At 50.6% G+C, this 72,089-nt stretch overlaps 2 protein-coding genes across 3 annotated transcripts; both read left to right on the top strand.

Annotated features, from left to right (window-relative positions):
• Positions 1 to 2,449: 2,449 nt before the first annotated feature.
• Positions 2,450 to 27,553, top strand: LOC129600075 (uncharacterized). Of its 2 annotated transcripts, XM_055498466.1 has the most exons (8): positions 2,450 to 2,656; positions 23,578 to 23,728; positions 24,184 to 24,396; positions 24,472 to 24,544; positions 24,649 to 24,712; positions 25,888 to 26,099; positions 26,731 to 26,787; positions 26,882 to 27,553. In XM_055498466.1, exons 3-8 carry the CDS (start codon positions 24,299 to 24,301, stop codon positions 27,314 to 27,316), a joined length of 939 nt encoding a protein of 312 aa, XP_055354441.1. In that variant the 5' UTR covers positions 2,450 to 2,656; positions 23,578 to 23,728; positions 24,184 to 24,298; the 3' UTR covers positions 27,317 to 27,553. The 2 variants fall into 2 exon arrangements, with proteins under 2 accessions (XP_055354441.1, XP_055354442.1); XM_055498467.1 differs by lacking the exon at positions 2,450 to 2,656 and having other exon boundaries at positions 23,030 to 23,728.
• A 23,460-nt stretch (positions 27,554 to 51,013) lies between these two features.
• On the top strand, positions 51,014 to 54,708 carry LOC129600081 (uncharacterized). Its single transcript, XM_055498474.1, has 5 exons — positions 51,014 to 51,134; positions 51,219 to 51,332; positions 53,123 to 53,336; positions 53,823 to 53,868; positions 53,962 to 54,708. The coding sequence occupies exons 3-5, from the start codon at positions 53,127 to 53,129 to the stop codon at positions 54,177 to 54,179; spliced, it is 474 nt and encodes a 157-aa protein (XP_055354449.1). The 5' UTR covers positions 51,014 to 51,134; positions 51,219 to 51,332; positions 53,123 to 53,126; the 3' UTR covers positions 54,180 to 54,708.
• Positions 54,709 to 72,089: the final 17,381 nt, after the last annotated feature.

Below are 72,089 nucleotides of genomic sequence, written 5' to 3' on the forward strand. Positions count from 1 at the left end.
CTCGCCATCTTCGGCCGTTTTGTCAACGTTACTTTTCCATTACTGTATTTCCTAACAACCACAAGAGTCAACAGCCAACAAGTAACCGACAACCACCTGCCTACCAAATTTGGGGAGGCTGCGCCGTGACCTTGACCCTCCTGTCTGCACAAACGCCACTCAAAGTGCAGTGAGGCTGAGCGTATAGCAGCGGAATTCATGCCATTTTATCGTGGCCCGGAAGCGTGAACGACCTATCCGCTCCCAGATGCACGTGCCGGAAAGAGATCTACACTACAGAATGGCAAGTAAGACAGGTTGATTCACCACATACTATTCCGTATACGGTATGTTCATGTATATACAGTATGTATCTTTTCGCTGTTCGAAAATGGTTTGTGTCGCTGTGCGCAGTTATCGTCACATCATTCGTTTGCTGTTGCCATTGAAATATTCACAAAGAACCAGCAATCTGGAATAAGGCGTTGTCATCGGCGGAATTGCGTGAGTTGCTTACGTACAGGATCTCGACTGAGCGCATGATCGAGATGTAGGTTAATGCATACTTCAAGGCCAACGAGTTTCCGGCGAAAGCCTTTTGCCTTCACACTTTGAAGTAACCTTGCATCAGCGGCAAGGCCCTCAGTATTAAACTGACAACGATTTAATATAGTAATTGCAAGATGTACGTATTACGTAGGTGATTCTTCGTTTTCGCGTAGAAACTGTACAAATCGGCGAGCAGCAAAAGTGCAGTCACGTTAATGCATCGTTCTTCATAAATGCACAGCGGGAAACTTTACCGCGCACTGCAACCGCTGAGAAACGTCTGAGCCGTTTTATTTTCAGTAACATCTGTTCAACATTCGCTTTCCAATGGGCACCGTCCGGCATCCCGCAGTCCCCGGCACCGTCGCCCGCCCCGTACTGTCTCGATCTCCTCCACCATACGGCGCCGCTTATACTCGCGAAACTCCTCGATCAACGCCTAGCTGACACCCGTTCTCCACCGGCGCCCCCACCCTTGCGGGCGGCGGCTCCAGGTGCCTTAGCGGAACCGCCGCCACGCGGGCGTTTTATCACCAAGGGATGGCGGCGGTGGCTGAACCCCGACCCCGACGGCGACTTGTCGGTGGATTTCTGCGAGGTCATGATCAGTGCCACAACCTAGTCCGCGCAAATATCCCCGTCCAAGTGCTCCTGGGAGCGCGAGCGCAGGCGCTGGATGGTTTCTTGCAGCTGGTCGCGGTCGTAGTCCCCAACGGGAGGATTCTCCAAGAAGCACTGCCGGTGGAGGTCTTCCAGCGGGGAATAGGGCTCGGGATGCCGGAGTCGACGGCGACCAGGCGCTGCTTTTCCCGGAGGAAGAGACAGCGGCGAGACGCAGGGCGCGGATGCAGGACGCTACTGGGTTTCGTGGAGTGTCCTGGGTCGGTGTACTGAATCTGCACGGAGTAGCTGTGTTTGTGCGGGGGTTTCCACGGCGGCTGGGCGCTTTCGGGGCTAGCGAAGATGTCGCTGTAGTCGTCCCGCGTAGGTGGATTGGATTATTTATTTGTAGGAAGGTAACGATGTTCTGTTGCGAGAGGTAACTGAGTGCTGCTGCATTATTTTGTATACTTCTGCGTATTCTCGCTTGCTTATATTATGACAATATGGTATGCAGCTCATTGTTTTTGATTTTCAGTTGTAGATACAGTTAAGAACGGGCTGCCCGCTGCAGCGTTATCTTCCCGGATGTATCTGCGTATGTTGTGTATATATATGTACATTGTCTGGCTGGATGGAACGGATGAATCGTGTTGGCCAGTTCACTTTCAAGGTCAGCGAGTTTCCGGTGGAAACTTTCTGGTCTTAAACGGTGAAGTAGCCTCGCATCAGAGCCAGCCAGTGGTGGGATGGTGGTGACTTTCCATGAAGTTACTACAGGGCAGGCCAAGGTACGTCGTATGTGCAATCAGGTTATGATATTATGGTATTTATATAACTTACAAATGTTTTCTAGCAACGTGGGAATCTGATTATCCTGTAAGTTTTTGGCCGTTTTGCAAAGATTTATTCTTCAGTTTCGTTTTGAGAACACGGCCATCCGGATAGCGATATCAACCGGCACGTGTCTCACTTCCGGCGAACAGGCACGGCCGAGATTGCAGCGGACAGGACGACCATGACCTTGACCCCACAGTCCCACTCACTGCATAATATGATACTGCGTAAAAAAAAGTGTAATTTTGGAAGTGAGTGCATTATGCATACACGGCATACCATGGTCCGTTAAACGCTAACGATGATACCGCTCCCATGTACACGTGCCGGAAAAACACCAACACTGGAGAATGGCCAGATAAGACTGGCTGATTCACCACTCACCAGACGGAAATGTTGCTCTGCTTAATATTTGCCAGTGCGGAAGTGCCACAGCATTCCTTCTTTATCTGCAAAGTTTAATTGCAGTGCCGTTTTCGTTCCAGTCTAGCGGCTGGCACACAAACACAGCCAGTGCAGCGTGTTAATTTGATTTTTTGTTTAGCTCAAGCTTGTATCTTGTAGCGGCATTTACGCAGTACGGAATTCTGTCGCTTTACTGGCGTTTAATTTTTATGGAACGATTATCACATTATCTTGCAACATTGATGGTGTTGGTGGATACAATTACTATAATTTTTTATGGATTTTGGTTTGTTAGAGGCACGACAGCCTGCGTGATAGATACGCCACTTTGCGTATGCGTATCACTGCACACATGCTGATTCGCCCTCTCTTGTACGTACGTGAGTGGCTGCACTGCACTCTCCGCCTATGCGGATACACCGCGGGCGCACTCACTGAGCATACTTGCTCTCTCGCTCCTCTCTCTCGCTGTATGACTCAGCGTATATTCGCTCGCGTTGGATACGAGTCCAGTCTGCGCACTCACATTCCATGTGTCTGGACAGCGTGACGCCGTTGCCGCCAGCACATTTCTTTCTCTACATTTCTTTCTCTAGAACTAGCTCGCAGCAACTTGACTTGCTGATTTCTGCCAGACACTGGCCTTTGTTGTGCTTTTCCCCGCATTCACGCGGCATTTGCTCCACTTTATTTGTACAATAAAGTCACCTGTGAGCTCTCTGTGCTTGCCTGTCACATGGTAAGCAGATCGTCTGGTTTTTCGTTCTACCGGATCCTTTGAGGAGACGGTAAAGGCATAATTTCGCGGAGAACTTCGGAGAACCCGTGGTTGAAATCAGATTGACTGCGAACGCAGCCTCTGTTTCGACCTGGTCTTTGCTGTCTAGCGACTGTGGTAGCAACAGGTTGATCGCAAAAGCGATCCCTGCCACCTTCGCTTGCCCTATCTTTTGGCTCTTCCACACAAGGAGAGCACTTCGGCTGACTGCCCCAGACGGACGAACGGGAACTTCCCCAACCCCAACTGACGGATCAGGCTCAGAAGAGAGCCTGCAGCGCCCAGAAGGAGCCTCTCAACAATCGGGGACCTTCGCCTTGAACGGCGACCCGCAACTCTAACGGATTTCGACCTCCCAACGGCGGATCACCGACCTCCACGGACTCTACAGTAACATACGGTAAAGTCCCGGTTACAGGTCGACACAGGTCGATCCTAGCTATAACTTTTAATTTCTAACGGCTGAAATTTATTTCTAAGAACTAGAAATAATTTTTCTACGGTAAAAACTTAATTTTTGTCGGAGAAACCGACCTAAAAAGTTACTTTACCGACCTAACTGACCACCCTGTGTAACGGAGCAGAGGTCGGTCATCTCCTTACTTTCCTGATTTGACGGACTTTCCACCGTCAGAAAAATTTCTAAAGAACCTAGAAATTATTTCTAACGGTTAAAAATTAAAATTTCGACCAGAAAACATCTCTGATCGACCTAAAAATATTCTTGTTTTTCCGCGAAAATAAGCGCGAAAATTCTTGAATTTCCTTGTGACGTCAGAACGCCCGATTTTCAGTACTTTGAGGCTAGCCAATCAGCGTGCAGGGGAAACTTCCCATACGCTTAACATAGGCATGAATCATCATTTTTTTAAATTTTGCACGCGGCTCGCATTCTGTGACGTAGGCAGTGAAGTGCAAGACCACTTAGCCCTGTGACGTCATACTGGTCAGCACAGTAGTATAGGACGTACTCTACTGTAGTACCTTATCGTACTGTACTGTACCATAGTACTGTATTGTAACGTTGTGTACTGAGTCATACACAGACACATCAACACAACAACAACAACAACAAGTTGGACCATCCTGACCCACGGAAGTTCCTGAACCCAAAGACGTTCCTGATTTCACTGAACATCCCCACATAAGGGATTGTTCAATTTACTGTACAACAGTACAAGTCTCTCGTTGGTTCCACTTGAACCGACCTGACCCGACAACAATGTCGAACCCGAAGGAAAACGAATACGCCCGAAAGTTCAACACGGACTATTCGCGGCGCCTGACCTCCAACGCGCCGTATGCACTACGGCACTCCGGCCAGGATAGAAGTCAGCCATCGTCAACAGACTCGACGAAGTCGGCGGAGGCAAGGGAGAAGCGCAACGAGCGGATCCTCCTCGCCGATTCCAACCCAACGTCGGACGACAGCTTCGAGGACGCTCACGACAAGACGTTCCTTGAGCCCAGAGCTGGCTTAGCAGCCCCGTCCCACCCGACCGGGGGGGAATCGGAGAAGCTGCAGGCTGAGACCACATTGTCTCATGCCGAGGCGGAACACCCACATGGTGTACCGTCCTCTACGGACTCAACAGAAGGACTTCAACTGAGCTCACAGAAAGCTCAGGAGTCGGTAACGACTACGAAAGTCACCGACGCTGGACGCAAATCACCCAACCAGACGGATGAAGCGAAGAGGTCGACCTCGCCCAACTCGGGTAGAGCGACTTCACCGACCTTGAAGGTCGGAGAGAAGCAACCGATAACGGAAAGCGGTCAAGTCCAACCGACCACAGAAGTCGGTAGGGCTTCACCAACCTCTAAGGACGGTCAACGGAAACCAACCTCGGAGGTCGGTTATTCTCAACCGGAGGTCGGACCTCTCTGACAACACAAGTCGGAACTGAGGTCGGACGACCCCAGCAATCACCAACCAAGGAAGTTGGCCAAATCCAACCGACGACAGAAGTCGGAAGGATTTCACCGACCAAGGAGGTTGGTCAACAGAAGCCGCCTACTGAGGTCGGACTCCACCCGACAACACAAGTCGGAACTGAGGTCGGACAACTTCCACCGACCTCAAGGGTCGGACAACAGCAAGTCGGTAAAGTCCAACCGACCTCCCTGGAACGGAACCCAGTGGATAACAGGTCGGATATGGATATCCAGTGGCCTAAACTACCAGCCACAATAGGAGAAACTGAGGCGCCGCCACGAAGCGGACCTTACCCAGCTGGATCACCGACCAACATACCGATGCCTAACGAAAAGGCTATCTCACCGCTAAGTCGACCTTCGCCAACAGAAGGCAGGTCGACCCGAGCAACAGAAACTCAACCGAAGGTGAAGTCGCCAACAAGTCGACCTGTCGACCTAAAGAAGAGGTCGCCACTCATGTTCGAACTTGGCGACTCGGGTAGTGGAACCCCACCACCCACGGACGACGTATTTGACACAACACAAGTGTCACGTCCCAGCAGCCGGGATGGATTCTTCCGAACGCCAGTGGCACCCCACTTGGGTAACCACAGGTACCAAGCAAGCACGCTTGAGTACACGGCACGGAAGTGGATCGCATCCACACCTCCAGAAAAGATCGAAGACGTCGATCGACTCCGGAAACGATGCCAGGATTTGATAACACAAATCGTCCTGGCCGACCAAATCGTTAACTCCACGGAGAATCAGATGTCGCGATCGGAGGACACCCATAAGCTCGAACGGAAGCGATGGGAGAAGGAACTAGCTGAGGCCAACAATGGCATAGCTGCGCAACAGCGCCGCATTGAACACTTGGAGAGTCATCTCAAGAGGTCCGACAACCCATGTCGGTACGACTTCGAAGAGATCGAACGACTCCGGAGTACACTTGCGACGTCAGTGGAATCGGTCTTCGAACTGAAGAGACGCCTTGCCACCGTGGAAAAAGACCTGGCTGACACACAAACAGCCTTGGTCGAATCGGAACTGGCAGCAGGGACGTTCCACCAACAGTTGAAGCAGGCCAATGAAGAGGCCGAAGTGTACCGGAACGAGGTCGACAGATACATTGTCGAACTCAAGCAGGCCGACGACGAGGTCGACCGGCAGAAATATCGAATCGAACAACTCGAAAGGGAGATGGAAACTCTCCTGGTCAGGGCAGGACGACAGCTAATGGCTCACTACGGCCAGCAACCTGCCTCACCTGACCGAAGTAGAGCCATCACCGACCTGGAACAAGCGAACGCCCAATTGGCCGACCAGGTCCACGGACTAAATGATGTGCTGAAGGAAGAACAAAGACTCCGAGCACAGCTGGAACACAGCCTGGCAGAAGCCCAGAAAGTGTACGAAGCGCAACAGAACCGCATCGCACACTTGGAAGTCCGCGAAAACGACCTGTACAACTACGGTCTGGACGCGGATAAATATATCGCTGACTTAAATCGATATATCGACGAGATGACCACGTATACCGACGACTTGGATACGGAGGTACGCTGTCTCCAGGAGGAAACGAAACACTTGGAACAATCCAGGACGGAGCCTCCATCCTACAGGACTTCGATGGCAACGGATTTCCACTTTGAACCGTCGCAAACAGTCCGAGATATCCTGTGGGACATTAAACCCAAAGAGGAGAAGAAGGAACAGAACTTCTTCGTGGGCGTGGTGACAACTAACCCGCTCATCGGAACTCCTCCGCAGCAACAGCCTCTGCCCCACCGTCCAGAACCGGAACGGAATACGTCGACTGCGGCACCACATGTGCCAACGTCAAACGTGCCGACAACGACGACGGCCACGTCAGGTACCTACACTAGTACCACGTATGCAACACACATCGATGCATGCGCCAGCGCCCACCACGTCCCACCCGAATGGACTAGCGCCTAATCAATGGGGCGCAGGACGGCGACTGGGAGAGCGAACAAGCTCACATCCCAACATGGATGACTTCGGTCGCTTGACGATAAGCGACTCCGACTATCGGCGTGAACGAGCTAGGTCATACAATAACGACCTACCTCCAGGAGGACGAAGCGGACAACCGAATCCGGAACGCCCTAACGCCGATTACCCACAAGACTCGCAGAACGTGCCTCGGTTCCGACCAACAGAAGGTCGGGCACCACCGAGAAGGCCGTTCAGAAGTCAGCACGGAAGGGTGAACGACCTTCCACCGGGATTCTACCAACAGCCACAACGGCCTCCACGAGCACCAGCTCCTCAGCCGGAACCGTACCCGGCTGGATACCCAGACCAACAAGGTCGGGCATACCCAGACCAACAAGGTCGAGGATATCCACAACAACAGAATTATGGATATCCGGAGCAACAGAACCAGTATTACCCAGACCAACAAGGTCGGGGATACCATGCGGAACAAGGTTGGGAAGCAAACCCTCCCCCACCACCCTATGCCGCGGACGCCCAACAAGCGGCTACCCGGGCATTCCAGGAAACAATGATACGCGTATGTGCCCGCGGACGCACACAGAAGCTACCGGAATTCGATGGGGACCATAACAAACTTGAAGGATGGTTAAAACAAATCCGTCGATTCTACGCGGAAGCACAGGAATGGCATGAATCGGACCACACGTTCATGACCGACCTCATCTCACGACTTGAAGGCCAAGCCGCCCAATGGCACCGGGACACAGCCGGGCGAACCTGACGGAGGATGGCCAGTCAACGTGTGGTTGACTAAATTCGAAGAGCGGTTCGGAGATAAGAACAAGGAAATTAACGCCGTAACCGCCATGGCCAAACGAAAGTACCGTTTCGGACAAGAGACGCCGGAACAGTACTATGACGCCATGATGAACATCAAGTCCCGATGTGACACCATCACGGACCAGATGGCACTTTTCCATCTGAAAGACAACATTCACGAACCCAAGCTACGAGAAGCCTTGGAGATCCGTATGCCGGCGACTCCGGTAGAACTGCGTGACTACATACGCCAGTTCGTGAACGGAAAGGAGATGTACGATGTGGTGAAGGGATCACGGGATACAGACTATGCCCGGGTCCGAGCAACAACGCCGACACCAGCTCCTTTACCGCAGGCACCAGTACAAACAGTGTACCAGCCGTACATGATGCCGGGATACCAAAGCCCATCGGCAACATACGTGCAACCGACCACACCGATGACGCCACCAGCGCAAATGATGCCGGTCCAGCAACCGACCTGGGCAGGAGTGGCGGCTGTCAACTTGGCAGCACCTCAACCAGCAGCCGGAGCCCCAGTAAACAACTACGGAGGCCCAAGTTCTGGCTCTGGAGGTAACCAGAATAACCAAATTCTGGCTATAACCAAAACCCAAACCAGGGATACTCCGCATACGGGCAGAATCCGACACAAGGATTCGGCGGCGGAGGCTATGGTCGCGGGAAGGGACGTGGCGGCGGAAATCGCGGTCGCGGTAACTTCCCCAACCGCGGAGGCGGGAATCAACAGAATAATCGACCTCCCCAAGCACAACAGAGTGCTCGGCAATTTACGACTTACGCGGATAAGATGGAACAACTATTCCTCCAATGGACGCTGGCGGACAGCTTTTCTTGCAACTTCTGCAAGTTCAACAACCATGCTCAGGCACGCTGCGCGTTCATCGGCACTCGGGTGCAGGACAACCCGAATCGCCGCTGGTACGGCGGCTCAGGAAGTGGGTCGGGCGGAAATCGCAGATACGTGGAGGTCAACAGGATCTCCGGAACAGCGGCAACAGTTACCGCCACACCAGCCTTTGGCGCACCGTCACCCAACAATGGGCCGGCTCGGGAAACCTCGAAACGCCTAGGTCGATGAGCCCCGGTGACTCATTCGACCTGCGACATCACAACCACCGGACAAGGATAACCCTACTAACCAACTGCACTTTAACGGGGAGAATCGCCCATACCCACAACAGAAGGGGAAGTCATCCAACGGATGGATGCCTTGGTCAGACAACTAGGTCTGGACCATAACAGCACGGAAGAACAGTTTGTGAACGCATTGTCGGCTCTAACAGAAGAAGCCGCAATAGCCAGGACAATGGCAGAACGACTTGGGATTTCTGTCAACAATGGCAAAATCGAGATCCGGACCGGAACGCAACGAATGCCCGACACAGCATCAACTTGGCGTTGGAACGTCGGAGGCCGGAACGCAGGATTCGAACGGCCGACCCAATACCTCAACTTGGCATTGGTACGTCGGAGGTCGGAACGCAAGAAATGCCCGACCTACGCAGCACAAACAATGTGACTGCGCCGCCCGCCACAGAAAGTGACGCAGGACGGACCGGCCACGGAAGTTGGACCGGATTGCCGGTGAGAAGAAACTCAACCGAGCAGCCCAGACAAGGGCCAAGACGCGGAGGACCGGGACGCCGATTCACGCAAAGGGGCAACAGAAACTTCCCCAATGTATCATCCGGACGCGCAACGGATAGATACGCTGCAACAATGGCAGCTATCGACCTCACCGAAGAATCGGAAGGAGAAGTCGAAATATGGGAAACATTCCTCTGGAAGCACAGGCACCCGCTCACTGGCTGCAGCAGGAGACGGACCTCTCAGCAACAACCTCAACCGGCTAGAACAGTAGCCGGATCTCGGACGTTCGTCAACCTCGACTACATGTGGTCGCAAGTGAGGCCAGCGGAAACCTCGATGGAAGAACGGATACGAGAACAAACACGACGGTTCGAAATTCCCACCGACGTGCTGGAGGACGGAGTAGCTAACCGACCTCAAGTACATGAAGTGGCCGTAACCGAAGTGCAACCGATTCAAGGCACGCTGACGCCAACAGAAGACGGATCAGCTTCCTTAATTCCCGTCACACCGACAGTACGGGAAGTGACCTTCAAAAAAGGGACTCACAAAAAACCGAAGACGGTCAGAGCCTGGACACACGCAATCCAGATCGGACTGACGCCCACAATGGCGATGCTCGACACTGGAGCTGAGACTTCGCTGATCGAATAACGATTTTGCGAACAAAACGACCTGCCAATGCAACCTCTTGGCCATTACACTCGGATACTTGGCGTAGGCGGACAAGTTGCCTTCACCGTAACCCACTGTTGCACCGTACCGGTAACGCTACAGGGATTTACGAGCCATCATACATTCCACGTTCAACCGAACAACGCGGATATCCCAGTGTTACTTGGATGTGATTACCTTCATTCCAAGTTCACCTTCGTGTTAACGCCCATTCCTAATCCGGAACGACCTGGAGGAATGACGGTAGTGCAGTCTATCCCGATACCAGAGGCATCGGGCACGGTAACAACTGAAGCAAGGATAAGTCGGCTTGGCCAGCCGACGGAATCTCCGCCCAGCATCTGTCGTGACTGCCGGGATACTAACCGGACTCTGATCGAGGAAATGCAGCTGCACAACGCCATCGAAGCGTACGAAGAAAGGATACGAACTGGAAAACTACGTCCGAAGAAACGTATACTGAAGACGGTAGTAAAGTCTATCCCGATACCAGAGGCATCCGCAACGGAAGCGGATGCCATCTTAGAAGTCCAACAAAAGTACCGGACTTGGTTTACGGGAATACAACACTTTCTCGACCGACGGACGTTGGAGATGTTGGCCACTCTGCAACAGAACGGAGCGGTGACTACGGACCAGATACAGGAAGCACAACGGACATGCGAACCTGTATTAGCTCTCGCCGAAGACATCGACGATGAAGCTTGGGAATGGGAAGACGAACGAGTCCCAATTCACCGGCAGTACATGGAATACGGACTTCCAGTACCACGCCCTCTGGAGATACCCTGCCAAGAACTAGGCGGAGCACTCTTCAGTTACATGCGACAAGTACAGTTGTACGGAGAATCGACCACAACTGCGTTTTGGAAACGGTACGGCGAGGACACCTCAATAACAAGGAAGATCCCCGACCCGTTACCGCCAATCACGGAACACTTTCCGAAGGAAGTCAAATTCGTCAACGACCTGAAGAAGCCAACTGAGCACACGCAAATTGGCGAAACTGACCGACCTGATCGCTGCATAATTTGCAACGATAATATTGATGGAGTCGTCCGGACGCTGAAGACTCACCATGACTTGACTTGGATTGACGGCAGACCGTCGTCACCAGCCCCTCCGCAACCAGAACGGAAGGTAAACTCAAGCCGGAAGACCAAGTCGGTAGTTAACCAATGGCTGAGCAACATAAGCTCACAGCCATCCGACCTGGAGAAACAGGACGAAGAGAGTCGACCGACCCAACCGAAGGAAACGGCCGACCAGGGTGCACCGACCACGGAAGTCGGAGAAGGTGGTGCGCCACCGACCACAGAAGTCGGACATGGCAACACACCTGACGCTAACCCTGAAGACGAGCAAGAATCCGAGGAATATAACTCGGACGTCTCGGACGTACAAAGTTCGAGCGATTCACCGGACACAGACTCCGATAACCAACCTTCGGAAGAATCCGAGGAAGAGGATGATGATGAGGAATTCGACCCGTCAGTACGAAACTGCAGGTCAGATAAACCGCGGAATGACGACTCGGACGACTCATCCGAGGAGGACGAAGAACCGACCTACGACGTCCGGCTGACAAAAGCCTTGCGGTCCGTCATCCATACTGAATTCATAGTCGACCTTCCCCCGGAACAAACCGGACAGGAAAAGCCAGTCGATGTCGAACAACAAGCGGAACTTGAACAACTTCAAATTTTACGGGAATTTGGAGGAGGCCAACCGGAGGAACACGACCTCCGACCTCCAACCATAGTAGTCCAGCAGCTGTCAACCGAACAACCGACCTCGGTTAACTTAACTGACCAACAGAAGTCGGAGCAGCCGCGCCCACAGAAGGTCCGGATTGCAAAAGTTAACTCGATTACGGAGTTGAACTTGGGCAACAAGCACCCACAAGTTCATCATCTAGCACTGGACCCGTTCATCGACTCGAAGCCGCTAGACCGACAGGTGGTCTTTAACAGCGAGCGAGTCTCTCTCCCACCTTACTCAACGTGTTCTATCAAGGTACGGACGGCCAAACCAATGGACCCGATGAGACCCATCTACTTCTACACTTTACGGCGGAAGCACCGACCTATCCGACCGATAGAAGCAAAAATTGAGATCCGACCTCAGATAGACACGGCCTGGATAAACATCCAGAACATGACTCACCTACCGCGAATATTGAAGAAAGGCATAAAACTCGGCCATATGCAATACAGCGACATGTTCGAACCGGACATCGACAACCAATACGTCGAATAGGAACTTCCACTTGGGATTGCCAAAACCTGGCCACCCAAGCCGGAACCAAAGCCATCGCCGAAATTTGAAATCTTCGAGGCGACAGGAGTCAGAGCTCAACGGAAAGTGAAACTCCTACCTCGGGCGATAACCCAAGTGCACGTCGTAATGGATGTTGCAGTAGCCACCGGACAGAAACTCATGTACCTTGGTGGATCCGACCCCCAACGAGACGGAGTCGAAATGATGGATGGCGTAACTAAACATGATGGGAGACGATTTACCATCATGGTAGCCAACCACACTCACCGTGAGGTCACCTTACGAAAAGGTGCCCCCATGGGTCGAGTCGAACCGTTCCAAATGATGACGGACGACCAGAGAGTTGAAGAAGCGAGAATACGCTCAGCTCAGGTAGAGGAAGAAGACGCGGAATCCCAGGAAGAGCGACGAAGAATCATCGACTCCATGAACTTCGGTAAGAACTTAACCGATGAGCAACTTGCCCAACTCAAGGCAGTTGCCTGGGAGTACCGAACCGTCTTCCCGACCTCGAAGAAACCATACGGAGATGTCAAAGGTGTAACACACACCATCGACGTCCAAGGTGCACAGCCGATTAAGATGAACCCCACCAGAACAAGCTGGAAAGGAAGGGAGTTCATCCAAAAACACGTGCAGGAAATGCTCGACCAAGGAGTCATCGAACCTTCATCGGCTGCATGGAGCTTCCCCGTCGTCTTAGCCGCGAAACGGAACGGAGACGGCACGGTTGGAACTCGTTTCTGCATCAACTACATAAAGTTGAATGCAGTAACAAAGAAGAATAATTACCCGTTACCGAACCCGGACGAGCTACTGGACCAGTGCGCCGGAATGGAGTACTACGGTAAAGTAGATTGTCAGTCCGGATTTTGGCAAATTCCCATGGATGAAAATTCCAAAGACTATACCACCTTCGTAACACCGGAGGGGATGTGGAGATTTAACCGTATGCCATTTGGAGTCTGCAACGGACCAGCGACCTTCCAGATGCATATGGATAAGATCACGGCATCAGCCCGGAAGAAAGGCGTGTTCGCATACATTGACGACATCATCTTCTTCGGTAAAACTTTCGAAGATTTCGTCGAGGCTTTCCGAGCGACCCTCGAATGCCTCAGAGATGCCGGATTTACCATTAAGCCCTCCAAATGCGAGGTCGGAACGGATAAAATGCTGTTCCTCGGACACGTCCTTAGCAAAGACGGAGTCCAAACCGACGATGAAAAAGTCGCAGCCATAGCTCAACATGACTACCCGAAGACGGAACGCCAACTGAGGTCGTTCCTGGGATTGGCTAACTACTACCGTAAGTTCATCCGAGGATACGCCCAGAAGACATCGAAGATGTACGAGCTCCTACGGAAGGACCAAAACATCAAAAAGGATTGGACGGAGGCCCACACGGCCGAGTTCAACGAAATTAAGAAGGCGTTAACAGAAGCGCCGGTACTGGCAAAGTTCGACCCGACGAAAGAAACCGTCATTGAATGTGACGCAAGCGGAGCCGGACTTGGCGCGGTGTTATCCCAGGACGGACATCCGATCGCCTACGCCAGCAGAGTCTTACACGGACCTGAACTCAACTATGGAGTCACAGAATGGGAATGTTTGGCCGTGGTATGGGCAGTGCAAAAATTTAAGCACTACATCGACCATGGACCTTTCACCGTACAAACGGATCATCGAGCATTGCAGAATCTGCTCAGATGCGAGTCAAACCGACCTGGCATCAACCCTCGACTAACACGATGGGCACTGGCTCTACAAGGACGGGACATAACCATCAAGTATAAGCCAGGAGTTTTCTGCGACAATGCGGACGCCTTGTCGAGGTGGCCACTCGAACGGAGTGATGACAAAGATCCACACGAAGAGTTGGATCAGGTGCCTAACTTCGAGGACTTTAAGGACGAAATTAAAGTCTGCACCATACGGACCTTACGACGTCTAAAGGATAATGCATACAAGAAAAAGAAGAGGGATGAGAAGGAACCACCGGAAATTCCACTTCCACCACCTCTTCCCGGATGTAAAGTCATTTCGGACTGGGATGACCTAAGTACCACAGAAGTACGGGTCGTCAACGTACCAGCTCCGAAGACGTCGGACCTCAACATATTGGAACCGACCATCCGGACCGCAAACACAGCGGAAGAGTCGGACGAGTTGAGCCCACATGGCGAGACACTCGTACCGCCCGTGTCAACAAACGCGGAATTGCGCAAAGCACAGCTGCGAGACCCGCACTTACGGAAAATCATCGATGAACTGGAGAACCTGGATAAACTCGACTACAAGTCGAAGTACACCGAGCACTACCAGATGGCTCAAGGACTCCTGTATCGATTGAAGGTAATAAACGACAAGCTGGAACGATGCTTCGTCGTACCTCTCATCATGCGAACCAACATCATACGTTCGCTACATGATGGGAAAACCGGAAACCACTTCGGACGCGATAAAACCGTAGAAGCATTGAAGTTGCGCTACTACTGGGAACGGATGTCAACCGACGTGTTCGAATACATTCGGAAATGCCGACAGTGCATTTTGGCCAACAAGGTCCGACGTCCCCCACCGGGTAAACTCCAGAAGATGGAGGTTGGTGAAGCTTGGTATCGCATCTACGCGGACTTCAAGGGACCTTTACCTCGAACGCAGACGAAAGGATACCAATACATCGCAGTGGTAACCGACCAGCTGACGAAGTTCACCATCGCCCGGGCAACCAAAACGAACACCGCGAAGGAATTTGAAAAGTTCTTTGTGGAAGATGTCCTGCTGAGGTACGGAATGCCAACCTTTATCCACTCGGACCGAGGGACGCACTTTACGGCGAAAACATTCGCTAAAGTTGCGAGGATTTTCGGCATCCAACATACGCTTGGAACAGCCTATCATCCGGAAGGTCAAGGACAAGTCAAACGGCAAATGCAGACGATATGGGACGGAATACGAAAGTTCTGCAATATAAAGGACGGACACCGTTGGCACAGAGCCGTACCATATGTCGTCTGCGGGATGAACAGAGCAGTCCATGCCTCGACCAAATTTTCACCTTACCATATGCTGTATGGTCGGGAAATGACCATGCCACAGGACTTAGTGGCCGGAACAAACGCACCGGAACAGTATACGGACAAGGAACATTACATCAGGCGGATAAAAGAACGACTTCAGATGGCCCACGAAATTGCGCGCATCAACATCGATGAAGCCTTTGAACGGAGCGCCGAAGTTTATAATAAGAAGAAGTCATCACCGACCTTCAAACCACGGGACAAGGTAACGGTGGAATTTCCAACTAAGGACCCCGCCAGGATGGAACGATACGACGGAGAGTGGACGGTCATCAGTTACGTTGGCCCGAACAACCTGCTACTCCGAAGTGAGGACGGACGTGAAGACACCGTAGCCGTCGACCGAGTGAAACACTTCCCAGCCGACGCACGTCGACCAGTAACTCGGTCATCTGGTCAAAAGAAGCCGGATAATGACCTGGGAACCGACCCCACAGAAGGGAAGGTGACCAGTAAGTCGACCAAAAAGCCTGAAGTAACCATCGAGCAACCGGAGAAATCGAACTTAACTGACCAACCCGAAGTAACGGTTAAGAAAAGAGGTCGAGGTCGACCTCGGAAGAAACCGCCGATGGACTTCGAGACACCAGCCCTGCAGGAATTGCAGAAGCAAAATGTGATACCGGATGAACCAGCTGAACCGACCTCGGAGAAGCCTAAGGAGTCGGACAACAAGTCCGTAGAACCGGTTCAGCCATCCAACCAACCCACGGAAGAATCCAAGAGGTCGGTGACTAAACCGGCAAGAAAGAAGAAGTCGGATAAGACGACCGACCAGGCGGCACCGACCACAGAAGTCGAAGTGGCCGACCCGGCAGTCGCACCGACGAAGCCAAAACGGACTTACAAGAAAAGGACGGTTAAATCAACCGACCCGGCGGCACCGACCACGGAAGTCGAAGTGACCGACCAGGAGGTCGGACCGCCCAAGCCGAAACGGAAGATCGGAACGGTTAAGAAACCGAAGCTGACAGCACAACAGGTGCTGGAGGAAACTGAAGTCGCTGAAGACGAAGCTCACAAGGAGATCCTCGATAGAATTTCGGAAGGACGAGCGGACTCGGAGAAACCAGCCAAAACAGCAAAATCAAAGACACCTAAACAAGCAGTCACAACAGAACAGACTCAGTCATAGGGCCATAGGCGTAACTTAGAATAAGTTATAGTCATAGGTAGCTTAACAGTAGCTAGGTATAGGCCGACCTTTGGTGTCGAAATGGAACCTCTTCAGTTGACCGGAACATCTTCAGTTGAATTTACGGGAGTTGGTAGAATTCTAACGCGCCGTATTCCTCTCCTTAACAGCAGACAACAATGTCGGGCCGACAACGCAACGACCCACCTTCTAGCGGATCCAACAGCGGACGCAGTGGTAGCGGCTCGAACCGGTCGCACCCTTATTCGCAACCATACTCGTCTCACCATCGCTCGACCTCGCGATCGGATAATTCGCGGTCGGCAACGAACACACCGCTGCCGCAGCCGCAAACGGAGGCATACACGGCGGACTGCCGACATTGCATAGAGAATTCCACTCCACAGGGCAACAGACTCCCATGCGCGGACTGCATCATTTCCTTCTCGGATGAACATACCCCACAAACCGGACGTCGTGACGCGATGCAAGCAGCGGCGTTGTACATAAACGTCGTCGCTGGGAACATCAGCGCATACCGACGTTTAGCCCGCAGCGAACGCCTGATTAACCAGCTACGAGCCTACGAACAGGATCATTTGTCGGAAATCCAACGCAACCGCGCTTCCGACCCCGGATGGACTAACACAGTACCACCGACCTTGACGCATCGACTGCTGGAATATCGTCAACAACAGGACCTGCGACGCCAGGAGGAGGACCGTGCAAAACTAAAGGCAGTCAACGAAAGAATTGCCACAATGAAGGTCCATCCACCACCAACGAGGCATGAACCAGAAATCACTGTTCGGTTACAGCAGCCCACAGAAGGCCGCACCGACTCGGAACAGGTGATTCACGACGTTCGAGAAGTGATAGTCGGAGACATTCACCGACCTCTTCAGTCCGCATCAATCCAAATGATGATGCAACAGGACGACGGAACTATGAAAATGGTCACTCTTTACCCTGCAACGGCGGAGCAGATGGCAACGATCCCACAGAAGGTCGTTCCAGTGGTCACACAAACTTAGCCATCTGTTCCCCAGCAGATTCCTCAACCTGGATCTTCGGCACAACCAGTTGCCGCGTCGTCGACTCAACAGCAGCGCCGACATGCCAAACCATTGGCCGGACATGACCTTCGACATAGGCTCGGACATGACGCACGACACAGAATCGAGGAACGACGAGCCTCTGCCGGACACGGCAATAGTGAAGCAACCCGACCTTCACCTGGTAAGCGGTCAAGTCCGGAGAAGACGAGCATGGGACTGGTCGTCGACTCAACCAGTAAGTCGAAACGGAACTTCGTCCCACCTGAACACCAACCAGAACCGGAAGCCCACATGGCGGAACCGGCAGACAAACCCGAAGAAATGGAGGTGGATGTGGCAAATCAGATGGCCTCGATGCCAACAGTGCAAGTTCCGAGCCAAGACGACCCTCGTTACGACAACGCCCGACGACAGGGAGTTGAGGTCGTTATGCCACATCCGACCGAACGGACGAACTACATCATGAATACCTTGGGATATGAGGAACGACACCGACCACACATTTGGCGGATGGTAGAAAACCTACGTCAGTTCCTCATTCGATCCGGATTTCAAACCAGATTCCAACTGAACAACTGGATGGGCGAGTTCAACATGAACGACCACCCTAACGTCGATCACCCGATCAATCGAGCAAACGCTTTGCCTTTGGTGCATGACCCGGCACTGTTGGACGTACCCCTGTCCACACCGGAGAGGACGAGCTTAAGCCAACTCGGACCTCAGGAGTATTCCCGCGATCAACTGGAGAGCGTGGCTCAGTTTGTCATCACCGATGCCCACCCGGCCTTCATTATCGCAGCGGCTCGAGCGGCCCTGGACTTACTGCAGTACTTGCCGGAAGAAGAACCAGGACCAGAAGATCGAAACGCAACCATCTTGCGGTACGTCTTCGCAGCAAGGCTAGGCAATTGCTTTTGCCACTACACGCTGTGGGGAGCACGTCGCACGGCACATATCCCACCAGAACTGGATACGATCGTCGCACAACTTGGTTCACCCATGCGAAGTATCATCTTGGCAGTTTGGTTACGCGACCTCCTCTACATACAGGAACGGCACGCGGCCAGATACGCCTTCCGCAAGGACTTCAAAGATCCAGACGACGATGCGGCCGAATTCGTGAAGTGGTACCGCGAAGAAAAAGCGTTACCTAGCGGATTCACCTCTAGACCATACGGAGAAGGGATGTCGGACGACTTGGCACCCGGCGCAGTACCTAACGCGCATAAGCTCCGTAGGAAGGTCCAGAAAGCCAAGAAGGCGCGGGCGGAACAACCCGGCCAGGAAGACACCCCACAACAAGATGGGCAACCACCAGCGACATGTAAACCTGACGTCTTCCGGCGCCTCGGTCGACCACCACCTAAATCTGACGATGACGAGGAAGATTACTTCGGCGGAGACCCGCCGATCTCAGTCCCTCTGGGATAACAGGTCCCCGCATAAGGAACCTGCGGCCCCACTTCAACAGTAAGGAAGGGACATCGAGCTGAGAAACAGCGAAGTCGAGAACCGACCTGGCGGAGAACCTGCCCAGCTGAGAAACAGCAGCGTCGAGAAACGACATGGAAAACATGGAACGGATACTTTTCTTTTTACGGATCCTAAAGCAGACGTGAACCACGAATAAGCCAGAAGCGCCAACCACATAAGTTGGCCGGATTCTTTGGTCGGACCCGGAAACGTGTGGTCAGACCTGGGTAGTTCGGTTCTTTCACCGTACCGTTACGTCCTCCAAGGAATCCCCTGGAAAGAACTGGGCAACCGACCTCAGTTCCCCAGCATGGCATTAGCAGATCGCGAACGAGATCAGAACCACATCTGCTACACCGGAGCCAACAGACGCCCCGGCTTGCTAACATAGCATATCGTGAACCACGTGCTGCTACCGAAGAAGATTACTCCGGCTAACCGACTCTGGAAAACAGACCGAGAGGATTACGCTAACATGGTGTCGAAAACGTTGTCACGTTCTCGACACCATGTTCGCCTGGCACCCGTGGCCGACTTTGGGACCGGGTAACCGACCAGTAACTTTCATCACCGCAGACAGTGGTATCCTCATCGGCCCGCAACGTCACATGGTTCGGAATTGACCACAGAAGTCAAAACCGACCTGTTATGACATGACGCATTGGATTAACCGAAGGCAGGAACGAAGAACCGGACTCCCGCCCAGAGACCTAACTTCGCAAACCGCGACTTCAACTGTGCTCCGTTACCTCAGTCAACCACAGAAGTTGACCGTTCCCGAGGTAATTAAAGGAAGTGACGCAGACCGTGTCACAAAACCACGATCCACTACCTTCGTTGACCACGGAAGTCAGCCAATTTTAAGGTAGAACTTGGACTTTCCCTAATCACGATTCGGATAACTTAGCCGACCACAGAAGTCGGTGAAGTTTCAACTTTACATCCGAAGGATAAGCCATACAGAAGGATATATCCAATACAGACCGTGTTGGTTAACCACGATCTACTACCTCAGTTGACCACGGAAGTCAACCATCCCGGAGGTAGATGATCGGAATCAAGACACTCCGGCAACCGGACTCCGGAGTAGAAACCAGCGAGGATTCCGCTAGCATGGCCCGGAACACAGCACTGCGGTGTGTTCAGGACCATGCTTGCCAAGGCACCCACGGTTAACTCCGAGAAACGGACGGCCGATAGGATAACAAGTCCCTAAATAACATGGAATCAATCGGACCGCAACGGAACGGACAGTGTCAACTATGACCCGCTACCTAGAATCGACCACAGAAGTCGATTTGCCAACGGTAGCCGACCTTCGAAACATTGACCAACCGACGTCGACCCGACGGAAGCACACGGAAATTATAAACGGGATGGCTTTATCGCAGTCTTCACTGACCACAGAAGTCGGTAAAGGTGACCGCAAACCGCGACACCTGACTACGATTTTAGTCTGGACGGATTCTCCGTTTGAACCCGGATCTACAGGCTCTCAACCAGGAACCTATACCTGGAGTCCAACCGCAGTCTCCCCGGCGGATATCGGATAAACCAACCGATTCACCGGTGACCACGACTACGCGCGGCTTGACCGTGCTGCCATTACCTGAAGAGGAACAGCGACGGTGATTTGGCTACTGACGTACCAACGACTCCGCCGCGACCTGCTTCCCCATGTCTTAATGGAACATCCTAGGCAAACCGTGTTAGAACACACGGCTTGCACCCCCATACAGATCCCTACGGACGTGTGATGTCTTTCCCCAACAGAAGTGGCAAGGCGTCACAGGTTCGCGGAACCGAACGAAGAAACTCCAAACCAAGGAAGTGAAGTGATCTGATTTTACCTCAGAAGTGCATGCTGCATGGGGATGGGAACGGGCAGTCTGACATAAGTCGGGGCCCGAGGCACAACGCTGCCAAGGCGCGAGAATTGTACGCCAGTTTGAAACCAAAGAGTCTGTCTTGTGGAGTGGGACCACAGAAGTCCCTTGATGCCACAAGCGACCTGGATTGCATGCCGAATGGCCAACAGACGCCATGGGACTGCCGAACTTGACGGAATTCGGACCCGTCCAGAGGCAAAACCATCGACCCGAACCAGGGCATGTTAGAGGCATGAAAGAGAATCGCTTCAAACAAACTTCGCAGAGATCGGATGAGTGCCCAGACGACCTCTTGACGGACGCAACCGACCTGGAAGAAGAATCACCGACCTTGGGTTGGATAACATTATGTCCGACCTCTGGTCGGATAAAATGGAAACCGACAACAGGTCGGTTATGAGGATGATTCCACCGAAATAGACTTGTACGGCTCCACTTTTGAGCCTGTATACCGTAACTCACCTCGGTTGAACACGGAATTACGGAATCACCGACCTCAGGTTGGATAACGTTGTAACCGACCTCGGGTCGGACATGAGAAGTAACCGACAACAGGTCGGCGGATGGAGACGCCATCCAAGATCTTCACGGAAAACGACTTCCGGACAAAGGAATCGATCTTAATCGACCTGGGACTTGGAGTAACCGACCTCCAGTCGGATAACATTATCACCGACCTCAGTTCGGAGAACCGGTCCAACCGACCACAGAAGTCGGTTAGGAACGCCGGATCGCTCGGTTCCGCTCGGAACACCAGCGGATTAGCCGGGATACGACCTTTGAACGGACCAGTCACGTGGTAACCGACCTCAGGTCGTATAACATTACCACCGACCACGGGTTGGATAACATCATACCCGACCTCAGGTCGGACATCAGGAGTCACCGATAACAGGTCGGTGAAGGTCGACTAAACTGAAGATTGGAACTGGAAACGACCTCGGAATGGACGAATTCGACCTAACAGGACTTGTTTGGCCCCACATGGGCCTAAATAACACGAGTTACCGCGGTCGACCATGGAGGTGCGTTATCACCGACCTCAGGTCGGATAACATTACAACCGACCTCAGGTCGGAAACCCATCCTCGGCCGACAGAAGGTCGGATGAACTACTATTGGATGGAGGAGCAACAAATCCCGACCGGACCTTCGAGCCAGTTCGCCTCGGAAAAGTCTTAACCAGGCTCGTGGTAGCAGATTTAACGGTTTTAAACCGACCACATTCCATCGGCATTACCACTTGGCGACCACGGAAGTTGCACGACACAAGTACGGTTTTGTCCGACTTGACTTTTGGAATTCGGGACTTAGCCGAATTCCCTTGCCGCCGGTTAACTCGCCGGTAGGCCGACCTTGGTCCGATGACCTTGGTCTATTCCCCCTAATTAGAGAGGATGCTTCGGCATTCGCAACAGCGACAGTGCCTCTCCCTCCGGAACGGATGAATACGAGTCGGACGTAAGTGTCAGCCGTGCTTACCCGACCTCGGAAGAACTTACCGGTTACGTTGGGTAACCCGGGAACCGACACCCCGGACCTGATACACCGAACTGCATTTAGACAGGAGACCCCGTGGAAACCCAAGACCCGTGGACGTCATCCTAGTCGGAATAAGCCCCCCGGACAGATCTCTTTTTAGTATTTTTTGTACATTTTCTAACAAATGGAATTGTATTTTACTTAGAATCTCTAACCAGATCTGTTTTGTATTTACTTTTTGCTCACTGGAATTGTGATTAAACTTTATTACTTTTTACTTCGCGCTGTTTAACCGTCATTACTTTTCTTCTACTTTCTCCGCAAGCCAACAGAAGCAAGATGCCTGCCAACAGAAGCGAAACCGGTCCAACAACGAACCCCGAGCGGCTTCCAGATTTTCGGCCGTGAGTTGCTTGCCTCTCATGGATCTGGAGGTGAAGGATGGGACGGTCAACAGACACTGGACTCCCATTGGAAGAGGACGCGTACCGGCGACCCCACATGGGTCGACCGGAGAGGTGCGACGCTGGTGCGGTACTGAGTCTGAGCATCCTCGCAGGAGCTCGGATTCCCGCCCAGAGGCATGTTAGAGGCACGACAGCCTGCGTGATAGATACGCCACTTTGCGTATGCGTATCACTGCACACATGCTGATTCGCCCTCTCTTGTACGTACGTGAGTGGCTGCACTGCACTCTCCGCCTATGCGGATACACCGCGGGCGCACTCACTGAGCATACTTGCTCTCTCGCTCCTCTCTCTCGCTGTATGACTCAGCGTATATTCGCTCGCGTTGGATACGAGTCCAGTCTGCGCACTCACATTCCATGTGTCTGGACAGCGTGACGCCGTTGCCGCCAGCACATTTCTTTCTCTACATTTCATTACGCTCTAGAACTAGCTCGCAGCAACTTGACTTGCTGATTTCTGCCAGACACTGGCCTTTGTTGTGCTTTTCCCCGCATTCACGCGGCATTTGCTCCACTTTATTTGTACAATAAAGTCACCTGTGAGCTCTCTGTGCTTGCCTGTCACAGGTTATATTTTTATTTTGTGGATTACTAAGCTAATCTCTAATAAGGTGTGGGAGCATGTTGCGGTGATTTGGTCTCGCATAGAATTAAAGGAAACCTCGTGGATTATAATTTTGTCAGGCGCCTGGCACTGGCTCATATTGCAAAATTGCCTGTACGTATCTACGATTACAAATTTAATTAAGTTCATGTTTTAATGTATGTCAATATTTACATTATTGAATTTAACTTAAGTTTTTCAATTAATTTAAATCTGCATGCGCGAATTTGCATGTAAGTTTGACTGTACTGCGAACCTCGTACAGAATAGAAAAGGCAGCTGCGGATAATTAAACTTTTATTATTAATTCTGCAGCAAATTGCTAGAAAAGTCTGACATGTATTAAAAAATTTAGTTGTACAATTGGAGTTGGAATTAAATCGATAACTTTAATCAATTGTGCTTAAAGAATTACCAACAAATGTTTTGCCTTGTTAATCACAAGGGCACGCAGCATTTTGAACCTGTCATCTCTCGCAAAATATATTTATTGGAAATAATTTATTCTTATAAAATCAATATTATTTTACGCAATAATCAGTAAGTACAAGCAGTCAGTGCGCACACAGAAATTTCGCGAAGGGAAGAAAACGCTAAGTCATGGAAAGGCCGTAACGTTTAAGTGCGGGCTGCCAGACGCTGCCGCATTCTGGATATCTGCAACCTGGCATTGGCTGCTGATTTATGAGCGGCGAGTGGTTATTTACATTGATTACTTATTTACTGCACGATTGGTCGGGACAGTCGGGAGTGGGCGTGACTGGTGTATCCAACTGCAACAGGTAGCAGCTTCGCCTGACTCAACGCTGAAACTGCCAGACAGTCATTCTCGATCCAAAATTTTTCGTGACAGACAGACATTTTAACGTCTTCCCGATTATCGTCTTCTCCGAGTTTTCCTCCTCGAACTATCTCGTCAGACCTATTCATGTAAGTAGGAAAACTGGAAAGGACGTTCTAATACTATTCCCGAAATTATCTTTTCTCTGTGGTAAACCCTTGCACGATTGTAATCAGACATTGTGTTTTCCCAGAACCGTTGGAACGTGAGAAACTATTCTTCGGTATTTCTTCCACACCGTATAACGCCGTCGTTTGGTAAGTTCTTCCTTTTCCTTAACGTTTTCATTAATTTCTTTGCATAGCTGTTAGAAATTCTCTATAATTTCTTTGAAATTATCGAGGAAACGTAACGACGGCTCCTGCTTTCGCTGATTTACGGTTTTTCGCTGTTTCTCATTTAGTTTTCCCATATTGCTTTTTTTCAGATTTACGATAGGCTTTACTAAAGTTTTTACTGCTGTTAAAATTACAATCTTCGTTTTACTGACATCGTTTAGTAGTTAGTACGTCTGGTTTAAATGAGTGCTTCTTGCTTCTGTTAAGTGCTGATTGAAAATCTGAGTGCTGATTTCGTAGGGAGCAGCGCAGTAAGCTGTAAGAAATTAAAAATTTCCATTGTCCAGTAATTTCGATTCTACCAGGTAATACAGTAATTATTTCTAGCGTTTTTATCTTTCAGAAACTTCGGGTTTCGTTTTAATCAGGGCTGTTTAACGTGAAATCAGGCGAGAAATCTGCGTTAGCGTCTTTTGTGTGTGCCAGCAGCTCAGCGAGTTGATTTCATTACAGAAGCTAGGAAGCGTAATCAGTAATAAATTCTCAGCCAGAACCTCGTATCGCTCAGGAATATCGGGTTTTCAATCGAAAATTTTCGCTTATTCTGGCCGGGAAACCGAAGAACTTCGGCGGCCTTAAGATGATGCAAGGTGCCGTGCAATTTCATAAGTGGCGCACCTAATCGTGGCAGTTGGAAATAATTTGGGAAAATTAGCGGGATTACTTTGCGTAGCGTGCGTGCGCCAGATTCCGTGTAAGCTATGACTTCAATTAACCTGTACGTAACTTTAAAAAAAGGAAGAAAAATTAACTTGTAGGAAGCAAAATTAATAAGCAACTACAAAGTTTTAATACGACGTAAAATCTGGATTCTAGCGCAGTACATAAGCACCATGTTTAACCACAACGTATTCTGACGTTCAGCAATCAGGGAAACTGTTCAGCCGGGATTTCTGAGTTACTCCTCAGAAGAAGCCATGTACAGATACAGTGATTTTTGCTACATACGACTACAGATGCGTGGCAAAAAAGAAAATCAGCATACAGTGTTGCCGCCGCTGTGAAAAATATGTTCCTATTGTTAGCAGCGCATCGACTACATCTACTGCTTTCTAGCGCCACATTTACCTGCGGAACTGATTTTGTATTTTCAGAAAACATGACGTGGAGTAAGACCTTCGTGTATGCTTTGGCCTTTCTCGGTGCGGTTGGCGTCGCCGCGTGTTATTCGGCCGACATCCTGGATGATGTGGCGGAGCGGCTCGCCACCGCCCAGGGCTTGGCGAAAGAGTCGGCTATCGCCAATACACTGGTCACGCTGGTGGTGGTGATGTTTTGCTTGGGAGGCGTCGCGAATGTGGTTGAAGTAAGTTTAATTGAAGCGTCAATAATTTGGCAGTACATGACCGTAGTTGGAATGATTATCGAGCACACTTATCATTCTGTGTTACTGCCCGCTTAATAGCAACTATTGATCACTATTGGGTTATACAGCAATTGTTGTTACTCAAGTACTTGAAAAAACGACAATAATTTTCTGTGTTTTTTGCAAATAGAACACGTAGGAGTACCATAGCTGATGATACTACTAATTATTGTTGCAAACCGAATCGTTTTGACATTTGTCGGAGCAGTGTTCGCTAATGCAGCCAGTGTGTTAAGTGCGGTGTTCATTCGGTAATGTACTTATATTCTTTCAGAGCGTTGTTCATTTTAATTACGTAATCGCAGAATTAATAGGAAATTGGTACATAATTATTGGAAAATAATTACAGTGTTATCTTTATTAACCTTGAGTACAGAGGACAGCTCCATAAAACCAATAATAAAATAATTAGTTCAACCTGTAACGTAATTATGAGCAAGTGTATCTGTGACTGTAACGTATCTCATGTTCCCTAAGAAGTACACTAGGTTGTTTTAATGGCTTTCGGTTTCGGTTTGCCATGGCAACTAAGAAGTACTCGTAGCACAACTGATCTAGCGTTTCGTTTTAGTGCCGGAAACGCGGAATGATGCTCACGATGGGCCGTAGCGCTGGTCGGAACGACAGGGTACAGTATTATAGCACAACATTTACCGTGGAAAGTTAGCAACGTGTTTCGTGTTCGCCCTGTAAATTGGTAGGCATTCGGTGTACTTTTTCAGGTGTCTTGGCTTGAAGCCAGTGTCCTGCCCGTTTCTGATCCCGATCGCGGGGCCCGTTACGTCGCCGCCAGAGACGCCATGTTTGAGTTTGCCAAGACCTGGACGCTTCCCAAGCCAAACCCGAACCACCAGTACCAGTTTCTGTTGGCGACGGTGGAGGTCATGGAACGACAGGTTGAAATCGCGTATCACTGGATCCAGCTAAAGATTACCGATGTGGAGGATCGCCTGACGGCCAGGATCGATGCCTTGGAGACCCAGATGGGGGCCAGATTCGATGCCCTGGAGACCAGAGTCGACGCCTTGGAGACCAACGTGGCTGCGAGATTTGAAGCCTTGGAGACCAACGTGGCGGCGAGATTCGAGCACCAGAACATGATGATGGTTGTCCTGTTCCAGCACCTCGACATCCCGGTGCCCGCGGCCCAGCCATAAATGGCTTTGTGTGCTGCCTTAATGCCCGCGTATTTGCTTATTTAACTTTTTTTTGCGGGCTTTTTGAATTTGGGCGCTCAAAGCGCCGGTTTGTTGTTGTTTGGGCTATGCCCTTTTTGTTGTGACTTTCGAACTTCTTAGTTCGCACTTCCCGTGCAGTTTCGCTACTGATTCCCTCCGATGCTTTTAAGCGACCACTTTCAATAAGTGCAAGTTGAATACGCGAAGAAACAAACTGCTGCTAACTACGTTATTTACTATTCTTACTTCGGAATCGTAAACACATGAGATATAAGTTTGAGCAGTTCCCCTTACTAACGACGCAGATAAATTTACAAATTATGAAGAAAAATACAACTACCGCGTTTAGAAATACGAGAGGAGAAAGATAAGAAGGGCAGTAAACAATCCAAACGGCGAAATTCCAAAACCATCCGTTCGAATGACACCGGAACACTAGTGGAAGTAGAAATTTTGGTTTGCATACTGCAGCTAGATAGAAGTGAATGCCGTGATAAGAAATCTGATCATTTTCCGTTGACGTGGTTAATACAAATTTGCAAGGAACCGTACAGTAAATTTACGCATCGCTTATTGCTATGCTACACAATTAAGACGCTCGCGGTTCTTATACCTTCTAGTTTCAATAAAACGTCCAATCTCGCGCCGGTACGTAATTTCATGGCGCTGTACTTTTAAGCAGAATACACGGTGCAGCAATCAAAACAGAAAACCTGTCATTATTTATCATCGCCTAACAGCTACAGCTAAACAGAAAGCCAAATCAACAGGCTGCGCTGGATGTTTTTCGGTCTCCGTGAGCCAGGCTGGAACGAAAACGGCACTGCAGTCAGCAGATAAAGAAGGAAGGCTGTGGCACATATTAAGCAGAGCAACATCTGCGCGTGGTGAGTGGTGAATCAGCCAGTCATATCTGGCCATTATCCAGTGTTGATGCTTCTCCGACACGTGCGTTTGGGATCGGCATGGTAGTTATTTATTAGCCGTGCACGTATGCACTAACTTTTAAAAATTACGCTTTTTACGCTGCATTTCTCATATCTTGCAGTGAGCGCGGTCAAGGTCATGGTCGTCCTGTCTGTTGCCATCTCGACCGTGCCCGTTTGCCGGAAGTGCGACACGTGCCGGTTAGTATGCTGTTCGGATTTGCCCTCTTCTTGAAACGGAATGAAAAAGCAATGATCGCAAACGGAGAAATATATACAGGATAATGAAATTCCCACGATTATTATGAATACCATAATTATGAAAACCTTTATACGACGCACCTCGGTAGTGGAGTCACTTCATTTATCACTCACTACTGGCGCGCGGTGAAGCGAGGCTACTTCACCGTTAAAGACCAGAGAATTTCCGCCGGAAACTCGCTGATCTTGAACCGTGAACAGGCCAACACGATCACCCGTTCCATCCAGCTAAAAGAGGTGTACAACATCCGCTGATACCGTGGTACGTCCCAGAAGATAACATGGTAGTTCACGTTGACGATTCTTAATTGTGTCTTCAACTGAAATACAAAAACAATGAGCCGCATGCGTAATTGCCATAATACCTACAAGAAAGCGAAAATATACAAAATAATGCAGCAGCGCGCATCGTATTTAATCGGCTAGAATATTACATAAATCTGCAATAAAGCTCAGCTGGGCTGGGAATCCTGTGATCATAAATCCTCATGCGTAATGATTTCAGACTAAATTCAGCATGTTGTTTAGCAGTATGTACTATATAAGCACACGTGTACAGCATTAGTTAAGAGAACTGAATTAAATCTCGCAATAGTGCGCAGTAACCTACAAACAAATAATCTACCTTCGCCAGATTGACCCCGGCGGAGGCTACGACCGCGACCAACTGCACGAGACCATCCAACGCCTTCGCTTGCGGTCCCAGGAGTACCAGGACGGGGATATCTGAGCGGACTCGCGCGTGGCGCTGATAATTTCTTCTCAGAACGCCACCGACCAGTGGTTGTGCGGGTCGGCGTCAGGGTTAACCCGCTGCCGCCACCCCTTGTTGATAAAGCGACCGTGTGGCATCGGTCCCGCTAAAGCAGCGCCCGCGGTGTTGGCGGTGCCGGTGGAGACGCGGTGTCAGGCGTTGATGGAGGAGTTTCGGAAGTATAAGCGGCGCAGCATGCTGGAGGATATCGAGGCGGTGCGGGACACCTGTTGGAAAGCGAATGTTGGATAGATTTCTTGAAAAATAAAGCGGCTCAGACCTTTCTCAGCAGTTGCGGTGCGTGGGAAAATATGCCGCTGAGATAAACGAAGATCGATGCATTTTCGTCAGGGCGCCTTAGCTGCTCGTCGATTTGCGCACTTTCTACGTGCAGACGAAAAATAACCTATACCTATTGCAATTAGTACATTGAAAAATTGTCAGTTTATTACGGAGGAGCTTGTCGCTGGTGTGAGATTAAAGGTTTCCTTCGGAGACTCACTGACGACTCACTGACTAGTGAACTGTGCATTAACCAATCTCGGGATTTTGCGCTCGATCGAGATACTGTACATGATCAAGCACACAATTCCGCCGAGGACAACGCCGTATTCCAGACTGCTGGTTCTTTGGGAACATCTCAACGGCAACAGCAAATGAAAGATCTGACGGTGAATGCGCACAAGTCATACTGGAAAGCGAAAACATGCACACTACCTGCGTACATGAATATACCGTTTAGTGAGTGGTTTATCTACCTGCCTTACGTACGGAGCACTTTACCTTTCTCCAGTGCAGATTTTTTCCGGCACGTGCATCTGGGAGCGGCATCGTCGTCCACGCTTTCTGAACTTCAGTAAGATGGTACGTACGAACTTCGCTGCTTCGTATGCGCTTTGTTGCACTGTACTTGATTGGTGTTTGTGGTGCTTGCCACTGGTTGCACTTTGATTGGCATTTGTGCAGACCGTAGGGTCAAGGTCATGGTGGTGTCTTCCCAACTTCGGTAGCAGGATGGTTGTGGACTACTTGTTGGTGATAGGCACCGACTTATGGTTTTGAGGAACAAATGAGAAAGTAACGTTGGCAAAACGGTCGAAGATGGTGGCCATTTACGATTCCGGCCCTCTTTTACATTCGCTAAGCACTTTATGCTGCGCATCTTAGGAAGGAACGTTTGGGTAATTCGTGCTGTAGACATGGTATCAGCCGCGTGCTATCGTAGTATTTCACAGAAAAGTATTAGATAAATACATTATGCATGATTCAATTGACTGATTATTATGGTACTTAGGGAGTAATATTATTACGAATCCACACAAAAACACATCTTACGAGATACCTGGTAGCCACTGCCATCCCTCTAATGTGCTGGCGTTGACGCTAAGCTACTTTACAGTCGGAAGTCGCAATGTTTCCGTCGAAGACTCGTTGACCTGGAACCGTGAACTGTCTGATCGTTCAACAGGTCCATCCAGCCTTCCGTGTGGATACATCCAGGAAGACAACGCCGTAGTCCATAAGGCTTTATAAGCATTTTATAAGCCTTTTCCCTTGGAAAACAAGTACACGCATACCTGTAAGTAAGAATAGAAAGGGATTTTGCGGTAGGACACATTTCACTCCGCTAATTCACCTGCAGAAAACTAATTGTAAAGCAGAGTTCTGATTATAGGTGCAATTATTCAGAATAAATATTCGTGCGCGCTACCAACTATGCGCGAAAAATGCGTTGGTCTTTGTAAGCATTTACAGCGCATGGTCATTCGTAATCCTCCGTAATATTTCTAATTTGACCAGGCCGCAACACATTTAAAGTATTTGTAATCTGAATGTGCGGAATACGCAAGTATCACTGTAAAGCGTAAATCAAATAACACCGATCAATTACTCTGTAAGTTAATTTGGAGGAAAGCACACCGTAACGTGGGGACAGTGGGACGGTGGGGTACTGCAAAGTGTGAACCGAAACGTAATACAGAAAAGAGAAAAAAGGAATAAATTTACAAGAAAGCCAATTTATCTAATGAAAGCACAACCATTTGGTGATCGCGAAAGATCATAATGCGAAGCAGAAAGGGGTATAGTAAGGTACTGACGCTGTGGTGGTAGGAAGCGTCGTACATGTAGACTTTTTTACGAGATTGGTGTTGCTTATGTTGCCGCTAATTGGTTGATAATTGCTAGCTTCTATGACTCACTAGCGCCAGATTGATCCCATGTTAATTGCGGCGTTATCTCTCTCGAATTTCGATGTGCAATTTAGTCTTGACTGGAACATCTTTGAAATTGCAATTTAACAACAACATCCTGAATCTAAGATCTCTCGTGTCTTCTAGTAGCGAAAGCATTAGTGTGTACCTACCGGAAGTCACATCCTTTTACCTAAAATCGGGATAATAACATCTTCCAGATAACACTCGAGCTCGTAGGAATAGGTAACTGCTTGGTAAGTAGAACTTCGACATAAGAAAACGTTTATCTTTCTTATTTTCCCACTTTGTCGATTGAGTAAGGTTTGGTCATCTAGTGCGGTAGTCGTAGTGCGACTTCCGCATAGCATGTCAGTACCTTTCGCTGTCAGCGCAGTCAAACTACGACCACTAGTCCGAACGGATCGCTTCCCACTTCCCGTTTATAAAGGGCTTTTGCGGTGAAAGGCTTCACGTAATAAACGACATACGCCAAAAAAGCACGCCTTGACATACCACCAGACAAACACCAAAAGATCATCACCAACCACGATAGCAAGGCTCGGAAACCTTGGATACACAAGTAACATACACAAGTAACACAACTCAGGACTGGGAATAACGCACCGATTCTTCGCGAGGAATGCTGGAACTGCTGCGCAAGGTAACAGATCAAACTACGGATCTCATAGCGCAGAGATAAGGTAACTTGTCCGCGTATGGAGTTGCAACAAAAATTTAAGCTGCGCTTGTTGAAAGACATGGAGAAGGCTCTAAAGGGGATCTCTGCATTTAGCACGCAAAGTGCGCAGTTGCACGGACAAAACATACACTGGACACGATAAACTGGTAAAAGAGATTGCATATTCAGAATGCAGGTCTCGATAGACTGGATAAGCAGCTTCCATGTGATTAGATTCCAATAAAATTAACTATAAATTATAAAATGAATATTATGAATACACGGAACCTCTTTTACGGGTTACCAAAGCGCGTCCACTTTCCACCATCCTACTACTGCGTGGGCGCTGATGCGAGGCTACTTCACCGTTAAAGACCAGAGAATTTCCACCGGAAACCCGCTGATCTTGAACCGTGAACTGACCAAACGCTCACCCGATCCAAGTTCCAACCAGCCAGACGATGTATACAACACACGCAGATACATCCAAAAAGATAACGCCGCGGTCCACACTATCGGACCCTAATTGCATCTTCAACTGAAAAGCAAAAACAACGAGGTGCTTGCGCAAATTGCCATAATATGTACGAGAAAGCAAAAATACATAATAATATAATGCAGCAGCACGCACCGTATTACACATACGAGGCGTGTGTCCCTTGCTTAGATAGAGCGCATTTGCCTTACCATAATTAGATAACTGTGCCCGTGTGAGATGTGAGCATCTGAAGTTGTCAACGACAGATTCTACAGATTTTCAAGTTCGCCCTAACGTTGCCATCTCTGGGTGGTTGACAGCGCTGCACAACACGGGCACAGAACAGTTATCTAAGTATGGTAAGGCAAATGCGCTCTATCTAAGTAAGGGGCACACGCCTCGTACCTGCAATGAAATTCAGCTGAATTGCGATCATAAATCATCATGCGTAGTATTTTCAGACCAAATTCAACAGGTTGCTCAGCAGTATGCATGAACTACTGTATGTATGCACATGTATACAGCACTAGTCAAGAGTAATGAATTACATATCTCTCGCAAACCGCAATAGAAAAAAGGGAACCTCCAAAAATAACCCACCTACGCCGGACAACTACGGCGCCATCTACGCCAGCCCCGACACCGTCCTCCTAGCGGCGCCGCATGCTGGAGGAGATCGAGGCGGTGCGGAAACGGCCGACGGTGCCGGCGCTGCGGGATGCCGGACCACGCCCGCTGAAAACCGAATGCTGAACAGATTTCCTGAAAAATAAAATACGGCTCAGACTTTTCTCAGTGGTGGTGGTGCGTGAGAAAATGCCGCTGAGCTAAACGAAGATTCATGCATATTTGTCCCTGCGTCCCAGCTGCTCGCCGAGTTGTACAGTTTCCACGCGAAAACGAAGAATAAATATTGCAATTAATACTTTAAATCATTGTCAACTTATCACTGAGGAGCTTGTCGCTGATCCAAGGTTACAGGATAATTTACAATTTGAAGGCAAAACGTTTCGCCGGGAACCCGCTGACCTTGAATTATGTATTAATCGACCTCTCGGTGGTGCGCTCAATTGAGATGCTGAACGTAGACAACTGACGCGAATCCGCTGAGGACAACGCCCTAATCCGAACTGCTGGTTCTATGTGAGGATCTCAACTGCAACAAGAAATAAAAAATCTGACGCAAATGCGTACAAGCCATATCAGAAAGCGAAAACATGCACACCGCCTGCTTACATGAATACATCTTCTGCGTAGTGAGCGAGGAATCTTACCATCTCCGAATCTCCGTGTAGATACTTTTCACGGGACGCTTATCGCGGAGCGGCACGGTCTTTCACGCTTCCGCGCCGCGGTAAGATGGCATGAATTCCGCTGCTACATGCTGGGACTCACAGCACGTGGAGTGGCGTTTGTGCAGACAGGAGGGTCAAGGTCACGGAGCTGTCTCCCCAACTTTGGGAGTCAGGTGCTTGTCGACCACTTACTGGCTGTTGATACCATGTGGTTTCGGGGAATATATGAGAAAGTAACGTTCGCAAAACGGCCCAAGGTAGTGGGTATTTACGAATCCGGTATCTTTTACGTTCACTATAGGCACCTGGCGAAGGAACGTTTGGGTGTTGTGTGCTGTAGAAATCGTATCGACCGCGAGTACTCGTAGCATTTCGCACAAAAATAATAGACAAATACATTATGGACGATTCAGTTGACTGATTATCACGGGACATAGGGAATAACATTATCACGTATCTACGAAAAAAATATTTAACGAGGTACCTGGTAGCCGAATGTGCTGGCACTGATGCGAAGCTACTTCACGGCAGTCGCAAGGTTTCCGCCGAAAACTCGTTGACTGCAGTCCAGCCACCCGTGTGTGCAACGCATGTAGATACACCCAAGAAGATAACGCCGTAGTCCACACTGCTGGTTTTTTATAAGAAACTCACGGATCTTGAACACGCGAATTAGTTAGTGTAACCGCTCGTCAGTCGTCCAGGACATTCGTTCAGATGCGGTAGCAACTCGCGCAGTTTTTTTGGAGAGCACAACACCGCCATCCTCGGTGACGCATTTGCATTTTTCGATGCATTTGCACTGAAACAGCAAAAGGAAGAACTGCGAATCAATAAAATTACACATCATACGCGTTTACAAATGCCGTCACGATTTACCTCCTGCACATTTCTGTCTTCAGGAAAGATGAAAATGGAGCTGTTATAGCAGTACCCAATACACATGGCCATCCATAATCATCCGTAGTATTCCATAAAATATTACTTAATTTGTCCGGGCCATAACACGCTTGAAGTATGTACCGAATACGCAAATGTCACTGTGCAGGGTAAACCAGGTAACAATAAAACATGCAACTTTGTAAAGCAAGCGTATACCCCAGTTTGTGAAATATTTCACGGAATAACGTGCATATTACAGCATTGTTAAGTATAAACCAGAAATAATGAAAATAAATATAAAAAAGAAAGAGGTGATAAATTCACAGGAAAACTGATTTAACTAATGAAACCACAACCATCTGGTGATCGTGAAAAAAGATAATACGAAGCAGAAATCGTGTAACCGTTATACAGGTTGGCTTTTTCATCCGCTGGCAGCGCAGGCAAGCTATAAACGAACCATGTGAACGATTAGTCCAAACGAATCGCTTCCCCATCGATAAAGTTTTTCGCTGTGAACAACAAACACAGAACGATCATTACTGTGCAGTATTCACCAACCACGATAACGGGGGTAGGAAACCCAACTCAGGACTGGGAATAGGCGCATTCATACCGTCCGTCTTGTCCAGAAACTTATCCAAACTTAGCTGTCAGACATGAAAAGCTCGACAATCGTGTTCTTCAGAAAACGATCCTTTCCAAATGGTGAAACATCCTGACGCTTTCCGTAACAGCCATCAAAACTGCAACTTCGCATCGAACCTGAAGTTGGCTTAACAGTTTGATCGTTATAAACGCAGTGATTCTTTGCAACGAATACAGGTACTGCTGTGCAAGGTGACAGACAAAAATTATGGATCAGAAAGCCAAGAGATAACTTTTCCCGCAGAGCTGTTCAAGTTGCAACAAAACTGAAAGTGTTGAGCTTGTTGAAAGACTTGGAATATTTCTCTATGGAGCACGCAAAATGCACAGTTTGCAGGCACAGCCATATCTTACTGCAGGATAGCTGATAGCACCATGATAACCATTTGGAACGTGGAAGAGATAACAAATCCAAGGTAAACGGCTTGACAGATTGGAAGTTTAGCGAGGCTTGTCACGCTTGTGATTGTGGAGAACCTCAGGGACAGATGTCGCGTGCAGATTGTACGAGTAATACCAGTTCATAGTCTCCACTACACTTATCTTGGATAAGCACATACTCATCAGTCATCGAAGCCATCAACGTGTTCATAATTCATTTATACTCCTACATTCTCCCCACTCCTTAAGCGCAAATCGAAATTCGCATCGCTTTCGACTGCATGGACATTCAGGACTGAAAGGATTTTTCCTCTCATGCACGATAAGAACTAAGAAGCACTGCCAACACAGATACAGACAGATCCGGTGCACATTTTGCTGTGCAGGGCTGCAGAATGCAGACTTGGTAGTACTCGTACACTTCAAAGACGTTCAAGTTGGTCACCTTTAAGCAACGATCGACGCACTTCCGCGCTAAGTGGTACAGAATGAATGGACATTCCTTCTTAAAGAAGGAGTAACTGTAAAGAGCATCTTTTATGACATAAAATATAAAATTAATATTATATGTATATAAATCTACGTCTGGAGCCAAAGACATGATTACAACAGCAAAACCGCTCATTTTTTTAGTCTGTGCGCTTATGCTTTACTAGCAATAAGATAATGTAATGGGAACAATCCATGACCATGACAGCAAAGAGGAAGTGTTTCTGTTAGAAAATTTTGTTATTGGTGCTTAGTTTGTCTCCGAAATATGATACTTATTAAAGGTATTACGCACAGATAATGTAACCAGGGTCTACAATACGAATATTTCTGCTATGTAAATGCTAGTTAAAACTTACGACATACAGCAGATCATCAGAAATGTACGTACATAAAGGTAAGTAGTTGATATTTATCGTTAAGTATACCTACTATCTATATATATGATAGAAATGATAGAAAAGTATATATGTAGTAGTAGTAGATACTAGATATGTATGTTGTATAACAGAGAAGTTTATTAACAATAAGTAGATATGTGCAATACAGCCCAGATTAAAGCGCATTTTCACTTTTACAAGTCATATTGGGCATACAAACAATAATTTATTTTAAGAAAAGTTGTCTTCATACAGTTGTCGTCATACCTGTGGAAGAGAGAAGGATAATTACAAAGTCACGTCACTAAGATGTTCAGCTCTTATGGGAAACCAAGAATCGTGAAAACACGAAGAGTGTGTGCGTTATAAGTTGACACAAAAACTCAGCTGTACGAAAATCAAGCAGTCAAACGTAAGCACTACGCTATGTAGCCGAACGAGTAATATCTAATTACTCGCTTGCCTTCGTACACTTCGTAATTCTCTGCCAGTATGTGCAGATTCTTAAATTGTACGTGCATTTTAACGGTATTACAGCGTACGAACTGAACAGAGGGTTCCCTTGGACTAGCCTCCCGCGCATTTAAATGTAATTAACCCATTGTCGGTTAAAAGTTCACGGTATCGGTACAAGTTATAAAGTCCCTGTGAAGTGCTATGCCATGTTTCAAGTTGATCATGAAGAATTTATTGGTTTGCTTATCGTTCAGACGTTTGAACATCAACATTATAAAACAAAGTAAACAGCGTTAAAACCATCAGAACGCGGTACGGTTGAAGTCACAGACAGCGCATTCCACCGCTGTATTTCAATGCTAATACGCTGTAGCAGAAACTCGTAAGAGCGTCGTTCTCCCGTAGCATCCTTTAACCGCCTGCCCAATTCTCGCAAAACTTAATACAGGAAGGGCTAGCGACGCCAAAAGTTTCAAAAGCCAATGCAACAAAATAGTACTCAGGTGCTAAATATTCATATTTCCGCCGCTTTTCGTCTTCTGCTTTTCGGGCCGCTTCTCCAGCCTTAACGCTGCTGCTAATGACGTTTGAAAATGCGACGGTATCCACACACGTCACGTCCCAGGCTAGCCGTAAACCGTTCTTCCAAGGCATTTGCGACACACCGTCCGGACGGCGATCGTCTTCGTCACTTGTTCCAAGCGGCTCTAGTACAGCCGGCGTTTTAGCGGTGACCAAACTTCTCCGAATCAGTTCGTTCAGTGCGGTGTGGCGAAGAAAACGCCCAGCGCTCTTTTTGCAGGATAAGCCGTGGTGACCGTATTCGTCCACAGGGAGACGGCAGTCCGTGCAAAGGTGCGGACGGCAGATAGCTGCGCCGATTCGAAGGCCGACTGCTACGTGAAAGCACTCGTCCGACATCAGGGTTCCAAGTGAAGAAACAGGCAGAGCGTTCAGCCATTTGCCAGATTCCGGCTCTGCAACAGCAAGCAAACGCGCACAGTGGGTGACATCACTAGACAACTCTTCCTTAATAATTTGACAAGTTTTTTGTACCAGAGCTACATCCCACACTTTTGTACACGCCGAAGATTTTCTGGTGGTAGTTCGGTGCCCGTAGCTGTTTGCCACAACTGATGCACCAAGTCAAGGCTCTCCGTACCAGAGGCAATGGTCGAGACAAGAGGCGCTGTGGCATAAACCGAAGCCAAATAGGCTGGAATAGCTAGTTCTGCCACACGTCTGATCCCCAACCCACCACTGGACACAGGAGCGATGCTTGAGCCCAGGTGACACCGTCGATCTTAACATTCGTTACTGCTTCTAATGCCGATTTGGTAATGTTATCGAATTTATCAAGTTCGTCTCCGCACAACCAAGTTGGACTCGCTCGTAGTAAATAGTTCATTTTAGGAACGCCAATGCAAGTGCGCAGCAGAAAATAAGCCTGATGAGCAGGCAGTATACTTAGCTTGGAAGCTAGTCTTTGCAGATCCAGGGACTTCTGAAGAATGGCATTAGGAATGGCAGCCTGCAAAAGAGGAGCACCGAGCAGTATCAATTCGCTTTCAGTGGGATGTAAAAATTCTGGGTAACGGTTAACCAAAATTTTCTTTGTGGTTTCGCGATCTTCCAGTGTGTTTCAAGTTTAAAGTTCAACCGTAAGTCGTTCCTGTCTAAATTGGTCGGTAGACACCTTACTAAATTGGTCGGTAGCCGGTAGAATAACATAATTATGTTAGATACGCGCCACTCGGTTAAGCTATTTGGTTACGAATGCGGATTAGAGATGCTCGGATTAGTCGGATAAATTTGACCCTGTACTGAATACAGAAGCCACCGAACTGCTCCGACGTAAATAAAGTCCTATTAATACGGCACAGCACTGGTACGTGCAATAAACCATGAAATCCGTAGTCTGCTGTAGGTGGATGAGGTACCTACAACATCTGCATTGATACACTCCCATGTGCCATCCCCTAACAGCCAATTCGGCACCGGAACTTCCTTCGTCTCTACTCGTACTGGAAGTACAATGTGTAGAGTCTGCACAGTTTACCTCCAGACGGTTATACCTTCAAGGACTTCATATATGGATAGTGAATGAGTTTCGGTCGCAAATTGTACTCATTCGTTTCCGTACATGTGCAACTCGTGCTGTTGCCATTTCAGTGAGCAAGAGGGTCCAAGATTCCTCAACCCAGTATTTTGTAGTCCTGCTGAGTGAACATTTGCATGTTGTGAATGCGTTGGGAACAAGCGAAAAATTGATCCGAGTGTTTGTACGTCTAGTTCACGGTTCAGGTCAACGAGTTTCGGGTGGAAATTCTTTTTGGTAAGCAGCAAGTCGGTACAGCGGTTTCAGCAAATATTAGACAGCCGCTAATTGCCTACTGAACTGACCAGGCCAAAGTTCGGAAAACAGCACCGCGTCATTGACCCGGTCAAAATAAGTACTTCTACGCAATGTGAGTCCAAACGTGCAGCGGTGGAGCGACGCTTAGGCGATAAAATTAATAAATAATACATATGTCTGGATACGGTACTTTCGGAAAGCGTAAACGACCAGGCCGCCCCGATGCTCTTACCGGAAAAACATCAACGCTGGTCGCTGGAGAGTGGCGAGATAAGACTGACCAGTGACCACTCACCAGACAGACATGCGGTTAATGTTTAAGCTTATACCAATGTATTCATTCCCTCAGTTCTTTCTTTCCCTGCTGACTGTACTGCCATTTTAAAATTTCTTATAGTCTGTCCACGAAGGACAAGAACGTCTTGGTCGGTACAGTGCATTTTGTTTACACCAGATTAAAAGCAGTAGACTGTAAGCGCGTACTTACTATTTCTTGATTGCACCATCTTCTTTACCGTCACTACCGTCATCGTGTTATGTGTTATGTGTTAAGCTTTTTGAAGGATGCAGTTATTACGATATTTTGTGGATTTTTAATGCGGCGCGGTAGAACGTGCTGCAATAAGCACCGTAAGCATTTAGGTAGACAAAAGTGATATTTACTGTTAAAGTAAAGTTGAATTCAAGAAGGAAGGATTGAGGAAGAAGTGTCTGGCAGTCAGTAATGGAATGGATGGGCAGTCGGAAACGCCCACACGCTGGGATGTTGTCTGTCGCAGTTAACGGTTTCGATCGTGGCGACCGCGCATTGGCTACCGATCTGCAAACAGCAAGCGGCGCTTCCTATTAGTCGCCTATGCACGATCGGATAGGATGATCCAGCCCGGAAGGCGTAACCAGCGCATCCAATAGGTACCTGCAGCTTCGCTCGAGTGAAGACTGGAGAGATGAAAGTGGCTGTCGTTCATTTCTCGTCCAAGAAGTATCAATCCTTACACAATCTTTGATTATTAACCTTATACAATTAGACCTTTCACCGTTTTACGTGTTCCCAGATTTCTTACCGATCTCCTGATTTGTCCTGATAACTACTTTGTACGTAGGTCAGTAGAACTGTAGGATGCCTTATGAGTACTCGTGCTGCTCATACTGTACAAAATTTCTCCAAGTGCAGGGTGTCACTACAGTATGTTGCCTTGTGGATAGCCATCGACGTTCTCTTTCCGCTGCACAAATGACTGCATTGTATGACCAGTTGTTTTGTTTTTCCGCAGATTCTGGAAGGTGAGATACGTCAATTCCACATCGTCGTACGCTCGTCTATCGGTGAGTGCCACTGTCTCTCCTACAGTTTCCGTAGTGTTCTAGAATCTGCTATAATTTGTTTACGGTTGTCGAGCAAACCCGTTAAGATCCGAGTAATTTCTGCTTACTCTGTACGCTGGTTCAAGATACGTCGTCCGCTTTATCACTATCAGTGAACTTTTCACTACTGTTTTACATTGTCCCAGGTTACAATAACTGTTTTTACGCGTTCCATTTTGTGAACTTTGAAATTCAATCTTGTTCGGCGTTGGTTGGTATCAGACTGTTGAGAGAAATTGTAGGGACGTGTGTTTTCGTTTCTGGTGGGAAGAAATTTCAGTGTTACTTTCGTTAGTGAGTCGCAGTCGGAATGAAGTTTACCTTTGTACGCATGTATACGCAGAGACACACAGAGATTTTTTTATGGAAACTTAATCATCCTTCGGTAGAAAACCGTAGAACTTCGGCGACGATGCAAGCATGGTGTGCGGTTTCTCGTTAGTGGCGTTGCAGCTACAGTATCATAGCCGTTACAAACGGCTTGGAAAAAAACGGCGGGATTTACTTAGCACCATGGATGCACGTGCACGGGCGCGTTGTTTGCACATTGCGCAAACTGCGGAGCCGTCGCAAGAAGTTTCCGTGACTTCCAGTGGGGGTGCCTGCTGGGAATGCACTTATCCTTTTTGATACATTCTATCTGCATGTGCATAGTAAATTGTAAGCGCAACAATTTATCAGTTGGTCAACAGTTGTTTTTACTTTTTCAGCTGTAATGGACAGCTGTTTGGCACTTTTGTGCCTCCACATCATCCTGGTCGGCCTGCATGCAGGCATATGCACAATATGCACCGGATTCCCAATGGGAGTCGCCGGTTTTGGGAGCGCTGATTATAATTGTCGCCATCATGTGGGCTATCCTGTACATTAAAGTATGCGCACTTTTAACTCACTACAGGATAGACAGCTTCGCGATATTTCCATGCAGGAAATAATTTCCATGCAGGAAATAATAATACTGTACTCTGTACATGCACCTTCGGTTAGCTTCGGATGCTGCTGTGGTCTTCTTTCAGCTTAGGAAAACGATTTTTGTATGATTTGAACTGTAACTTGAAATGCGGACCACGTGTTGATTCAACTTTTTTTACTATTCCAGACCATCCTGAAAGGCTTCCGCATCTGCGCCCAAATCGAACGACAAACGGCGATGATGTCGATGCAGATGGTGCATTTGAAGGACAGTACTACCGCCCTTTCGGTTTCGGATGATCTGGACGCACTCGGGGATGATAGGCACCTGAATTGCTACCTTTTGAAAGACCTGACCAGCCGACTTGAGGCCACACCGAAGAAAGCCAAGTGAAGCGATTGATGCCGGCTGGATACTGTCTGCACTTTGGATTTCCTTTACCCGCGAATGATCAACACATGAGAATGTGTTTGGTTCATTTTGTGTTTTTTGAAGTGTTACATTATTGTTTTCTTTAGGTAGTTCGCTTCTCAGTATTATACGGGTCAAGTGAGCTTGTTTTTTTTAATATGTTGACTCCTGTCGGTTGCAATTACGCGACAGTACTGTATGGCAACATGGAGGCTTCGCTACGGGTGGTTACGTTCCGCATTGTGCCGAAAATGCATGTAATAAATCCCGTCATTATAGATTGCCTCCTGTTCTTATACTTAATAAGTATTTGCGCAGAATCCCATTAATTACACTGTACAGTGTACACAAACAAATATAAGCAAATTCGTAAATACGAATAACTACAAGCATCATGATCAGACAGAAAGATTTGCGCAGAATCCCATTAATTACAGTGTACACAAACAAATATAAGCAAATTCGTAAATACGATTAACTACAAGCATCAGACAGAAAGATCTTAACTTATTTTCAAAATTGGGTATTAATATGAGGCGCAGCCATGTGTACAGTGTACACGTACTGAATAAACAATAAAGTAGGAGCGGCATGGTCGATCACGTTTGCCACGTATCAAGTTAATTTGCATACTCTCCCAGCACCAAATCTGCATACTTTCCTGCGGGACGAAGAAGTGAGAATCGGCGTCGCCCTTCGATTTGGTCTACCCGTAGTCGAGGAACACGATTGCGTAAACTGCGGAAGCCGAGTGGAAACGAACGGTCACCATGGTTTGTCCTGTTCAAGCAGCAAAGGCAGATGGTCGCGGCACGTCGAGTTGAACAATGAGGTCAAGCGAGGACTAGAAATTGCGGGTTATCCTTGTCAAAGCGAACCATTGGGATTGTCTGCACGCAACAACAAGCGGCCGGACGGCATGACTTTGATTCCGGTGTGCGATGGTAAGGCGCTTGTATGGGACGCGACGTGCTGGGACACGGTGGCTGTATCTCATGTGCATGCTAGCTCGAAGAAAGCGGGAAGTGTAGCACAAATGGCTGAAGCAAGCAAGCGTCGGACATACGATTTTATCGAAGATATGGGTTATCTATTTTACCCGCTGGCAGTCGAGACGTTCGGGACTTTCGGAACGCCTTTCGCCGAGCTGATCCGTTTCGTCGGCAGAAAGATTCGTGAAGTTACCGGAGAACCTCGGTCTACCGCCTTTTTAAGACAACGTTTCAGTCTAGCGGTAGTCCGTGGAAATGCAGCAGCTGTTTTGGGTCACTTAACGCACGTCCCCAAATCATGCGTGACAATAACGATTTTGGATGTTATTTTAATGTTTAAAAATTTGATGCTTTTAATTAGTGTAAACCTGCGCAGGCGATTTGTTATGTATGCTGGCCGAAGCCGAATAAAAACCAAGTTAAGTAAATAACATTTGTATGACGAGATTGTTTATTAGTACACTGCTAAGCAAAGATCACGAGCAGTCCACGAATTATACACTCAGAAACATTCTACTCGTAAAGATACAATACATCGAACAGCAGGAATATTTCTAGATACCGACGGTATCGTGACTCATGCACTAATGCACGGCCGTCATGGCTTCCCAGTGCTGGGAAGGTGGTGCACGGCCGTCATGACTTCCGCCCAGTGCCAGCGAATATAGCGTACTTCTACGTTAAGAACGCAATCGCACCGACGCAACCGCCGTGTCGTATTTGTAATGGTTGCCGTAGCAGATGGCTGAGTGAGCAGGAGGTGGTCTGTCGATCAAGGTCACAGGCTACCTCCCAGTTTAAGGCAATACAGCTTTGACTGGAAAGTCGTTGATCGTGAAATGTAAAGTGCCCAACCGCTAAGCCGGTCTATTCAAACAGACTTGCGTACAACATACGCAAATTTATTTGAAACATAACGTGTACGGAGGTTATGCCGGCAAATGGGATGTGATTCTCGTAGGAGCAGTATTGTGACTTCCGCAGTCAGTACAAAATTGGACGAATCCCTAAATTTTTTCTTACGCCCGAGACCTTCCGCATCTTGCCTGTCTGTGTAATTTAATTGCGTGTAAGTAATCGAAATAAAGTGTTGTCTGTTGTTACTGGAACGCTCAGAGGTGCCGATCTAGCGGATTCCTTTTCACATTGCCGGTGCGAGTGGTGATAACTCAAAATGTCTGCATAATTCTGACAACAGAAGCAATGCGAAATAAAACAATGAAATGACAAAAATCCAAAAGCGTTGCCTACGGATTACTAAAATATAAACCGCAGATCAGATGCAATTGCCGGAAAAACACCAACACTGGAGCATGGCGACTGGGGAGATACGAGTGGGCCGGATCGAATGGCCGATTCACCACTCAGGCATTCACCGGACGGACCTGTTACTAGCGCTCCACATGCACTTATGCTGCTGGCCGCTGCGTAGCAAATCGTTCTGACTGTTTCTGCATTCTGTGCAGTGACATTTTCATTTATGCCCGGTGGCAGTATGGTTCACGAAAACTGCATTTAAACGACTTTGTACTGTGCAGAGTTTCCATACTTATTTCAGAAATGCAAATTTCCTATCCAGTATGGGTAATAGTACCATACAATTTCTCTCATTGGAGAGGTACCTGACTGATTCTCTAAATGATTGGTGAGTTTGCCATTTAGCCTTACAAAACGACTATCGAAGTATGACCATTTATGCTGCTGGAGGATATACTGTATTATTATTTTTAATGATCGCTGATATCCTTGAACGACACACGAAAGTGCTGCCTTCATTTTGTACTTCTTGTCCTTTGCTAAATATGCGACAACTGCTTGGATTATACTGTAAGCTGGCTTGGTCCCTATTCCACCATGCGAAATTACTTATAGAAACGCGTATATTTTATTACATCGACGAAGTGGGATTTCGGGACTTATGATCAGTTATCACTGCCACTAATATCCTGACTTATGTATTTCCTTTTGAGTCTGTATCTCGGTACGAAACTATGAAGTGAAAACTGCATCTGCTTAAGATCCGGTAAAAAATTTAAATTTTGTGAAAATAATCCGAAGAGCACAAATGATTGAATCGCGTAAGGTTACTGGATCAGAAAATTATTAAGTCTTACAGTATTATTGTTTGCTGTAGTCGATAATCATTCTGTAGTAACAATCAAATGCTTCGGAAAGCTACAAGTACTAATTGTTACCAGCCTTTGAATGTTCCCAGGCTGCGCAAACCTGAGAAACCGAGAATCCCAGCCTTTTCCTCGGAGCATGCATCCCGCTGCAAACGGTGAGTTTGTCTTTTTTTATGCACAGATTTCCGAAATGTCTGTAGATGTTGATAGATATTCATTATAAATCTTTCGAACTTTTCAAAGAATCTCGCAGACAGAGGAGGTTGGATAATCTTATTCGTAGTTATACGTTCTCTGTTCGCTACTTGTGCATAATTGTGTCTAACGTAACCATATTGTGCAATTATGCATTTTGTGTTAAAGTAACATGAACAGTACCGCTAAATGGTTCATAGTGGAGAAGAAGTTAATCTTTAAATGCGTAGATTCAGTTATTGACATTTAAACGCTTTTGAGTAAGTGAAAACTTTATCTGTACGTCTTTGCAGTATCGTTACTTCATTTCTGTAAGCTGGCTACATTTGAACACATGTTATGATGTTACACACCGTGTACAGATGTATTTAAATAATCCATAAATATTATATCGTTGTGCGAAGTAAACTGCACCTCATTTCTCGCGTGCAACGGATGTTTTTTTGTGTTTACAGGCAGATGGAGTCTTGTAAATGGAGGAAGAATGCAAGGTGAAAACTGCGCAAAACATGTACATCTCTACGTACTGCGAGATGTACATCTCTACGTTACTCCACTGTCATTCTGTTCGTCATTGTCGGACCAGAACCACCGGCTGGTGCCTGTAACGACATTATGCATCGGCAAGTCGGACCGTCCGTGTCACACACTTCCCCGGCATACAGACACCGATAACAGATGCCCTGAACGCGCATATCAGGAGAATCGTCCCCGTCGCCGGCATCATTAACGTGGTGAATGTAAGTGCTACAATTTAGCAGCAGTCGGTGTTAATTTTTAAGGTAAATGTCTCGGGCAGTTAAAAATGCTACTGTACGTGTTTTTCAGTTTTTGCTTTCTTCGTGGGAATCGCTTCTGACGGCTACGTAATCCGAAATTTCCTTGACATTTATAAGTAGTTCCTTAACGAAAACATTCGGATTGTTTAGCAAGTGGAAAGATGGGATATCAGAGCGTTCGGCCAGTTCATGGCTCAAGGTCCACAAGTTTCCGGCGGAAACTTTTTGGCCTGGAATTGTTAAGTAGCTGGCATCAGCGTCCGGAATGCTGGAAACTGCATAACTGGTCGGCGGTTCTGCAGCTTTGGCTGATGGAATGGTAGCAGCCACAATCAAGGTAACTCACAGGCATGTGTCTCTCAAAGGTCACATTTATGTTATACATATTTATATTATATATGCACGTATTTACGTACCATGCACGGCGATAGTGCATGCGATTGTTTTTCCCAAAAGTCCCAGATTAAAGGCCAAGTACCCTTTCTATTTCCTGTGATTGTGCTGAGTACTGATAATACGTGCATATATAATATAAATATGTATAACATAAATGTGACCTTTGAGAGACACATGCCTGTGAGTTACCCGTCATGTTGCTCTTATATGTACTGTATCGATACAGTTCATATAAGAGCAACATGAGGGGTTCAGCAACTCCCGCGGTTCAGCAACTTGTTTACACCAATACTGAGCTTTTTGAATGATTTCTGTTTAGTTTAGCCAAGTTTTTCTGCAGTCCGCATGAGTGAATACGTTAATTAATGGGATTTGTAGCTGTTTGTACGTACTGGAGCGAGTGTAAGTATGGAGAGCGGTGTCAGGAGTACTTGACAGCCAACAAGCAGCCGACAACCCCCGCGCTCCGTGGTCATGACTCAAAACCACCTCTTGAACCGACCTGGTCGAAACGGGATGGGCACTACCGTGGCTAACCCCGCACTTCAAATTCAGACGAACAGTGTAAAACAGCGTAACTGCGAGTCTAGGCGTTAAGGGATTTGGCCCGGTACATAGCATAAATTCGTGCACATACACGGGAATATTCGCTTTCGCGCACTTCCAATCACTTTTTTGGGTTGCTTTTTGACAATGTGTAGACAAATGATCTGTATACATAAGCGTGAAATCCGTTTTCGCGCGCAACATCCGGTTGCGAAGTTATGAGGGTAACAAAATTCCAGAAAGTTTAAATGCATTCAGATGTACCAAAAGTCTCATTATCGACCGATCCCTTTCAAATTTTGCACGTAAATGCACATAACCATGAAGATCGTTCTTACACGGATCCAGACTTCCACGATTTTTTTCGAATTTTAAAATGAATTTTAAAATTTTTGAAATTCATTTTAAAATTTGAAAATCATGCTAGAACAGTGGATCGGTGTAAGAACGATCTTCATGGTTATGCGCATTTACATGCAAAATTTGAAAGGGATCAGTCCATAATGAGACTTTTGGTACACCTGAATACATTTAAACTTTTTGGAATTTTCTAACAGCCATAACTCCCGAACCGGATGTTGCGCGCAAAAACGGATTTCACGCCTATGTATACAAATCTTTTGGCTACAAAATACCATAAAGCAATGCAAAAACGTGTTTGGTAGTGCGCGATAGCGAAAGTTCCCGTGTACGTACACGAATTTGGTGCTATGTACCGGGCCAAATCCCTTAAGATTGCCACGTTTTTCTGTTGTTTGCATTAATTTATACGCTAATTACCGAGATTTTCAACTATTTAGACTAGAGCGAGTGCGAGTATCGAGAGCGGTATCAGTAACCAAACCAACAGGCTGCCGACCAGTTGGTACCTCCCGAACGGACCTGGCCGAAACGGGAAGGGCACCGCCTGGCCTTGACCGCACAGCACGAGAACCAAACGTACAGGGCAAAAAAATCGTAATTGATAAAATGGCCTGATACCGTCCGGCCAGCGTAAGCGAGCATGCCGCTCCTAGATGCAGACGCCGGAAACATCAACAGTAGGGAATAACGAGATAAGACTGGCTGATTCACCACTCACCAGTCGGACATGCTGCTAGCGCTGCGCGAGCGCAGTGAGTAAAATGAGAAATTGAGTACATACCAAAGCGTTCGTTCCTTATCTGCAGAATTCAGTGCCGTTTCATCCAGTCTCGCTCACGAAAGCCGTGAACACTTTTCCTGAGCATTATTATTATTATTATTCATCGTGGAGCAGGTAGCCCATTTCCGGCTAGGGTGACATTCTAGCAGGGATTTTAAACCTGGCCAAATAGCAAAATCGAGTGCAGATAGACAGAAAAGACCTCTTAAACAAAATTAACACGGTTCAAAGCTTGCTTAAAGGCACCAATAGTACGGATAACGAACAGATCAGAAAAATTCGAATCAACAAAAAATGTCCACAATTTATTAAGTTTCCAAGCAAAGGTCGTCTCGCCAACTTTCTTCTTCGCTTCCGCCTTGATCAGGATGCGGTTTCTATTCCGAAGGTTGTACGGCTTGATACGGTCATCAAATTCCACCATCTCAGAGATGTACTGCGGCACATGGAATTTTTCCGGATGTTTGATCTTGTACAACCATATCGCTTCCTTTTGTTTCCATCTCGTGAAAAGCGGTAGGATCCCATGTTGGTTCATGAACGATCCCATGTTGGTTCATGAATTACATTACTTAACTGTCTTAACTTTAAAGTTTTGAACTTCGTTTAGCACCAGTGTGCAAGGAAGAAGCAACGTGCATGTAACGAATCCGTCTGTTCTGTTCTTTACGGATTATCATCATGTTCTGTTTCGGATGTCGGTGGATATATTATAATATTCTTATAACACTCTGTGGATTTCGCCGATATTTTGATTAGTATACTGCCATATTGCGGGAATGTGCTGCCAGGACGTTACAATAATTATGCTAGTCTGGTACGAACTAAAAGTACAAGACAAATACGAACTAAAAGTACAAGACAAATTATTGGATTACCATTCTGTCTGGCGCGTGGTGCATCCGTTAGTGTTGTAAAACTGCCTGTACATACAATTGCTATTAAATTTTGATTGTGATTTATTAAACGTGCATGTTTGAACATGGGCAATATTCTACTGTGTTCGAGACTGAAAAAAAAACAGTTGCATACACACAGCTGGGCTAGATCCATCGTAAGAATTCTGAATTAAATTAGAAAAGAAGAAATTCTTTTGAAACAGAATTATGTAATAACTGTTATCTGGAACACTAATGCTGTAGTGAGTGTAAATAATGCTTGTGGTTACGATTTCGCATGCAAACTGAATTATGTATGTTTTTATGATTGTATTTATGTACTGTATTTATGTTGGTAGGATATCGCTACGAGGGATATCTATATATGCATTTGTGTGTACACAGCGAAACTATGTACTTTGTACGTATTTGTTAATTTTGATTTATTTTAATCCACTAAACTTAACTGGCATCGAACGGAAGGTTTACTTTACTGAAAGATTAAAGAAAAATACCTACAGCATCTGACTATATGTGAAAATATAAGAAATTATTCATATTAATTTACAAGAAATATCCATAAGTATTTCTACATTTTATTATTTTTAATAAATTATTTTTAATAATTATTTTTAATTTTTACAATTGTTTTTAAGAATTATTAATTTGCCGATTTTGCTAATACGCACCGTCGCGCCGATAAAGGTAGTTGGCTAATTATTTTTTTACGGTGTACTGGTTAGCACTTTACAGCAGTGCCTCGGCCAGAAGACTCCGAAGTCAGGACAGAGTTTACTTCGACTTGTGTGTTACCGCAGTGCTAGGAAGGAATGTGAGATAGGGATTTCGGCAGCCTTTGATGCTCAGTCGGAAACCAAAGCCAGACGTTCGTCCACAATTGTAAAGCACAATACGTATTTCTTTAAATCTGGTGGCTGCTGACTAGTGGTATTCTGCATTACAAACCATCCTGTCTGGGAAATGGAAACTGACAATAAACCGAACTTCATTGTTAAATTAACCAAATGTCGAAAGTTATTCCTTATGAGTTATGATGATCATCGAACGCAGTAACAAAACTGGTTTTTCTTCGTAACTAATGAATTTTTGTATGCGCTGAACCACGCCAAAATCTGTATTTATAAAGTAGACACTGCAAAAATCAGGGCAAGTTTAACCAGGGTTTACATTTACTCTGCCAAAGGCAATTCGTTTTCGTAATATAAAAATAGTTAAAAATTAATGATAACAATGATTTTACTTAACAGTACTATAATAATGATTTTTGATCAACAAGAATGATAATAATAATAAATTATAGCATTGTTTTCCAGTCTTGTTGCTGACCTTAACAAGCAAAGGCTCGTAGAAGCGAGCATGTTGCATAATGTCTGGTTTTGCTTTCGTAATGTCTGGTTTTCAACTCGTTTACAAAGCATTGCGTACCGTAATTCATGATTTCCACGAAATGTCTGGAAATTTTAGAGAGGAATTCGCGACGGGAAGGAAAGTCAACGTCATGGAATGTGGGCGGTCGGAAATGCCGTGACGTGTCGATGTGGGCTGGCACAGTCTCGATGTCTGCCACTGAATTGGGTGTGGCGCAATACGAACGCCTCCCGGCGTTTCCCATTGCGCAATTTCCTGCGCTCGGGGCGGGGACATCTCAGACTAGCGCAGGCAACAGGTACAACCAGCAGCTCGGCTAGCTAGCTGCCGTGCAAGTGAAAAGTCGAAATTGGCATGTCGTCATTCCTCGTTCAGTGTGTCTTCGTAGCTGTTATCAGTTTAACCTTCCAATTCTGGTGTGATATTCCGAGCGTTGTTTTGAATCTCTACTGTTTTCTATTGATTCAGATTGAAGTAATTCAGGTAATTAGGAACGGTTAAATTTGTAGATTTTTCTCTGACAAATATTACAGCTACCGTACACTAATACCGATTTTTGCATTGAAGAGAACGGCTGAGCGATCCTAATCACGCGTCGAACGTTCCCAAGACACAGACATCCGTGAAATCGAAGACTTCCATCGTTTTGGACGTTTCCTCGAAGTATCCCTCCTACAGTCGGTGAGTGTTTCGTTTTTCTGGGAAGATTTTTGTATTTTTTACAGTTCCTGATAGCTGATTCGTATCAGTTTGCTTAAATGCGTAAAGAAATTAGTACGAACGTAATTTGCTTAAATATTGGTTTGCCGTTTGCGCTTTTTCCGTTGTGCCAAGATAATTTTCAGTATTTTCGTTTCTCCCGTCGATACTAGCGTTTGTTACCGTTTTATCCTTGCACAACCTTAATTTCTGTCATGCTCGGAGCTGTTTAGAAGATGTAATTAAGTTAGTTAGTCGTCAAGGGCAGGTTTTCTTTTCCCAGTTGGACTAGCCTTCACACGCGTCGATTTACTTAGAGAATCGGTTGTATGGTAGCAGGAAGGTTTCATTAATGATTCGTGGTACTATCGTATAAAAAAAGGAGAGTTTTTAATAGAAAATGTTCGTGTTTGTCTGGAAAACCGAAGAACTTCGGCGGCGTTAGGATGATGCAAGCGTGCTGTACGGTTGCTCGTGTCTGGCAGGGACGTAGTTGTAACGGTTGGCAACGAGTCGGGAAAACGGCGGGCTGTTTTGCGCACGTCGCGCTACGGGCGCGTGGCGTTGGCGTTGCGCAAATGTTGGCAGCGCCACTAGTACGGAGTTAACAGTACGTAATTTACGATTAATAAGTAACGCGGGCATTGCACATTGCGTACGTAGTATTGCTTTAATAGTTGGTAGATGTATTGTACAGTACTGATGCAGTCAGGTTCAGCATACCATAAACATGCGCAATATGTAATCCGTGCTACAGATACTACTAATTTTAATAATAAATTACTCAGTTAGCGTTTTCATTCCCTGAATAATGCCTAATTTTAAAAATTACTTGATACCAATTTTTCTGATTAGAATTACTGCACATAATTGTGTGGCCTTTGTGGTGGTTTTATGTGCAGAGCTAGCTTTCACCGCAGTCAAAGTGAAAGCATTTACAACACATGGTACCAACAATTTTTTTGAAATGGTTGATTCTTGCGGCTCGCCGCAGTTATCTAGATATTATGGTAGACTGCCTGAATTTATGAATTGAGCAGCGTGCGATTTCGTTCTTACTTACGGTACTTATACTGTATTACGAAAATAATAATCCTTAAGTTTCCGCATATATTCTTGCATGGTTTTTCTTGTTAGTTGGATAAGTACTAACTAGTTAATCAGCTGTCAGTGCAAAGTTATAAAAACGCTTACTTAATTTGTTACTTTTTGACGTGCTTATTCATTATAATTTTTATTTATTTGCTCAATAACTAAGTCTGATAATGAAATAATTGTAACTTAGCTACAACATTTTCTGATTTGATTTACATAGCGTTGGGATCGAGCACTTGTATCACATCTTCCCTAAAAAATCCATTTTCTTGTACTACAGCAAAAGCAGCGTACTGCCAAAAACCATATTTGCATCTGTTGAAATTTTTCGGCGGTTTTGATGCTTCTGATCTGATAAATCAGCGAAAAATATTACGTTAACAATGATTTTTTGCTGTCTATGGCAGTGAGAAGAAGGCAGCAGAAGCCGTTTTGTTCCAAGCTGTATGGTATCCCCGTTTGAAAGGCAGCTTTTGAGAACATGGCTTTTTATCATAAAATAGTAGTAACTACAAGCACTAAATTACAGTCGTGTGTACGTTCTGAAATTGAAATTGCAAACTGACGTTTGAACAATTAAATTCGTACTTATGGAACATGGCCACAGACAGATATTGGAATTCCAAAATGATATCTACGTCATACCGCATGCACCACGGAAGTGCTTGTGTTTGCAGGAAAATGAACTTCCCGGCCTGTACAACGTTGTTGTGTGGCATCGTCATCCTGGTCGCCGTAGTGGGCCCCGTCGCAGCAGCAGGCGCCAGTGACGGCGTAATGACACGGCTGACGCGTATCACCTTCACCGGTTCAGAGGCACCGCTTATGGACGGATTAGCAACAGTGATGGTGATCATCATTTTTGCTGGCTCACTCATTAACGTTGTCGATGTAAGTATTCAAAATTTATGTGTTAAACTCTTTATTTCAGCAGCAGCTTTTCAGTTTTTTTCCCGCCGGTTAAACTTATGGTGTATTGAAATCGCTGCGAAATTACTTTGCGAAGGATAACATTGTTGTACATGATGAATTAAAATAATAGCAGTTAATAAATACATACAAAATTAATAAAATAGTACAATGTTTATTAAAGTGACCAATAAAGGCAGATATGTAATACGTATAAATAAAAAATTAAATTTGGACAACAAGTAGTAGTGACTACGCAAAGTAAAATTGACCGAAAAATAAAATTTCAACAACAGCAATTCTTTTGTACCATAAAATATATGTGTCATTGCTCTGATAACTGTGGGGATTAACGAATTTATTTACATATTTACATTTACGAACGCGAACATATTTACAGTAATAAAAGCGCATTGGTCTAATTCCTTAATCTAGGTACCTGCTGATCCAAATTGTGCTTTGTTTCAGTTCGTCAAGCGTTTCACGGTTGGCGCGCGGGTCTGGAAACCAGAAGGTACAATTGTTAATACCTTGCATCATGGCGATCCTTTTTTAATGTACAAACTGGTTTATGGGCACTCGGTATTAGAGTATTTGTGTTCTGCAGATCACGGACGCAGTGGTGTGGCCGTTCACTCCGGAGGAACTTGTGGACCAGGCGCAGAAGGCCCGGTCAACCATGGAGGGTCTCGCCAAGTCCTGGAGCCTCGACCACCCGCAACAAGATCACGTGCACCAGTTCATGTTGGTCGCAAAGACCTTTATCGAAGTGCAGGTGGCGATTGGATCGCAGTTCGCCGTGAAGCAGATTGCGGATCTGCGTGAACATTTGGCGGAAACGATTGGTGCAGGGTTCGACCGCGTTAATGACCACCTGAAGCTCATCCATGGCCAGGCCGAACGGGCTGAAGCAGGGATGATTCGTCTGGAGGACAAAGTGGAGAGACTGGAGACCAGAATGACAGCTGTGGAAACCGAAGCGAAAGAAACTCGCGTCGTGGTGGAGGAAATGCGCAACGCGATGGACGACATGAGCATCGAGATGTTAGCAGCGAGCTCCGGGATCAGTGACCTAAAAGCGATGTTCACTGTGCTTTCCGTACATACCGGTCTCAACATGTTTCTGGAATGACCGCTTCTTACGCCCACTTATTTCTTTTGCTTACCTTGTTGAATGTTGGGCTCACTTGTTTTTTTGTTGTTTAGCCCACTTTGTTGGACTTATTTGGAATTTGCACTTTTGGATTTTTAGTGGGCTACGTGCCCTTTTTTGTTTGTTGTAATTGCGCTCGAATCAGGTATAACTGATAAAATTTGAGCAATTTCCTGGATTGTTCACAAAAGATGAAGAAAAACACGGACTAGGAAGCGTTTTGTAAGCGAAGTGGTTGATATTTCATAAAATCTATGTAGTTCTACGACACTGTGTTCACAATCAAAAACAGTTAGAGCTTAGTAGCTTTATCGGAACTGGCTGAACTGAGAGAAGACGCATAGAAGATGGGCGTAAGCAAGATCAGTGTAATCTGCGATCTTCGTACGATGGCAAAAGAGAAAAAGAATTCGTTATAGCAGTTATTGTACGAATTTGTAGGAACATACAATTGTACGAAATTCTGTCTATGAAATACCGGTTCGCTCTGCATTTTTTGGTTTGTCAGCGGGCTACATGCCTTACAAGTACATGCCTAGTGTGATTGGCAATAACGATCCAGAAGTTCATATCCTTTTTAGCTCGCTAGATTTGATCGCTACCCTGCTTTTGCTTAATTAGGGAAGATTCATCATGCAGCATAGTAAATATGCAACACTCCCAGTGCCGGGTGGTGGTACGCGGCCGTCAACGACTTACGCCCAGTGCCGGGTGGTGGTACGCGGCCGTTAACTACTTCCGCCCAGTGCCGGGTGGTGGTGCGCGGCCGTCAACGACTTCCGCCCAGTGCCGGGTGGTGGTACGCGGCCGTCAACGACTTCCGCCCAGTGCCGGGTGGTGGTACGAAGCCGTCAACGACTTCCGCCCAGTGCCGGGTGGTGGTACGCGGCCGTTAACTACTTCCGCCCAGTGCCGGGTGGTGGTACGCGGCCGTCAACGACTTCCGCCCAGTGCCGGGTGGTGGTACGCGGCCGTTAACTACTTCCGCCCAGTGCCGGGTGGTGGTACGCGGCCGTTAACTACTTCCGCCCAGTGCCGGGTGGTGGTACGCGGCCGTCAACGACTTCCGCCCAGTGCCGGGTGGTGGTACGCGGCCGTCAACGACTTCCGCCCAGTGCCGGGTGGTGGTACGTGGCCGTCAACGACTTCCGCCCAGTGCCGGGTGGTGGTACGCGGCCGTCAACGACTTCCGCCCAGTGCCGGGTGGTGGTGCGCGGCCGTCAACGACTTCCGCCCAGTGCCGGGTGGTGGTACGCGGCCGTTAACGACTTCCGCCCAGTGCCGGGTGGTGGTACGCGGCCGTTAACGACTTCCGCCCAGTGCCGGGTGGTGGTACGCGGCCGTCAACGACTTCCGCCCAGTGCCGGGTGGTGGTACGCGGCCGTTAACGACTTCCGCCCAGTGCCGGGTGGTGGTACGCGGCCGTCAACGACTTCCGCCCAGTGCCGGGTGGTGGTACGCGGCCGTTAACGACTTCCGCCCAGTGCCGGGTGGTGGTACGCGGCCGTCAACGACTTCCGCCCAGTGCCGGGTGGTGGTACGCGGCCGTCAACGACTTCCGCCCAGTGCCGGGTGGTGGTACGCAACCGTTAACGACTTCCGCCCAGTGCCGGGTGGTGGTGCGCGGCCGTCAACGACTTCCGCCCAGTGCCGGGTGGTGGTACGCGGCCGTTAACGACTTCCGCCCAGTGCCGGGTGGTGGTACGCGGCCGTCAACGACTTCCGCCCAGTGCCGGGTGGTGGTACGCGGCCGTTAACGACTTTCGCCCAGTGCCGGGTGGTGGTACGCGGCCGTCAACGACTTCCGTCCAGTTCCGGGTGGTGGTGCGCGGCCGTCAACGACTTCCGCTTAGTGCCGGGTGGTGGTACGCGGCCGTCAACGACTTCAGCCCAGTGCCGGGTGGTGGTACGCAACCGTTAACGACTTCCGCCCAGTGCCGGGTGGTGGTACGCGGCCGTCAACGACTTCCGCCCAGTGCCGGGTGGTGGTGCGCGGCCGTCAACGACTTCCGCCCAGTGCCGGGTGGTGGTACGCGGCCGTCAACGACTTCCGCCCAGTGCCGGGTGGTGGTACGCAACCGTTAACGACTTCCGCCCAGTGCCGGGTGGTGGTACGCGGCCGTCAACGACTTCCGCCCAGTGCCGGGTGGTGGTACGCGGCCGTCAACGACTTCCGCCCAGTGCCGGGTGGTGGTGCGCGGCCGTTAACTACTTCCGCCCAGTGCCGGGTGGTGGTACGCAACCGTTAACGACTTCCGCCCAGTGCCGGGTGGTGGTACGCGGCCGTCAACGACTTCCGCCCAGTGCCGGGTGGTGGTACGCAACCGTCAACGACTTCCGCCCAGTGCCGGGTGGTGGTGCGCGGCCGTCAACGACTTCCGCCCAGTGCCGGGTGGTGGTACGCGGCCGTCAACGACTTCCGCCCAGTGCCGGGTGGTGGTACGCGGCCGTCAACGACTTCCGCCCAGTGCCGGGTGGTGGTACGCGGCCGTCAACGACTTCCGCCCAGTGCCGGGTGGTGGTACGCGGCCGTCAACGACTTCCGCCCAGTGCCGGGTGGTGGTACGTGGCCGTCAACGACTTCCGCCCAGTGCCGGGTGGTGGTACGCAACCGTTAACGACTTCCGCCCAGTGCCGGGTGGTGGTGCGCGGCCGTCAACGACTTCCGCCCAGTGCCGGGTGGTGGTACGCGGCCGTTAACGACTTCCGCCCAGTGCCGGGTGGTGGTACGCGGCCGTTAACGACTTCCGCCCAGTGCCGGGTGGTGGTACGCGGCCGTCAACGACTTCCGCCCAGTGCCGGGTGGTGGTACGCGGCCGTTAACGACTTCCGCCCAGTGCCGGGTGGTGGTACGCGGCCGTCAACGACTTCCGCCCAGTGCCGGGTGGTGGTACGCGGCCGTCAACGACTTCCGCCCAGTGCCGGGTGGTGGTACGCGGCCGTCAACGACTTCCGCCCAGTGCCGGGTGGTGGTACGCGGCCGTCAACGACTTCCGCCCAGTGCCGGGTGGTGGTACGCGGCCGTCAACGACTTCCGCCCAGTGCCGGGTGGTGGTACGCAACCGTTAACGACTTCCGCCCAGTGCCGGGTGGTGGTACGCGGCCGTCAACGACTTCCGCCCAGTGCCGGGTGGTGGTACGCGGCCGTCAACGACTTCCGCCCAGTGCCGGTGGTGGTACGCGGCCGTCAACGACTTCCGCCCAGTGCCGGGTGGTGGTACGCGGCCGTCAACGACTTCCGCCCAGTGCCGGGTGGTGGTACGCGGCCGTTAACTACTTCCGCCCAGTGCCGGGTGGTGGTACGCAACCGTTAACGACTTCCGCCCAGTGCCGGGTGGTGGTACGCGGCCGTCAACGACTTCCGCCCAGTGCCGGGTGGTGGTACGCAACCGTTAACGACTTCCGCCCAGTGCCGGGTGGTGGTGCGCGGCCGTTAACTACTTCCGCCCAGTGCCGGGTGGTGGTACGCGGCCGTCAACGACTTCCGCCCAGTGCCGGGTGGTGGTACGCGGCCGTCAACGACTTCCGCCCAGTGCCGGGTGGTGGTACGCGGCCGTCAACGACTTCCGCCCAGTGCCGTGTGGTGGTACGCGGCCGTCAACGACTTCCGCCCAGTGCCGGGTGGTGGTACGCGGCCGTCAACGACTTCCGCCCAGTGCCGGGTGGTGGTACGCGGCCGTTAACTACTTCCGCCCAGTGCCGGGTGGTGGTACGCGGCCGTCAACGACTTCCGCCCAGTGCCGGGTGGTGGTACGCGGCCGTCAACGACTTCCGCCCAGTGCCGGGTGGTGGTACGCGGCCGTCAACGACTTCCGCCCAGTGCCGGGTGGTGGTACGTGGCCGTCAACGACTTCCGCCCAGTGCCTGGTGGTGGTACGCAACCGTTTACGACTTCCGCCCAGTGCCGGGTGGTGGTGCGCGGCCGTCAACGACTTCCGCCCAGTGCCGGGTGGTGGTACGCGGCCGTTAACTACTTCCGCCCAGTGCCGGGTGGTTGTGCGCGGCCGTCAACGACTTCCGCCCAGTGCCGGGTGGTGGTACGCGGCCGTCAACGACTTCCGCCCAGTGCCGGGTGGTGGTACGCGGCCGTCAACGACTTCCGCCCAGTGCCGGGTGGTGGTACGCGGCCGTCAACGACTTCCGCCCAGTGCCGGGTGGTGGTACGCAACCGTTAACGACTTCCGCCCAGTGCCGGGTGGTGGTGCGCGGCCGTCAACGACTTCCGCCCAGTGCCGGGTGGTGGTACGCGGCCGTTAACGACTTCCGCCCAGTGCCGGGTGGTGGTGCGCGGCCGTCAACGACTTCCGCCCAGTGCCGGGTGGTGGTACGCGGCCGTCAACGACTTCCGCCCAGTGCCGGGTGGTGGTACGCGGCCGTTAACGACTTCCGCCCAGTGCCGGGTGGTGGTACGCGGCCGTCAACGACTTCCGCCCAGTGCCGGGTGGTGGTACGCGGCCGTCAACGACTTCCGCCCAGTGCCGGGTGGTGGTACGCGGCCGTCAACGACTTCCGCCCAGTGCCGGGTGGTGGTACGCGGCCGTCAACGACTTCCGCCCAGTGCCGGGTGGTGGTACGTGGCCGTCAACGACTTCCGCCCAGTGCCGGGTGGTGGTACGCAACCGTTAACGACTTCCGCCCAGTGCCGGGTGGTGGTACGCGGCCGTCAACGACTTCCGCCCAGTGCCGGGTGGTGGTACGTGGCCGTCAACCACTTCCGCCCAGTGCCGTGTGGTGGTACGCGGCCGTCAACGACTTCCGCCCAGTGCCGGGTGGTGGTACGCGGCCGTCAACGACTTCCGTCCAGTTCCGGGTGGTTTTACGCGGCCGTTAACTACTTCCGCCCAGTGCCGGGTGGTGGTACGCAACCGTTAACGACTTCCGCCCAGTGCCGGGTGGTGGTACGCGGCCGTCAACGACTTCCGCCCAGTGCCGGGTGGTGGTACGCGGCCGTTAACGACTTCCGCCCAGTGCCGGGTGGTGGTACGCGGCCGTCAACGACTTCCGCCCAGTGCCGGGTGGTGGTACGCGGCCGTCAACGACTTCCGCCCAGTGCCGGGTGGTGGTACGCGGCCGTCAACGACTTCCGCCCAGTGCCGGGTGGTGGTACGCGGCCGTCAACGACTTCCGCCCAGTGCCGGGTGGTGGTACGCGGCCGTCAACGACTTCCGCCCAGTGCCGGTGTGGTGGTACGCGGCCGTCAACGACTTCCGCCCAGTGCCGGGTGGTGGTACGCGGCCGTCAACGACTTCCGCCCAGTGCCGGGTGGTGGTACGCGGCCGTCAACGACTTCCGCCCAGTGCCGGGTGGTGGTACGCAACCGTTAACGACTTCCGCCCAGTGCCGGGTGGTGGTGCGCGGCCGTCAACGACTTCCGCCCAGTGCCGGGTGGTGGTACGCAACCGTTAACGACTTCCGCCCAGTGCCGGGTGGTGGTGCGCGGCCGTCAACGACTTCCGCCCAGTGCCGGGTGGTGGTACGCGGCCGTCAACGACTTCCGCCCAGTGCCGGGTGGTGGTACGCGGCCGTCAACGACTTCCGCCCAGTGCCGGGTGGTGGTACGTGGCCGTCAACGACTTCCGCCCAGTGCCGTGTGGTGGTACGCGGCCGTCAACGACTTCCGCCCAGTGCCGGGTGGTGGTACGCGGCCGTCAACGACTTCCGCCCAGTGCCGGGTGGTGGTACGCGGCCGTTAACGACTTCCGCCCAGTGCCGGGTGGTGGTACGCGGCCGTCAACGACTTCCGCCCAGTGCCGGGTGGTGGTACGCGGCCGTCAACGACTTCCGCCCAGTGCCGGGTGGTGGTACGCGGCCGTCAACGACTTCCGCCCAGTGCCGGGTGGTGGTACGCGGCCGTCAACGACTTCCGCCCAGTGCCGGGTGGTGGTACGCAACCGTCAACGACTTCCGCCCAGTGCCGGGTGGTGGTGCGCGGCCGTCAACGACTTCCGCCCAGTGCCGGGTGGTGGTACGCGGCCGTCAACGACTTCCGCCCAGTGCCGGGTGGTGGTGCGCGGCCGTCAACGACTTCCGCCCAGTGCCGGGTGGTGGTACGCGGCCGTCAACGACTTCCGCCCAGTGCCGGGTGGTGGTACGCGGCCGTCAACGACTTCCGCCCAGTGCCGGGTGGTGGTACGCGGCCGTCAACGACTTCCGCCCAGTGCCGGGTGGTGGTACGCAACCGTTAACGACTTCCGCCCAGTGCCGGGTGGTGGTGCGCGGCCGTCAACGACTTCCGCCCAGTGCCGGGTGGTGGTACGCGGCCGTTAACTACTTCCGCCCAGTGCCGGGTGGTGGTGCGCGGCCTTCAACGACTTCCGCCCAGTGCCGGGTGGTGGTACGCGGCCGTCAACGACTTCCGCCCAGTGCCGGGTGGTGGTACGCGGCCGTTAACGACTTCCGCCCAGTGCCGGGTGGTGGTACGTGGCCGTCAACGACTTCCGCCCAGTGCCGGTGGTGGTACGCGGCCGTCAACGACTTCCGCCCAGTGCCGGGTGGTGGTACGCGGCCGTCAACGACTTCCGCCCAGTGCCGGGTGGTGGTACGCGGCCGTCAACGACTTCCGCCCAGTGCCGGGTGGTGGTACGCGGCCGTCAACGACTTCCGCCCAGTGCCGGGTGGTGGTACGCAACCGTTAACGACTTCCGCCCAGTGCCGGGTGGTGGTACGCGGCCGTCAACGACTTCCGCCCAGTGCCGGGTGGTGGTACGGCCGTCAACCACTTCCGCCCAGTGCCGTGTGGTGGTACGCGGCCGTCAACGACTTCCGCCCAGTGTCGGGTGGTGGTACGCGGCCGTCAACGACTTCCGTCAGTGCCGGGTGGTGTACGCGGCCGTTAACTACTTCCGCCCAGTGCCGGGTGGTGGTACAACCGTTAACGACTTCCGCCCAGTGCCGGGTGGTGGTACGCGGCCGTCAACGACTTCCGGCCCAGTGCCGGTGGTGGTGCGCGGCCGTCAACGACTTCCGCCCAGTGCCGGGTGGTGGTAACCGTTAACGACTTCCGCCCAGTGCCGGGTGGTGGTACGGCCGTCAACGACTTCCGCCCAGTGCCGGGTGGTGGTACGCGGCTGTCAACGACTTCCGCCCAGTGCCGGGTGGTGGTACGCGGCCGTCAAACTTCCGCCCAGTGCCGGGTGGTGGTACGCGGCCGTCAACGACTTCCGCCCAGTGCCGGGTGGTGGTGCGCGGCCGTCAACGACTTCGCCCAGTGCCGGGTGGTGGTACGCAACCGTTAACGACTTCCGCCCAGTGCCGGGTGGTGGTGCGCGGCCGTCAACGACTTCCGCCCAGTGCCGGTGGTAGTGCGGCCGTTAACGACTTCCGCCCAGTGCCGGTGGTGGTACGCGGCCGTCAACGACTCCGCCCAGTGCCGGGTGGTGGTACGGCCGTTAACGACTTCGCCCAGTGCTGTGGTGGTGGTACGCGGCCGTCAACGACTCCGTGGTCCGGGTGGTGGTGCGCGGCCGTTACGACTCCGCTTAGTGCCGGGTGGTGGTACGCGGCCGTCAACGACTTCAGCCCAGTGCCGGGTGGTGGTACGCAACCGTTAACGACTTCCGCCCAGTGCCGGGTGGTGGCACGCGGCCGTCAACGACTTCCGCCCAGTGCCGGGTGGTGGTACGCGGCCGTCAACGACTTCCGCCCAGTGCCGGTGGTGGTACGTGGCCGTCAACGACTTCCGCCCAGTGCCGGGTGGTGGTACGCAACCGTTAACGACTTCCGCCCAGTGCCGGGTGGTGGTACGCGGCCGTCAACGACTTCCGCCCAGTGCCGGTGGTGGTACGTGGCCGTCAACGACTTCCGCCCAGTGCCCGGTGGTGGTACGCGGCCGTCAACGACTTCCGCCCAGTGCCGGGTGGTGGTACGCGGCCGTCAACGACTTCCGCCCAGTGCCGGGTGGTGGTACGCGGCCGTCAACGACTTCCGCCCAGTGCCGGGTGGTGGTACGCAACCGTTAACGACTTCCGCCCAGTGCCGGGTGGTGGTACGCGGCCGTCAACGACTTCCGCCCAGTGCCGGGTGGTGGTACGCGACCGTCAACGACTTCCGCCCAGTGCCGGTGGTGGTACGTGGCCGTCAACGACTTCCGCCCAGTGCCGGGTGGTGGTACGCAGCCGTTAACGACTTCCGCCCAGTGCCGGGTGGTGGTACGCGGCCGTCAACGACTTCCGCCCAGTGCCGGGTGGTGGTACGCGGCCGTTAACGACTTCCGCCCAGTGCCGGGTGGTGGTACGCGGCCGTCAACGACTTCCGCCCAGTGCCGGGTGGTGGTACGCGGCCGTCAACGACTTCCGCCCAGTGCCGGTGTGGTGGTACGCGGCCGTTAACGACTTCCGCCCAGTGCCGGTGGTGGTACGCGGCCGTCAACGACTTCCGCCCAGTGCCGGTGGTGGTACGCGGCCGTCAACGACTTCCGCCCAGTGCCGGTGGTGGTACGCGGCCGTCAACGACTTCCGCCCAGTGCCGGTGGTGGTACGCGGCCGTCAACGACTTCCGCCCAGTGCCGGGTGGTGGTACGCGGCCGTCAACGACTTCCGCCCAGTGCCGGGTGGTGGTACGCGGCCGTCAACGACTTCCGCCCAGTGCCGGGTGGTGGTACGCGACCGTCAACGACTTCCGCCCAGTGCCGGGTGGTGGTACGCGGCCGTCAACGACTTCCGCCCAGTGCCGGGTGGTGGTACGCGGCCGTTAACCACTTCCGCCCAGTGCCGGGTGGTGGTACGCAACCGTCAACGACTTCCGCCCAGTGCCGGTGGTGGTACGCGGCCGTCAACGACTTCCGCCCAGTGCCGGGTGGTGGTACGCGGCCGTCAACGACTTCCGCCCAGTGCCGTGGTGGTACGCGGCCGTCAACGACTTCCGCCCAGTGCCGGTGGTGGTACGCGGCCGTCAACGACTTCCGCCCAGTGCCGGGTGGTGGTACGCGGCCGTCAACGACTTCCGCCCAGTGCCGGGTGGTGGTACGCGGCCGTTAACGACTTCCGCCCAGTGCCGGGTGGTGGTACGCGGCCGTCAACGACTTCCGCCCAGTGCCGGGTGGTGGTACGCGGCCGTCAACGACTTCCGCCCAGTGCCGGGTGGTGGTACGCGGCCGTCAACGACTTCCGCCCAGTGCCGGTGGTGGTACGCGGCCGTCAACGACTTCCGCCCAGTGCCGGGTGGTGGTACGCGGCCGTCAACGACTTCCGCCCAGTGCCGGGTGGTGGTACGCGGCCGTCAACGACTTCCGCCCAGTGCCGGGTGGTGGTACGCGGCCGTCAACGACTTCCGCCCAGTGCCGGGTGGTGGTACGCGGCCGTCAACGACTTCCGCCCAGTGCCGGGTGGTGGTACGCGGCCGTCAACGACTTCCGCCCAGTGCCGGGTGGTGGTACGCGGCCGTCAACGACTTCCGCCCAGTGCCGGTGGTGGTACGCGGCCGTCAACGACTTCCGCCCAGTGCCGGGTGGTGGTACGCGGCCGTCAACGACTTCCGCCCAGTGCCGGGTGGTGGTACGCGGCCGTCAACGACTTCCGCCCAGTGCCGGTGGTGGTACGCGGCCGTCAACGACTTCCGCCCAGTGCCGGGTGGTGGTACGCGGCCGTTAACTACTTCCGCCCAGTGCCGGGTGGTGGTACGCAACCGTTAACGACTTCCGCCCAGTGCCGGGTGGTGGTGCGCGGCCGTCAACGACTTCCGCCCAGTGCCGGGTGGTGGTGCGCGGCCGTTAACGACTTCCGCCCAGTGCCGGGTGGTGGTACGCGGCCGTCAACGACTTCCGCCCAGTGCCGGGTGGTGGTACGCGGCCGTCAACGACTTCCGCCCAGTGCCGGGTGGTGGTACGCGGCCGTCAACGACTTCCGCCCAGTGCCGGTGGTGGTACGCGGCCGTTAACGACTTCCGCCCAGTGCCGGGTGGTGGTACGCGGCCGTTAACGACTTCCGCCCAGTGCCGGTGGTGGTACGCGGCCGTCAACGACTTCCGCCCAGTGCCGGTGGTGGTACGCGGCCGTCAACGACTTCCGCCCAGTGCCGGGTGGTGGTACGCGGCCGTCAACGACTTCCGCCCAGTGCCGGGTGGTGGTACGCGGCCGTCATGACTTCCGCCCAGTGCCGGTGTGGTGGTACGCGGCCGTCAACGACTTCCGCCCAGTGCCGGTGGTGGTACGCGGCCGTCAACGACTTCCGCCCAGTGCCGGGTGGTGGTACGCGGCCGTCAACGACTTCCGCCCAGTGCCGGGTGGTGGTACGCGGCCGTTAACGACTTCCGCCCAGTGCCGGGTGGTGGTACGCGGCCGTCAACGACTTCCGCCCAGTGCCGGGTGGTGGTACGCGGCCGTCAACGACTTCCGCCCAGTGCCGGGTGGTGGTACGCGGCCGTTAACGACTTCCGCCCAGTGCCGGTGGTGGTACGCAACCGTCAACGACTTCCGCCCAGTGCCGGGTGGTGGTACGCGGCCAACGACTTCCGCCCAGTGCCGGGTGGTGGTACGCGGCCGTTAACGACTTCCGCCCAGTGCCGGTGGTGGTGCGCGGCCGTCAACGACTTCCGCCCAGTGCCGGGTGGTGGTACGCGGCCGTCAACGACTTCCGCCCAGTGCCGGTGGTGGTACGCGGCCGTCAACGACTTCCGCCCAGTGCCGGTGGTGGTACGCGGCCGTCAACGACTTCCGCCCAGTGCCGGGTGGTGGTACGCAAGCCGTCAACGACTTCCGCCCAGTGCCGGGTGGTGGTACGCGGCCGTCAACGACTTCCGCCCAGTGCCGGGTGGTGGTACGCGGCCGTTAACGACTTCCGCCCAGTGCCGGGTGGTGGTACGCGGCCGTCAACGACTTCCGCCCAGTGCCGGGTGGTGGTACGCGGCCGTCAACGACTTCCGCCCAGTGCCGGGTGGTACGCGGCCGTCAACGACTTCCGCCCAGTGCCGGGTGGTGGTACGCGGCCGTCAACGACTTCCGCCCAGTGCCGGGTGGTGGTACGCGGCCGTCAACGACTTCCGCCCAGTGCCGGGTGGTGGTACGCGGCCGTCAACGACTTCCGCCCAGTGCCGGGTGGTGGTACGCGGCCGTCAACGACTTCCGCCCAGTGCCGGGTGGTGGTACGCGGCCGTCAACGACTTCCGCCCAGTGCCGGGTGGTGGTACGCGGCCGTCAACGACTTCCGCCCAGTGCCGAGTGGTGGTACGCGGCCGTTAACGACTTCCGCCCAGTGCCGGGTGGTGGTACGCGGCCGTCAACGACTTCCGCCCAGTGCCGGGTGGTGGTACGCGGCCGTCAACGACTTCCGCCCAGTGCCGGGTGGTGGTACGCGGCTGTTAACGACTTCCGCCCAGTGCCGGGTGGTGGTACGCGGCCGTCAACGACTTCCGCCCAGTGCCGGGTGGTGGTACGCGGCCGTCAACGACTTCCGCCCGGTGCCGGGTGGTGGTACGCGGCCGTCAACGACTTACGCCCAGTGCCGGGTGGAGGTACGCGGCCGTCAACGACTTCCGCCCAGTGCCGGGGTGGTGGTACGCGGCCGTCAACGACTTCCGCCCAGTGCCGGTGGTGGTACGCGGCCGTCAACGACTTCCGCCCAGTGCCGGGTGGAGGTACGCGGCCGTCAACGACTTACGCCCAGTGCCGGGGTGGTGGTGCGCGGCCGTCAACGACTGCCGCCCAGTGCCGGGTGGAGGTACGCGGCCGTTAACGACTTCCGCCCAATGCCGGGGTGGTGGTGCGCGGCCGTCAACGACTTCCGCCCGGTGCCGGGTGGTGTTACGCGGCCGTTAACGACTTACGCCCAGTGCTGGGTGGAGGTACGCGGCCGTTAACGACTTCCGCCCAGTGCCGGGTGGTGGTGCGCGGCCGTCAACGACTTACGCCCAGTGCTGGGTGGAGGTACGCGGCCGTTAACGACTTCCGCCCAGTGCCGGGTTGGTGGTGCGCGGCCGTCAACGACTTCCGCCCAGTGCCGGGTGGTGGTGCGCGGCCGTCAACGACTTCCGCCCAGTGCCGGGTGGTGGTGCGCGGCCGTCAACGACTTCCGCCCAGTGCCGGTGGTGGTACGCGGCCGTCAACGACTTCCGCCCAGTGCCGGGTGGTGGTACGCGGCCGTCAACGACTTCCGCCCAGTGCCGGTGGTGGTACGCGGCCGTCAACGACTTCCGCCCAGTGCCGGGTGGTGGTACGCGGCCGTCAACGACTTCCGCCCAGTGCCGGGTGGTGGTACGCGGCCGTCAACGACTTCCGCCCAGTGCCGGGTGGAGGTACGCGGCCGTTAACGACTTCCGCCCAGTGCCGGGTGGTGGTACGCGGCCGTCAACGACTTACGCCCAGTGCCGGGTGGAGGTACGCGGCCGTTAACGACTTCCGCCCAGTGCCGGGGTGGTGGTGCGCGGCCGTCAACGACTTCCGCCCAGTGCCGGGTGGAGGTACGCGGCCGTTAACGACTTCCGCCCAGTGCCGGGGTGGTGGTGCGCGGCCGTCAACGACTTCCGCCCGGTGCCGGGTGGTGGTACGCGGCCGTCAACGACTTACGCCCAGTGCCGGGTGGAGGTACGCGGCCGTTAACGACTTCCGCCCAGTGCCGGGTGGTGGTGCGCGGCCGTCAACGACTTCCGCCCAGTGCCGGGTGGTGGTACGCGGCCGTCAACGACTTCCGCCCAGTGCCGGGTGGTGGTACGCGGCCGTCAACGACTTCCGCCCAGTGCCGGGTGGTGGTACGCGGCCGTCAATGGCCCCCCATAATGCCTGTTCTTGACTTATTGACCTTTATCGTAGGTCAATAAATCAAGCTATGCACGTAAAGACAAACTTCGTAGTCTTCGTAGTATTTTTACTTAATTAGTTGCAGTTGCCTTAATTAAGATGTCATATCCGTACAGTGCTATGCATAGTGGGGGATATTCTCTTACACCATTTTGAAGTCCAGTGTGATCTCGACGTTTCCGGCTGCATTCGAAAACATCGTGTACAACTATATGCAATTAATCCATAAAGTTTCTCAAATTATGTGAAGTAGATTGCACCTCGTGCCTCGTATGCAGCGGATGCTTTGTGTTTACAGACAAACGGGATCCTTGTAACTGGATGGAGTGTACTGGATGAAAATTGCGCAAAACAGAGATGTACATCTATTGTATCTCTAAGTTACTACAATGTCATCTTGTTGTTGCTACAATGTTCGTCACTGAGGACCAGAATCATCGGCTGGAGCCCGCAACAGCATTATCCTTCGGCAAGTCAGTGTCACACACTTCCCCGGAAAACGGACACCGATAACGGCTATCCTGAACGCGCATGTTGGGACGATCGTTGGGACCATCGCCGGCCTCATTAATGTGATGGATTTGAGTGCCTACAATTTAAGCAGCATACGGCAATCATTTTTAAGGTAAACGGCTCTGGCATTGCAACGTCAGTTGAAAAGCAGCATATACTCAAAATGTTTGAAAAGGAGTGGCAAATATAAAGCCCTGCTACGCCAAGTTGGGACAGTTTTTCTCAGACATTCCCATGAATCAGCCGATACCAAATAAAAACGTATTAAATGTTCACATGATCCCTATGTTTGTCCAACATTTTGTGCATTTGAGGTTTCGATGCTTTCAGCTTGTTTCGAAATATAATGAGATTAAAACTAGAGCAGACTAGTTGGAAAATATGATTCGACCCATCGATCTTATTGGACACTTTCCTATTTAGAATTTGTATAAAAATTCTTTTGGTGTGATAGTCTAAAATTTGTAACTTCAGATTGTTTGCGATGCAGTACTCTTGCGAACTCTTCTGTATGCTAGGTGATTTCAGCCAGGTGTGAGTGACCTTTGCAATCTGACTGCAGGTGCCCGAAAACTGGGGGATGACTTCGTCTGCATGATCGCCTTACAGTCGCAGAGTACCGAATGTAAATTGTTTTGGTAAAACCTCGTTCAGGAAGTTTATCACATTGAAAAAAAAATCAATTAAATAAATTGCAAAGGAAAAAATACCTAGAAAAAAAAATAAAAAAATTACCCAGAAAAAAAAATCAAGTCCTTACATAAATTACAATGTATTACCGCTGTAGTACATCGACTCAAAGGAAAGTTTAGAAAAATAAAAATTCTTCATAATTACCAACAATAATTCCTAAGAAAACGGGTATTAATTTGGAGACAACGGTCACAGGGGTTCGCATCAACGAATTACCGAACTATTACTACTATTTAGTGTAGCAATTGAGTGATCAAATTACTAGTTCGATAGATGGGTGAGTAACCGCATTACCGCTACTTTCCAGTGCACAGAGTTCGCTAGGTGAGTAAGCAACCAAACGAGTGGTAACGAACGAATAACTGAGGTACCGCTACACGAACTGCGAGTGACTGGTGAGTGATCGAAGTACCACTATTCTCGTGTGCAGAGGCCGGTAGGCGAGCGAGTGACCGACCTAATGAAATTATTCATTGCGCATCGCTCGCTAGGTGGGTACGTAACGAAACGAGTGGTGGTGAGTTACTGAAGTACCACTACTGTTCACTGCACATAGTGAGTGACCAATTTCCATTACTGTCCCATGCGCAAAGCCGACTGAGAGTTCGAGTAACCAAATTGTCGTTATTTTTTTAGCGCAAATCGTGATAGGAGGTGAAGAACTGAAGTACATAACAACCCTGCTTGGTGCATATAGTGATCACTGATCGCAAATAGCGCACGCGGCAATACTAAATTAATCAAAGTCATTTGAGAAACAGACCGCAGACCACAAGAAACGCGGAGGCAAAGTCGAAGCCGTTTCTTGTACATAATAAAGCCTTTCCTCACTATCGCGAGCCCTGTACGTGGTCTGTTACAAGCTATGAAATAAAATCTTAACTACAAAAACCGATTTATTGCGACGTTCTCTATCAAAAGACAAAACCATTAACCACTGAAACTTCATATTATATAGTGTATATTAAAATATGGTAGACGATTTCGGTTCTTTAATTCTCAAAAACAGATAGCATTGATGAGAAAATGTTGCATCAAGCGCGTCAGATATCCCGGCTGCAAATCTTTCACTCCGTCGACGCACCACTTCTTCCCGCGATAATGCGATGTGAGGCGAGGATCAGCCGTCTGCAGAGCGCACAGCATCTGGAAATGCCAACATCAGGCTATAGCACAGCTGTATCAAGGCACTTAGGCACTAGGTTTCTCGCGTTACCTCAGGGAGCAACTTAAGAGCATGACAGGAATCCTGATTTTCGCTTAGGAGAGCCAGCGATTTGGTTAACTGATGCAGCTGCGCTTCGCTCGGTGCCGGCAATGTCGCCTCCAGAGCATCAAACAGTGCGCATCCGTGATGATCCGACATCGTCACTCGAACTGACGGGATCTTGAACAACAATTGGCTTTTCATACCGACGAAATCCAACCTGCGATGGCAAAACAACCCGCGGCTGCAATACTGCAGCTGGATGTCACAGCCGACAAAGTGGATACCACTACAGGGACGGTGGCTCCACGATGCGGCGAAGCCTTCAAAACGAGTCCAGCATTTTAACAGCTGATCCGGCTCGCTGTCTGGCACATGACAGGTACCAGCGGTGTCACGCGTACTGCACTGATCGCTGCCGACCGTTAGCTCAAACTTTGCACCCACCAAATAGATGACGGCCGGTTTCACTGCTGTATCGCGTTGCGCAATAAACTCGATCACATCAAACACTTCCGGGTAATGTTGCCCGCGAACTCCACTGACGACAATGATACGTTTTGTGGTGGAACGCAGGCATTTAAAAATCGGCGCTGTCAGCGAGTAAACCACAAAGTCGAGCCAGGCTTTATCCAGGCAGTCCCGTCCAAAGCTTTTCACGGTAATATTCTGCATCAACGGCGCGGATTGTAAAAGAGCGTTCCACAAAGTGCACACGCCGCGCTGTTGCGTTTGTTCGACAGTGTCCAAGTAGGAAAACACCTCCAGCAGCAACTCTGTCGGGAGCACATGGAGATTATCCGCGGTCAGGAGACCGTCGGGCGCTGTGCCTATCTCCGCAAGAATCTTTAGAAGACGTTGAGCCAGCATTTCGTCCAAGCGGTCACAGAACTCCTGTGCAATAACAAAACAGCTGGTTCGTTGTGAGAAGCTCGCGTAAAGCCTGACATCTAAATTCTTACGGAAGACCACAATTTCTTTGGCTCCAGGTGCTGACGGTACAAAAACCACACACGCTCATTCTCCATATCCAGATGAAGCATTCCCTTAGTAGTTCCCGGTATTTCCTGGTATCTGCTGATGGGTTCAGACAGTTTTCCAGCTGCCGCCGCGTTGAACGTTTCCGGGAGTGGCACATCGCGCTTCACATATTCCCACTTTCTAACGGCTACAGGAGACATCTGTCCTGCGACTCCACCTACAATTTGCGATATCTCATTTATTTGCAGCTTGCAGGTATCGCACGATTCAGCGCGCAAATTGTCTGGCGAATTTACCTGTATCGGTAGGCGCATATCCAGCGGGAGGCAAGTGACCAATGCTGTCCCACCATGTGCTCTGCCTTCTCCCTCGAATTCGATTCGGCAGGAGAATGTCTGTGAAGCGAGATCCGTTCCTCCACCATGTCACCACTGCAGTGTCCTGGGAAGGAATAAAAAACCACGCCCCAAAAGTGAACGCTTCACCCGGGAACCATAACCACGGGCCTGCCGGAGTCTCTCGCAGCAGTACTTCTACGGGGACAGTAGAACCACCATAATGGCTAGGCCGTAAAATGTGCCCCTCCGACAGGTCACGGAATATTTGGTTAAACGGCGTTAATTCGCGTCGTCGGTTGGGACATAAAAAATCGATGAAAAACCCGGTATCAGCCACATCCACGACACGCCCGCGGCGGAACCAACCATCGTCTCCCAGTATATCCACATCCATCAAATCGCGCGCGATGTCGGACATGACTGGATGAGAAATCAGTTGGAGTTGCTGATTGAAACGAAAGGAAGTCTCGCTCAGGCCGGCTCGGCTAATTTATAAGTTCCACGTCAATCTACAATTACCCATCCTTCAGACTTCACAGTGGAAGACTGCAAGACGCCGAACTATATCGTTCATTTTATTCCGTGCGATTTTTCTCTTACCAGAGTTAGTCGTACTCCACCAGATGACAAAATTAGGGGAATCCGAGGTGCATTAATCAAGCAGTCGGTGAAAGGCGGAAAGTACTGTACCTCTTCGTAAAATTTTGTTCGTCCGTCTATGGTGTAAAATGAGTTTCGGTGACTTTGAAGGCAAACAGAAACCTGCGATTGCGGTGCATCCGTTTAGGCGGCTATACGGATAAGATCTTCAAACCAATTTACTACGTCAGCGTTGCATTCATGAAAAGATGGCGAGTAGGTATATTCGTAAACATCCTGCATGGACTAAGTAGAACAGACCTTTTAGCACTGATTGAATCTTTAGTACCATAAAATTAGTCTTTATAATTCATTGCCGACGGGGATGCCGTTTATAATTAAGGAGGGAATATACGTACATCGTCCAATCTAAGCACTTCAGTCGGTTTGGTATTTCTGATCTGAAAAAAACTAATTTGTTCTGTGTTACGTGGTATTTCTAAGGTGGAATACGCGGATGTAAAATAGCTTTATTGATAGAAGT

The sequence above is a fragment of the Paramacrobiotus metropolitanus genome, unplaced genomic scaffold, assembly GCF_019649055.1.
Source record: "Paramacrobiotus metropolitanus isolate TYO unplaced genomic scaffold, Prichtersi_v1.0 Parri_scaffold0000163, whole genome shotgun sequence".
In the NCBI taxonomy this organism is placed as follows: domain Eukaryota; kingdom Metazoa; phylum Tardigrada; class Eutardigrada; order Parachela; family Macrobiotidae; genus Paramacrobiotus; species Paramacrobiotus metropolitanus.

Coding starts and splice junctions, on each gene's coding strand:
- LOC129600075 (XM_055498466.1), top strand. CDS start 24,299: ATGAGCGGCGAGTGGTTATTTACATTGATTACTTATTTACTGCACGAT. Junction 24,397..24,471: donor GGTGTATCCAACTGCAACAG/GTAGCAGCTTCG, acceptor CGTGACAGACAG/ACATTTTAACGTCTTCCCGA. Junction 24,545..24,648: donor ATCTCGTCAGACCTATTCAT/GTAAGTAGGAAA, acceptor GTGTTTTCCCAG/AACCGTTGGAACGTGAGAAA.
- LOC129600081 (XM_055498474.1), top strand. CDS start 53,127: ATGAACTTCCCGGCCTGTACAACGTTGTTGTGTGGCATCGTCATCCTG. Junction 53,337..53,822: donor CACTCATTAACGTTGTCGAT/GTAAGTATTCAA, acceptor GCTTTGTTTCAG/TTCGTCAAGCGTTTCACGGT. Junction 53,869..53,961: donor GCGGGTCTGGAAACCAGAAG/GTACAATTGTTA, acceptor TGTGTTCTGCAG/ATCACGGACGCAGTGGTGTG.